This window comes from Salvia splendens, chromosome 12 (assembly GCF_004379255.2).
Source record: "Salvia splendens isolate huo1 chromosome 12, SspV2, whole genome shotgun sequence".
Taxonomy (NCBI): Eukaryota; Viridiplantae; Streptophyta; class Magnoliopsida; order Lamiales; family Lamiaceae; genus Salvia; species Salvia splendens.
This window is the reverse complement of record NC_056043.1, coordinates 27,341,361-27,405,467: the sequence shown is the minus strand read 5'-3', so window position 1 is coordinate 27,405,467 and position 64,107 is coordinate 27,341,361. Positions and strand designations below refer to the sequence as shown.

The 64,107-nt window shown below is 36.8% G+C and overlaps 5 protein-coding genes across 13 annotated transcripts; 2 read left to right on the top strand and 3 right to left on the bottom strand.

Annotated features, from left to right (window-relative positions):
- Positions 1-15,903: 15,903 nt before the first annotated feature.
- Positions 15,904-19,438, top strand: LOC121759533 (glutamate--tRNA ligase, cytoplasmic-like). The gene is made up of 6 exons (XM_042155151.1): positions 15,904-16,101; positions 16,586-16,682; positions 16,859-17,012; positions 17,250-18,370; positions 18,535-19,002; positions 19,098-19,438. Exons 1-6 carry the CDS (start codon positions 15,971-15,973, stop codon positions 19,314-19,316), a joined length of 2,190 nt encoding a protein of 729 aa, XP_042011085.1. The 5' UTR covers positions 15,904-15,970; the 3' UTR covers positions 19,317-19,438.
- Positions 19,439-20,837: 1,399 nt separating this feature from the next.
- Positions 20,838-22,599, bottom strand: LOC121759708 (germin-like protein subfamily 2 member 1). 3 transcript variants are annotated; one of them, XM_042155385.1, is made up of 3 exons: positions 22,497-22,599; positions 22,298-22,392; positions 20,838-21,573 (listed from the first exon to the last, which is right to left on the bottom strand). In XM_042155385.1, the coding sequence occupies exons 2-3, from the start codon at positions 22,377-22,379 to the stop codon at positions 21,038-21,040; spliced, it is 618 nt and encodes a 205-aa protein (XP_042011319.1). In that variant the 5' UTR covers positions 22,380-22,392; positions 22,497-22,599; the 3' UTR covers positions 20,838-21,037. The 3 variants fall into 3 exon arrangements, with proteins under 3 accessions (XP_042011319.1, XP_042011320.1, XP_042011318.1); XM_042155386.1 differs by having other exon boundaries at positions 22,576-22,599; XM_042155384.1 differs by having other exon boundaries at positions 22,298-22,569.
- A 984-nt stretch (positions 22,600-23,583) lies between these two features.
- Positions 23,584-32,033, bottom strand: LOC121758656 (nuclear pore complex protein NUP98A-like). Of its 4 annotated transcripts, none has more exons than XM_042154033.1 (16): positions 31,858-32,033; positions 31,085-31,285; positions 30,811-30,960; positions 30,514-30,714; positions 30,242-30,418; positions 29,946-30,146; positions 28,276-28,476; positions 27,996-28,163; positions 27,775-27,903; positions 27,268-27,687; positions 26,965-27,159; positions 25,772-25,921; positions 25,639-25,696; positions 24,815-24,911; positions 24,596-24,716; positions 23,584-24,258 (listed from the first exon to the last, which is right to left on the bottom strand). In XM_042154033.1, the coding sequence occupies exons 1-16, from the start codon at positions 31,877-31,879 to the stop codon at positions 23,681-23,683; spliced, it is 3,069 nt and encodes a 1,022-aa protein (XP_042009967.1). In that variant the 5' UTR covers positions 31,880-32,033; the 3' UTR covers positions 23,584-23,680. The 4 variants fall into 4 exon arrangements, with proteins under 4 accessions (XP_042009967.1, XP_042009969.1, XP_042009968.1 ...); XM_042154035.1 differs by having other exon boundaries at positions 24,596-24,710; XM_042154034.1 differs by having other exon boundaries at positions 26,965-27,156.
- A 1,480-nt stretch (positions 32,034-33,513) lies between these two features.
- LOC121758940 (membrane-bound O-acyltransferase gup1) lies at positions 33,514-47,894 on the bottom strand. 4 transcript variants are annotated; one of them, XM_042154377.1, is made up of 22 exons: positions 47,773-47,894; positions 46,665-46,764; positions 45,002-45,049; positions 40,844-40,955; positions 40,671-40,726; positions 40,276-40,457; positions 40,129-40,177; positions 39,910-40,013; positions 39,740-39,804; positions 39,158-39,228; positions 38,555-38,611; positions 38,323-38,436; positions 37,707-37,831; positions 37,576-37,627; positions 36,410-36,472; positions 36,201-36,310; positions 36,020-36,112; positions 35,845-35,926; positions 34,445-34,522; positions 33,942-34,017; positions 33,825-33,874; positions 33,514-33,750 (listed from the first exon to the last, which is right to left on the bottom strand). In XM_042154377.1, the coding sequence occupies exons 3-22, from the start codon at positions 45,032-45,034 to the stop codon at positions 33,700-33,702; spliced, it is 1,623 nt and encodes a 540-aa protein (XP_042010311.1). In that variant the 5' UTR covers positions 45,035-45,049; positions 46,665-46,764; positions 47,773-47,894; the 3' UTR covers positions 33,514-33,699. The 4 variants fall into 4 exon arrangements, with proteins under 4 accessions (XP_042010311.1, XP_042010310.1, XP_042010313.1 ...); XM_042154376.1 differs by having other exon boundaries at positions 38,555-38,614; positions 47,773-47,892; XM_042154379.1 differs by lacking the exons at positions 45,002-45,049; positions 46,665-46,764; positions 47,773-47,894 and adding an exon at positions 41,811-41,966 and having other exon boundaries at positions 38,555-38,614.
- Positions 47,895-53,254: 5,360 nt separating this feature from the next.
- On the top strand, positions 53,255-57,492 carry LOC121759645 (pectin acetylesterase 10-like). The gene is made up of 12 exons (XM_042155304.1): positions 53,255-53,696; positions 54,118-54,200; positions 54,871-55,000; positions 55,116-55,189; positions 55,267-55,353; positions 55,438-55,562; positions 55,654-55,714; positions 56,209-56,262; positions 56,352-56,429; positions 56,516-56,621; positions 56,708-56,853; positions 57,088-57,492. The coding sequence occupies exons 1-12, from the start codon at positions 53,435-53,437 to the stop codon at positions 57,193-57,195; spliced, it is 1,314 nt and encodes a 437-aa protein (XP_042011238.1). The 5' UTR covers positions 53,255-53,434; the 3' UTR covers positions 57,196-57,492.
- The last annotated feature ends 6,615 nt before the right edge of the window (positions 57,493-64,107 follow it).

Sequence of the window (64,107 nt, the reverse complement as noted above, 5' to 3'; positions counted from 1 at the left end):
CAAATGACCTCCGTTTGATGTGATTCTTAAACTAGATGAAAATTTGAAGTGTCTTCTGAGTCTTGTGAAAATTTTAGCCTTATTGGACATCGTATGAATTTATGGTGGATTTTTCAAATGAACTGCGCAGTGCTGCTAGAATTTTTTTATGTTCCGATCAGAGACTTGCATAAATGTTTTGACTGACCAAATGATATGATTTCGGTGTGAAATTTTAACTGGGTGAACTTGAATGTGTCTAATGTGTTGTGACCAAATTTTAGCGTCATATGAGGTCGGAACGATTATTGGTGATTTTTACAAGCCAACCGCGCAGTTCTGCCGGTTTCGTTGTTATGTGAAATATCTTTTGTACTAAGTTTGATGAATTATATGATGCATGTGTGATTTGAGAAAAGTATTATGACATGTCTTTCTTGTGTTGGTGAATGTTGGGATGGGTGAGAGAACGATAAAAAAAGGGGAACAGTAGGACATGCATGATAATATAAGTTTACGAAAGGCTGATTTGTGTTGTCATTGGCAAGGGTGATTGAGTATACGTGAGCTCGAGGAACGAGGGTTGCCTTAATTGGATATTGAATGGTTTAAGCAAACGAGGTGGGCTTTCTTTTACTAAACTCTTTTACGCTTTCAAAAGTATGATTATGATGTAATAAGGGTGGTTTAAAATGTTATGTCATGCCATGTTTGTTTTGATGATGAGATTGTGCCTGATGCCTAGTTTGTGAGTGTGCTCCATTAGGCCACAGGGCTATGTTAAACGAATTCGGGTCTGAGTAGGGCCGCAAACCCTATCAGGCTGTGTACACAAGTGGGATCGTGAGCCGTCCTTGCTAGTCGGCCGGTCTCGTGGGCGAATAGTGTGGCCACACTTTCGTCGCACTATGGAAAGGGAATGTGATTGAATGATTGATGAGAAAGTGGGGAGATTGATTGTCTGGCCAGACTTTGAAATGTTTTTGTGTTCTCGTGATATTTCTTAACTTCACATAAAACTCGAGATCACTGGTATGGATGACATAACTGTTTTTTTGAAAATGTTTTCGGCATGAGCCCATTGAGTACAACAAGTACTCAGCCCTGCATGTGTTTTCCCTATGTGCAGGTTGAGCGGGATGTTGCGGTGGATGTTGAGTCGGCCTAGGGATTTTGGATGCGTTGTGTCTTCATACATAGGCGTCATCCTAGACTCTCTTTGAAACCTTATTTCCGCTGCTATATTTTTGAACTACAATATTGTTCTTTAAGCTAATTGAGGCTTTCTTATGAACTGTTATCCTTAAATGCTATTCTTAATGTTTGTCCCTTGGTCACGATCGCCTCGTTTGTAACACCCCTAGTATGGGCGGTCGTGACAGCATCCATGTGTGGTATGTAGCCCATGAGTTTGTACACAATACTCTTATCACACTTATTTTGCTTTCATGATTTTTCCACTATTACTTTGATCATTCATAGGTATATTTTATGTTACGGGCCTCAAAAAAGTTAGATGTGTAATCGAGGACGGAAAAGTATATACTGTGAACATAAGGAATTGAATCCTTTAATCGTAGGGATCATTGTTACTACTAAAATCAACTTCACAGCCCTGAAATAACATTTTTTCCCAATGTCCTAAAAATATTGCGCCTAGTCATTATATTAAAATCGAACAATTCACGAGGCATAAGTTAGATACATCGAGGGTTTAATTGATTTCTAGTTAATAGTATGTATATGCAAGGCTTTTATTTGATTCATCATCTCTTATATTAACATGTGAGAGAGAATAAATTAATAAAAGTTGTAAATATAGAAAATATCTAAGCTTGGAGTATTGGAAATTATTTGATCATATTTTTCAAGAATACATTATTGAATATAAATAAAGCAAGATCTTCGAACAACATGTATATAGGAGGAATATGATATTAGTCAAACTTCTAATTATGATTTAGGGAATATATTATGGCTAATTGGTTAAACGTCCATTTTCATTCTAATTAATACAATAATTAATTGATAACTAATTAATTAGGAAAAATGTGTCTTATACCAAATACATGTATTATATGAAAAATCCAATTCTATTTAGGATTCTATCGCATGTCACATATGTGAGACATAAAACATACATTCTCCCACTTGGCGAACATGTGGGACACAAAGTCTTCGATTCTCCCACTTGTCACACGTGACAAAGCCACAGTAAAATAGACATAATAAACATAAGGCGTGCATAATATTGGACTTTATAAATACTTTCATCATTGGCAAACATAAGTATTATATTAGTGAGACTACTGATGTGAGTCATAGCGGGCGCATATCATTCGGTCGATATAGTTCCTTCCATGTACCACTTCACCAATAACCGCACCAAAATAATCTATAAGTGATACAACGTCCATAATCGTCTTATTTCAAGACCTTCTGCATTAATACTAAAAAACGTATATATGCATATCAATAATAAGTTTATGCAGGAAAAATAGAAACAACTTTATTGAATTCAAAATTCAAAATATCCATAACTTCAGTGTCTAAACCAACATGGAAGCATACAGATTAGACGCTTCCATACCCAAGACCCATTCTGTTAACTTATTCCATAAATGTCTTAGGCGGTAACGCCTTAGTCAATGGATCAGCTACTCTAAGTTGTGTGCTTATATATTTCATAGATATTCTTTGTTCCCAAACTTCATCTTTCACGACAAGAAACTTTAATTCCATGTGTTTAGCTCCTTTGAATACTTGTCATTCTTACAGAAAGATATGATTGCACTATTATCACAATACAATTTCAATGACATGGATATTGAGGAGACAATACCAAGGCCTGGAATAAAATTTTGCAATCATTAATGCTTCAAAGCAAGCCATAAATTCAGTTTTAATGGTGGATGTTGAATTAGAACTTTGCTTTACACTTTTCCATGATATGGCTCCTCCCGCCATAAGAAGAATGTAATCAAAAGTCGATTTTCTAAAGTCAACACATCAAGCATAATCTGAATCGAAATATTTAATCACTTCTAATTGGTCAGATTTCCTAAATGTGAGCATAAAGTCTTTTGTCCCCTTTAAGTATCTCACTATCATCTTTGCAGCTCTCCAGTGTTCAATGTCAGGGTTACTTTGGTAACGACCTAGCATTTCGAGCGCAAAGCTAATGTCTGGTAGTACAGACTTGAGCATACATCAAACTTCCCACGATAGATGCATAAAAATATTTTCTATCTCTTTAGGTTCTAATTCAGTTTTTGTCACCTTTATGAATTGGAACAACACTTGGAGAACATGCACTCATGTCATATCTCTCTTAAAGATTCGATCTATGTAGCTTTTATGAGACAATCCAAAAGTCCACGTGATTGATCACAAGATATTTCTATCCTATGACGTAGGATGTCTCTCACATATCTTTTATGTTGGAATTTTTAGAGAAATAATTTTAGTGTCATGTAGTAATTCAATGTCACTACTAGCAAGCAATATATCATCAACATACAGAACCAAAAATATGAACTTGCTCGCTCCCACTAACCTTGAGGTATATGCATCGATCAACAGTGTTTTCATTAAGACCAAAAGCAGAAATAGTGTCATGGAATTTAAATACCATTGTTGAGAAGCCTGTTTCAGTCCATAAATTGATTTCTTAAGTTTGCAGACTAAATTTTCATTCCCTTTCTTAATGAAGTCTTCAGGTTGTTTCATGTAGACTTCTTCTTACAGATCGCCATTTAGAAAAGTAGTTTTTTGTGGAGTTTTATTATTAACATACAAAATGAATATACTACCGAGTTCAGCATAAGTTTTGTGAAATACTCCATCCGTCCGCGAATAGAAAATCCGTTTTTTCATTTTAGTCCGCCCGTGAATAGGAATTTTGGTTCATTTTTACTATAAATAGTAACAGGGTCTCACATTCCACTAAAGCATTCCACTCACATTCAATATATATATGCGAGACCTATATTACACTAACTTTTCTCTACCCAATTTTCTTATCATTTCTTAAAATCCGTGACGCCAAGATTTAGAACTCCTAATGGCGGACAGAGGGAGTACAAAGGAAAGTGAGAGGAAAAAGATAGTGGAATATTGAACACATTTGTATATACCTATTAGTTGTATACTCCCTATGTCCTCAAAAAATTGACAAACTTATAAATGACACGAGTTTTAATGTGCAATTGGTATACTAAGACAAAGGCGGAAAAAAAGTAAGAGAGAAAAGGAAAATGTAGTGGAATAAGTGTTAGTGAATTGTGAGGTTTACATTATAAATGATGTGTAAGATTATTATATGTTAGAAAACTTTCCAAATTTTGACTTGGTCTAATTTTGATGGATGTCTCGGAATTGTAAAAGTAGTCTATTTTTTAGGACAAATGGAATAATAAAATATGAGTGAGGTGACTATTTAGATATAAAATCTACTTACTATTTTATTTAAATATGGATTCCTAATCGCAGATAGATTAAAACAACAAACTGTTACTCCAAACCTGAGCATAGCCAAAAATCAGCATTTCTTCACATTTTGTTTCTCATCCTAACCGGCCAAGTCTCTGCACAAGACGACGATGTAGTACATTCACATTAAATCATTCTCATGTGCTTCGACCTTTCTTTCATATGCACACCTATCTTTCATATGCACGCCGTAACTACATATTCCATATTCTTAGATATGAAACATGAATGGATAAAATGGATCAAGGAAGCAGCAACTCTCAAGCTTAACTCTGCATGGGAATGGATGGAAGCTTCGAGATATGATGAGCTCAGCTCAGCTCATCCTAGCTGGCATCTTAGCTGTCACTAGTTAGTTAATTAGTTGCTTTGGATGTTAGTTAGTTAGAGTTAGTTATATAGATTTTTCCAGATATTTTTCACCACATATATAAGGTGATCTTTGCTTTGTATTTCTCATTCGATCAATATCAATAAACCAGATTACTTTCTCTCTTTCAACATGATTATGCTTAGTTTACAATCTTCTCATGGTATCAGAGCATAACAAAGTCTTCCGCTGTTCTTCTTCCTGATTTTTTTTTGATCTGTTCATAATGAATGGACGGAATCGAGCTCCGATTCCTCCGGCTGAAGATTCTTCAAGTCCTTATTTTCTTCATTCCAGTGACAATCCTGGTACGGTTCTCGTTCCTCAGTCATTAATTGGTTCCAACTACTCGACATGGAGCAGATCGTTCATCACAGCTTTGCTTGCCAAGAACAAATTGGTGTTTGTTGATGGATCAATCCTTCGTCCAAATGGTGATGATCTTCTGCATCAGGCATGGGTTAGATGCAATAGTATGGTCGTTGCTTGGCTACGCAACTCAGTTTCACCTCAGATTTGTTCAAGCATTATGTTTCTAGATAATGCATATGAGATCTGGTCAGATCTAAAGGATCGTTTCTCTCTTGGTGATTCTGCTCGTTTATACCAGTTGAGGCAACAGTTGATGTCTCTCAATCAAGAAGATTCTGATGTTAGTAGCTATTTTACTAATTTGAGATCAGTTTGGGATGAGTTCAAAAATTCTCAACCTATCTCTTGGTGCACCTGCAACCGTTGCACCTGCAATAGCGCGGCTAGATGGCATCAACAACAAGAGAATGATTGCACGGTTCAGTTTCTGATCGGATTAAACTCTTCATTTTCTCAGATCAGATCCAATATCCTTGCCATCTCTCATCTGCCTTCATTATCCAAGGTGTTCTCACTGGTTATTCAAGAGGAGAGGCAAAGGCGAATTGATGGAAAATTGATATACTCAGCTAATTCTCCAGCTCAAGCTCCAGTTATGAGTGAACAACCATTCTCTAATGCTACATCAAGCTTTACCAGAGGGTATAACAAGTTCTTGTGTAGTCACTGTGGGAAAACAAATCACAATGTGGACAAATGCTTCTTTCTACATGGATTTCCACCTGGATATGGCCGAGACAAGCCTAAACCTGCTGGTTTTACTCAAGCAAACTCATTCAAGCCTCCTGGATTTAATCAATCCAACTCATACAGACAGAAGTCAGTCAATTGTGTTGAAGATAATTCTGATTCTTCTCACTGGAAAGGAGCTCAATCTATTGCTAATCTGCCTAGCATAGATCAATATCAGCAGCTTGTAACTCTCTTGCAAAGTCAGCTCCACACTCAAAACTCAAACACTACTCCAGATCCAGCTCAGTCCACACAACCTCTGTCTCAATCTCAGCCTACACAATCATACAATCCTTTTTCTGGTACGATTTACTTCTCTTCATCTGTTAATACCTTATCTTCATCATGCTCTAGTTTTTCTACTTGGATTTTAGACACAGGTGCTACACACCATGTCTGTTATGATCCTACATTGCTGTCATCTGCCTCACCTATCTCCAATGCTTCTGTAAACCTACCAAATGGCCAAACAGCACCTATAACTCACATAGGTACAATCACTCTTACACCTACAATCACCCTCACTTCAGTTTTACATGTTCCTTCCTTCTCATTCAACTTGCTCTCTGTCAGTGCATTAACCAAACATGCTTCTTGCACTGTCACTTTCACTCATAATCAATTCCTTATTCAGGAAGCTTTACTGGGGACTACGATTGGGAAGGGTAAACGTGTTGGAAACCTCTACATGCTTGATCTCTCACCCTCATCACACACTAACTCAAGCATGACAGTTCCTCATTCCCCAATGGATGTTCACCAATTTGCTCTTGTAAATTCTGTTGTGAGCTTAGATATTTGGCACCAAAGATTGGGCCATCCTTCTCTCAATAAACTCAAGCTTTTATCAGATATATTGTCACCTACTAACTCTCAAATATCCTCTTGCCATATATGTCCTATAGCAAAACAGAAAAAGCTACCTTATCCTGATTCTTCTAATAAATCGTCTGATATCTTTGATTTGATCCATTGTGATGTATGGTGGCCTTTTCACACACCTACACACAATGGATTCAAATTCTTTCTCACAATAGTTGATGATTTCTCACGATTTGTATGGACATTTCTACTCACCCAGAAGTCTGAGGTTCCTACTGTCATGTCTCAATTCTTTTCCACAATTCTTACTCAATTCTCAAAGAGGATAAAAGTGATAAGAAGTGACAATGCACCCGAATTCAATCTCACTTCACTTCTCTCATCATATGGGACTATTTCTCAACATTCATGTGTTGAAACACCTCAGCAAAATGCTAGGGTGGAAAGGAAACACCAACATCTATTGAATGTGGCAAGAAGCCTTCTATTTCAGTCACATCTTCCTATAGAATTCTGGGGGGAATGCATCCTTACAGCCTCTTTCCTTATCAATAGGCTCCCATCATATGTGTTGCCTAATAAACTGACACCATTCCAGTTGTTATTCAATAAACTTCCAACCTATTCAAACCTGAAAGTGTTCGGGTGTCTTTGTTTTGCTTCAACATTGGATAAAAGTAGAAACAAATTCTCACCAAGGGCTGTAAAATGCATATTCATTGGATATCCCTCTGGGTACAAGGGGTATAAAGTCATGGATTTGGAGAGCAATGAGATTTTCATTAGCAGAAATGTTGTATTCCATGAAACTGAATTTCCTCTTTCTCACCATAAACCTACATCCTTCCCAGATTTTTCTTCTTCTGCTCCAGATATCATCCAACCTCACACACACACTGATCTTTCTCTTCCCCTTCTGCCTCAGCAAAATACTCCTCTGCCACAGCAAAATGATCCCCAATCCAGCACAACTCCTAATCAATCTACCTCTGGGAGAATCATAAAAACACCAGCACACCTCACTGATTACATTTGTAACTCAGTGGCCTCCACTTCAAAGTATCCCATCTCTTCATATTTTTCCCTCAATAAACTGTCTCAGCCATATCTCAAGTTCATCATTCTTCTATCCATCCTTACTGAGCCTAAATCATATACACAAGCTTCCCAACACCCTGAGTGGGTATTGGCCATGCAAGAAGAGTTGCAAGCTCTGATAAGAACAGACACTTGGCTCATTACAGTGTTACCTCCAGGAAAGATCCCCATTTCTTGTAAATGGGTATACAAAATCAAGTTCAAAGCTGATGCAACGGTAGAAAGATTTAAAGCTCGCTTGGTTGCTAAGGGTTTTACACAACAAGCTGGAGTGGACTTCCATGATACATTCTCTCCAGTTGCTAAACTCACAACTGTGAAGATGGTTCTTGCCTTGGCTGCTATACATGGATGGAAGCTTGCTCACCTTGATATTAATAATGCATTCTTGTATGGAGAACTTGATGAAGAAATATATATGACACTACCACCTGGCTTAGTTATCCCTGACACAACACCAAAATCTGGAACTCTTGTATGCAAGTTGAAGAAATCTCTTTATGGCCTCAAGCAAGCCTCGAGACAATGGTACTTGAAGTTTTCACAAGTTCTATCCGGGTTTGGATTGTCTCAATCTGCATCAGACCATTCGTATTTCCATAAACACTCTTCTACTGGTTCATTCTTTGGAGTTGTAATCTATGTGGATGATATACTTGTGGCATCCAGTGATGATGCTCAGATATCAAGTTTCAAGGAGTTTCTTGCTAACCACTTCAAATACAAAGATTTGGGTTCACCCAAATACTTTCTTGGGATTGAAATTGCTAGAAATAAGAGTGGAATCTTCATCTCACAACACAAATATGCAATGGATTTGGTTTCTGATGCAGGACTTCTTGGCTGTAAACCCTCTGCAATTCCCATGGATTCATCTAAGACACTACAGCAAGATGAAGGAGAAACTCTCTCTGATCCCACAGCATATAGAAGGCTAATTGGCAGATTGGTGTACTTGTGCATAACCAGACCTGATATCACCTTCGCAGTAAACAAACTTAGCCAATTCTTATCCAAACCTTGCTCAGGACATATGCAGGCTGCTGAAAAGGTTCTAAGGTATTTGAAGAGTACCCTAGGCCATGGTATTTTCTACTCAGCAAAATCAGATCTTTCCTTGAGTATTTTCTCTGATGCAGACTGGGCTGCATGCCCAGACACAAGAAGAAGCATTTCTGGCTTCTGTTTATTCTTGGGGAGCTCTTTAATCTCTTGGAGATCAAAGAAACAACACACAGTTTCCAGATCCTCTGCTGAAGCCGAGTATAGGTCAATGGCTTTAGCCTGCTGTGAAGTAGTGTGGATTCTAGCCTTGCTGAAGGATTTTGGTGTGCAAGTAAAACAGCCGGTTCCTCTTTATTGTGATAATCAAGCAGCAGTATATATTAGCTCTAACCCGGTGTTTCATGAGCGGACTAAGCACATTGAAATCGACTGTCACACAGTTCGGGAAAAGCTACTTCAAGGTGTCATCAATCCTATACATGTTCACAATCATCTTCAGCTTGCGGATATTTTTACAAAGCCTTTGGCCTCTTCCCCGTTTCATAATTTGTTGAACAAGATGGATTTTACCACAGTATATAGTCCATCTTGAGGGGGGCTCTTAGATATGAAACATGAATGGATAAAATGGATCAAGGAAGCAGCAACTCTCAAGCTTAACTCTGCATGGGAATGGATGGAAGCTTCGAGATATGATGAGCTCAGCTCAGCTCATCCTAGCTGGCATCTTAGCTGTCACTAGTTAGTTAATTAGTTGCTTTGGATGTTAGTTAGTTAGAGTTAGTTATATAGATTTTTCCAGATATTTTTCACCACATATATAAGGTGATCTTTGCTTTGTATTTCTCATTCGATCAATATCAATAAACCAGATTACTTTCTCTCTTTCAACATGATTATGCTTAGTTTACAATCTTCTCACATATTCTCGGAAATCGGAATCATTCTCTTTCTGATTTATTTCAATTTATTAATATCTTCTCACACAAACACGAGTTCTTCCAATGTGGTTTTGTCATCATTCTCTTAAGAAACTTCTTAAGGGTCACCTATCTTAAAATTGTCCTCAACTAAGCACAAAACTATAAAATACTCCATGTTAAGTTCTCATCGAATATGAAGTTTTATTTATACATGCATATTCAGAATTTGTATAGTATATCTTTTTGGTGTGTTTCTGTTCATCCATGTCTACTCACACCAACAAAACTTTTTCCAGCATGCTTTGTCCAAACTCATAAGTTCCGTAAGAAATTTCCTAGGGGTCACCCTTCTTATAATTTTCCAAGGCTTAATCTTGAAGTTTTTTTATAAGTGGAATGTCATAAAAGAATATGCACTTTTTTAATATGAGTGATATCTATCGAATATGTAGTCGTGACTCTCCTCTAAATATTTTAGAAAAGAAAACGAAAATTAAAAGAATTTATTGCGATATAAGTATGGGGGATCATGTGAAATAAGATGAGGGTGGCGAACAAAAGATAGATATGCAAGTCGTATTAATTTAGACTTAGCTGCTGTCTTCTTCATAGTAAACAAACTAGTGCAGATATTCCTCATCTTCACCATAATTTGCCGACTAAGACTAACCATCCAATTACTTAGACCATCCACAACGCGTCTCGTGCCGGGCTCGCGTCTCGTCTCGGAGAGACGAGACCCCCGCGAGACGCATTGCAGCGCCCATCTCGTCTCCAGCTCGCGACCGTCTCGTCGCATAGCTCGTCTCGGAGAGACACGAGACGAGCTGTCTCGCCACGCGCCAGGGACACGTGGCACGTCCCCATGCGTGCGTGACGCCCACTCGCTGGCCCGCGAGTGGGCGTCGTCACTGATGACGCAATAATTCATTTTTTTTTAAAAAAAATCGATTTTTAATAAAAAAATTTTTTTTTTTTCAAACGGTAATATTACCGTTAAATATTTATTTTCATTTTTTAAATTTTTAATTTTTTTACTCTATAAATAATTCTATTCCATACTCATTTCAAACACAAACACACATCTATTCCTCTCAAATCCTCTCTATCACTCCAATTTCCATCTTCAATCAACTCAAACAAATGGATCCTTTTGAGCAAATGCGCCAATTAATGGAACAATCACTCGAAGAAGATCGACGACGAGAGGCGGAGGAAGCCGCACCACCCCCACGACGCTCCCGGAAGTACATCAATCGGAACCGGGAGGAAGCCGCCGCACGGTTAGTACGCGACTACTTCTGCGATAACCCGATTTGGGGAGATACCTATTTCCGTCGCCGTTTCCGCATGCGGAAACCGCTATTTCTCCACATAGCGAATACTTTGGCGGCCAGGGAGGAGTTCTTCCGAGAAGGGTTCGACGCGGTCGGTCGTCCCAGCCACACGACGCTGCAGAAATGTACTGCAGCCATCCGGCAGCTTGCGACTGGACAAACGGCCGACATATTCGACGAATACCTGCACATCGGAGACAGCACTGGGCGCTTGTGCTTGCTCAACTTCTGCAGAGGCGTCCGGGCAGCCTTCAGTGACGAATTTCTCCGGAGGCCAACCACGGAGGATTGTCAGTTCCTCCTCAACCTGCACGAACAAGTGCACGGATTCCCCGGGATGCTTGGCAGTGTCGATTGCATGCACTGGCAATGGAAGAATTGCCCGGTGGCTTGGAGGGGTTCCTACACGAGCGGCCACAAAGGCACCCACCCAACCGTTGTACTCGAGGCCGTTGCCGACTACCGACTTTGGATCTGGCACGCGTACTTCGGGGTCCCTGGCTCGAACAACGACGTAAACGTGCTCCAACAGTCCGACCTCTTTACCGAAGTTTTGGATGGTAAAGCGCCGGCCATCAACTTCGTCGCCAACAACCGGCGGTATAAAATGGGGTACTATCTCGCCGACGGCATCTACCCGAAGTGGCCGACCTTCGTGAAGACGTGCGGCAGGCCAGCGAACCCAAAGCAGGCTCTTTTTGCGCAGAAGCAGGAGGCTGCGCGCAAGGATGTGGAGAGGGCGTTCGGGGTTCTCCAAGCGCGCTTCAACATCATCAAAGCCCCGGCTCGTTCGTGGTTCATGGAGAGCATGGTCGACATCATGTATACATGCATAATCTTGCACAACATGATTGTCCGAGACGAAGGACCCGATGCCGGAAATTGGTTCGACCCCGAATCCCCCGGAAGCTCAACCGCAAGTAGTCCGCCGCGAAGTGGAGCGCATCCATCTATACAAGAACGGTTGGCTATTCGGGCAAGGACACGCGACTCTAGCGCCCACACCCAACTCCAAGAGGATCTAATTGAGCACATTTGGGAAAACTTTGGCGGAGAAGATTAAATTATGTCATTTTTATTTTTTTAGAATTTTAATTATGTCTTCGTTTTTTTTAATGTTAAGTTGTAATATTGTTTTAATTTTAATAAAGTGTGTTTGTTTAAATTGAATTGGGTTTTAAAAAAAATTATAAATTAAATTGAATGAATAGTAATTAAGAGACGGTATAGAGACGGTTAAGAGACGGAGCGTTGCAGGTTCCGTCTCTTAGTTAAGAGATGGAGGAAAAAAGGACAGTGGGGCCCTCAAATAGTGCTCAAATAGTAGTTAAGAGACGGTTTAAGAGACGGTATAGAGACAGCGTTGTGGATGGCCTTAATCTCTCTTTCAATCATTTCACATGTCTTTTACATACTCCTATAATATATTAATCCACCCACCAATTAATCATTACATTATCTCAACAAATCGGGTTGGATTCCAAGTCCTAACATTCATTTATATAATAAATTTTTTAAATACTATATAATAAACCTTAGTTAAATTTAGCGTTTATTACTATAAATGGAAACGTGCAAAATTATATACCTTGATAATGGAATAATTACACAATTAACTGAAATGAATGAAGAAAAAAATGAAGTGTGCGTGTACTTCATATGTGACCATAAAGTGGGGTGGATCGAGGATATATGTCATGTACCCAACTAACTTTTAGTGTGATGGTTTATTTTACTTTATATATGTGTGTTTTAACGGCATGAGAAATTATTCAAAGATGGACTAGCTGGAGACTTTGACATATTGAGTATAGTGAGCTGGTAAAAATTATAGGTAGCTACACTACACTACACTACATCATTAAGCTAAAATCCAATTTGATACTACTTGATTTTTTCGGCTCTATAATTTACTCAATCGAAATGCAATGTATAATGCAAATAATATATGATGGTAGCCATGTGTTTGAGGAATCCAAACCTGTCACATTTTATCAATCTTTACCACAAATTAGTATGTGCTCCAAAATAATATGGCGAAAGGGCTTCACCATGTGCTTCCATTTGGCTATGCTATTTCCAATCATATTTTGATTCCATTCATATCTCTCACCACTCTTCTATATATATATATATATAAGTTGATCATTTATCTAAACTACTTCTTCCTCATCCAAACATCAAATATACAATGGATTTTGAATATTGGAATTGTGATCGTCGGAGATGTGGCGGATACCGTAGGCTACATGTGGTTAAGAGTGATGGTGCGAAGAGGGTGAAGAAGGTTGTGCGCAAGGGCGTGAAGCTGTCGCGGTCGAGAAGGCTGAACTGGAAGCCCTTCTCGATCGTGCTCACGCTGTCGAGAAGGATTGCTAGGTTTTATGGCGGGTTCGTGAAGAGGATGAAGATGGACGAGGCGTGTCCCACCATCGCCTTCTCCTACCAGTGGGGTATTCCGGTGCTTTCGCACTCATCTTCCATCTCTCGTTCAAGAAAGAGCTTGACATGGTTATAGTCATGGCATTAATTCTTGACTAATATCAATTTATAATATATATTGTTCTTATTCATAATGTGTTCAAAATTAACCTTATTTCATGTTGAAATATGATGCCTTGTGGAAAAAAATGGAGTTTGGAGTTCACCATTATCGATTGTGTGTGTTTTATTCATTAGTTTCTCTTGGGATAATGGGATTGGCTATGATCGAAAAAATTCTAGAGGGTTCTCAAAAGAAATAAAAATGGTCATCAAAATGGTGGATTCTGAATTAATATGTGGGCTTCTTTCAAGAATTTTGTATTGTAAAAGAGTTCACATGCTGGCTAGTTTTTGTGTATGATTATGAGGTGGAAGCAGTGTTCCCCAACATAAATTAGTACAAATTGAAATAACCATTTTGATTAAATTTCCATTAAAAATAAATAAATAAAAATATAAAATTATTTTGGCTGGTTCGATCTAGCGAAAGTCTCGGGTTACGAGTTTAATTTGTCGATTTCTAAATAGTTCAAAATTATTAGGAGTACTTAAATTCTAGATCAAGAGTAAATCCTATTTTAAAATACGGAGCATTGTATTTTCTTTTTTGCAAAATATATTATGTTTAATAACTAACTTTGTTACTAAGTTTTTAGTTATATAAAATATTTACGTAATCGTAATATTCTAGAGGCGGTGAAAATTTATCCACGTAATGTAGAATGAATTCGTAATAGTCTAAGCAGTATAATGCTCCCTCCGTTCTCTCATAGTTGAAGCGAAACATTTCGGTGTGGAGTTTAAGAAATGGATGTTGAGTGTGTTAAATAATAAATTTAAAAGTAAGAGAGAAAAAAAATAGAATAAAGTAGAGAGATTAAAGTAAGAAAGAGAAAAAAGTTAGTATAATATATGGAAATGACTCAACTATGAGGGAAATAAAGAAGTATTTTATAGATGTAAATTTTCTATCAATTCATGCTACATAAAGGTGAACATTTCAGGTATTTTTTTTCTTCAAATTTTGTGAAAATAAGTACATACGCTAACTAAAGTAGAAAATTAGATAGAATGAAATCTTAGAAAATGTCAAATGAGGATAGGGATGTCAATCGGCTAATCCGTTCGGATTCGGGCCAACCCACTCGGGTTGTCGGACTATTTGAGTACGGGTTATTCGAGTTATAAATTTTTCGGGTCATAAATTTTCAGCCATAACCCTAACCCGTCGGGTTCCGGGCTAACCCATCGGGCTATTCGGGCCTAAAAATTTTCAAAAATAATCTCTTGTAATCAAATTTTCCTCAATAAAATGATTTAAATTTTTTTAATATTTTTTCTTCTTAGTGATAGAATCATATAAAATCTTCCAATTTTTCATAGTTTTCCTCAATAATAGTTGGAGAGAAGCTTTTCATCTTGATCAACTACAATCTAAAAAAGTTAAATCAAAATTAAATCAATTAATTTCAATTAAAGCTTGTACTCGTGTCATTATTTTGGCATTGTTCATAATTAATTCTTAATGAAAACTAAAAATCATATCTTGCATGAATTATTTTTAAAATGATAAATATATTAAAATTTTGATGGGTTAATTCTTAATTTTGTATTGATTTACGTTGGTGGTAGTAAGACAGTAGTGACAGATGATGGAACGATAGAATAATGAGTAGATGTGAAACTTGAAAGTTGATAGTATGAGATTGAGTGGAAAAATGTAGAATGTGGATTGAAAAATACTAACGATTGTGCCTCATGAAATTCAAAATACAAAAGTCCCTAAAACTCAATATTTTTTAATTAAAAATTGCAACCCGTCGGGCCAACCCATTTAGCTCATTTTGTATTCGGGTTATAAAATTACAGCCCTAACCCACTCATTTTACTAGGCTATTTGGGCCGATGCACGAGTTTCGGTTTAAATTGACATCCCTAGATGGCGGTATACTTTCATTATTAAAAGTAAGAATTTTGAGAGCAATACGCATTTTAATTTAAAAGTAATAAAATAAGAGAAAGAAAAAGAAAAAGAATTTATAATTATATAGTACTCTTGTAAACATAAATTTTTAAAGCCATGCCAAATGGCCTAAAAAAGTTTCTAAAAGTATAAACTGGACTAATTTTGTGTAAAAGAGTCGCACACTAAAATTACAGAAGAAGAATATTTTTTTAGAATGAAAGAGGTATTCTCTCTTTCCTATCAAAGGGAGCATTTTATTTTCAACACAAAAAATTATATAGTGTTATTTTGTAGTATATTAAATAAGAGAGAACATAGTAAAAAAAAATCCCTAATTCACAATTCTGATAAGTCTACATTTGGTAATTTCGGCGGCTCGACTACTCCATCCATGGAGCTCCTGTTTGCGGCCGATTCTCCACCGCTCCATGCGATCGCTGCTGCCAAAATTTCCGGCATCTCTCTCAACTCTAAACCATCCCTATCCTCTGGCTCGCCGCCAACTCTATTACTAGAGACCGGGTATTTCTCTCGATTTCCACTGAGAATTCAGCTGTTTATTATTCATTTTTGTTAATCAGTTTACACAGTGCTCTTTAATCTAGTGTTGGAATTTGTTAAAAAGGAAGAATTATCTATTCTACATCGAGTGCTAGTTGAGTTGTTTTTTTATGATGGGATGGGTATGAACGATTGGCTGAACTGCGCTTTATAGAATCAGGTATTGAGATTTTAGTAATTATGTGTGTTTGTCGAGGATCTGGAAAATTGAACCAGTGGCGTTAACATATGTACGTCATCCTCTTAGAAGAAGAGTAGCAATGAAGAGGAAAACCAGCTTTTTTAATTTGGCGAAGTTAGGGTTTGAGTTAGGGTTATAAGTCATGGTGCAATTTGGATTTTGAATACTGTGAAAGATTGATTTCTATGCATATGGATGAATCTCATCTCTCACTTTTAGCACTTACATTTTTGTTACTATTTCCTGTGGAAATTCGATCTCCAGGAAGAGGCTGTATGGAACTAATGTGATTCTGAGGTATATTGGTAGAATATCAACTGTGCCTGGTTTCTATGGAAGGGATGCTTATCAGGCAAGCCAGGTGCGTTTTCTGAATTTGTTATCTTGACTACTAGCCTTTCTTTTTGTAATTATACTTTAATCATTTTTTTCACTTACGATGATATTACTAGTTTCAATTATCTTGATTGCTGATTTTCTGTGTTATAGAATATAGATCTTCATGAAGCCCTTTTAATTGTATTTTGGGTCTTGTAGGTCGATGAATGGCTAGATTATGCACCCATTTTTGCATCTGGATCCGAGTTCGAGGGTGCATGCAACTTTGTGGATGAGTATCTACTGCTGAATACCTTTCTCGCTGGTTATAGCTTGTCAATTGCAGATGTTGCAGTCTGGATTGGTCTTGCTGGTAAAGTTTTGGCATTTCTATTAGACTATTTTTTAGTCTCTTCAGTCTTTATATAGATGATCCTTGTTCTGGTCTCTGAAATTTTATTTTTACAATGTTTCTTGAAATTGATTACAAATGTTTTCAGTTCATAATATATCTTGCCTCTAATTGCTATTTTTATATATTAGCATCATGGCACTCAAGCGCTTCTGTCTTAAATCATAAAAAATTGAAGTTCTTGTTTGTCCATTACAGGAGCGGGTCTGAGATGGGAAAGTTTAAGGAAATCTAAGAAGTACCAAAATTTGGTACGGTGGTTTAACTCAATATCTAATGAATATGATGCACAGTTGAGTGAACTTGCCTCTACATTTCTTGGGAAGAGAGGTTCTGCAAAGGTAGCAGCTTCCAAGTCGAAGGAACCTCAAACTTCTAGTTCTCGGTCCAACACTGTGGAAAATGGTGTCCATACCACTGAAACTGCTGGCACACGGACCTTCGAGGTAGATCTTCCAGATGCTGAGGTAGGAAAGGTGAAATTGCGGTTTGCACCAGAACCCAGTGGTTATCTCCATATTGGTCATTCGAAAGCTGCATTGTTAAACCAGTATTTTGCAGAGCGCTACAAAGGAGAGGTTATTATACGTTTTGATGACACGAATCCAGACAAAGAAAGTAGTGAGTTTGTTGATAATCTGCTCAAAGATATTGAGACTCTAGGGATCAAGTACAGTGCTATAACATACACATCAGATCACTTTCCCCAGATCATGGAAATGGCTGAGAAATTGATTCGTGAAGGTAAAGCCTATGTTGATGATACTCCTCGTGAGAAAATGCAGCAGGAAAGGATGGATGGCATAGAGTCGCGGTGCAGGAATAACAGTGTGGATGAGAACTTAAATTTGTGGAAGGAAATGATTGCTGGTTCAGAGAGGGGTTTGGTATGTTGTCTCCGTGGGAAATTGGACATGCAGGACCCAAACAAATCACTTAGGGATCCTGTGTATTACCGCTGCAATTTGACCCCTCACCATAGGATTGGAGCTAAATATAAGGTATATCCAACATATGATTTCTGCTGTCCATTTGTTGATGCTGTGGAAGGTATCACACATGCCCTTAGATCAAGTGAGTACCATGACCGTAATGATCAGTATTACAGAATTCAGACAGATATGGGATTCAGAAAGGTCCATATCTATGAATTTAGTCGACTGAATATGGTTTATACACTTCTTAGCAAGCGCAAGCTTCTATGGTTTGTCCAAAATGGAAAGGTTGAAAGTTGGGATGATCCTCGTTTTCCTACTGTTCAAGGAATAGTGCGAAGAGGTCTGAAGATCGAAGCACTGATACAGTTTATTCTGGAACAAGTAAGCTGCAATTTGTACTGATAGCACAGTTTTATCAATAGAGGATCCTAACTATTTTCTCCATACTTTGTATTTTGATTTCTTTTTAATGCACAAGTTTTCTTTCCTCTTCCTTAATTTTCTGTGCTTTATAGTCTAAATTTTGGCCTTGCTGAACTGATTAGGGTGCATCGAAAAATCTGAATCTTATGGAGTGGGACAAACTCTGGGCAATCAATAAGAAGATAATTGATCCTGTTTGCCCCAGGCATACAGCTGTTATTGAGGAACGGCGTGTATTACTGATCCTAACTGATGGACCCAAAGATCCTTTTGTCCGCATTTTACCAAAACATAAAAAGTATGAAGGTGCTGGAGAGAAAGCCGTGACTTATTCAAATAGGTTATGGATAGATTATGCTGATGCTGAATCAATCTCTGTCACTGAAGAAGTAACTCTGAAGGATTGGGGCAATGCAATTGTGAAGGAAATTAAGAAAGATGAAAATGGGATTGTCACTCAGCTGGTAGGAGTCTTGCATCTTGAAGGAAATGTTAAGAAGACAAAGTTGAAGCTCACCTGGCTTTCCGATGGCAACGAGCTAGTTAGACTGACGTTGGTTGACTTTGATTATCTTATTACAAAGAAGAAGGTGATACTTTCGCTGTTTCATTTCACTTTTTCACTAGTTAAGCTATCTTTCAGTCGATTTGTTATAATATTATTTGAATTGTTTGATGCATACAGCTTGAGGAAGATGAAGATTTCACCGATGTGGTCAATCCCTGTACGAGAACAGAGACATCAGCTCTTGGGGAGTCTGATATGCGGAACTTGAAGCGCGGTGACGTTATACAGCTGGAGAGGAAAGGGTATTACAGATGTGATATTCCTCTAATTCGTCCTTCAAAGCCTATAGTCCTCTTCGCCATTCCAGATGGCAAGCAGCAAACGGTAGCGAAGTAAGAATTCAACAGGAAGGAATATCTGTTATGAAGAAAATCTTTTTGAAAAGAGGTTCTTTTAGATGTGAAACACACTGAAGTTACTTGATATTTTACCTATTTCTGATTAACTCTTTTTCTTAATCTGGTCTCGTGTTTTTTTGCTTGTATTTTTTTTTGTGTGCGTGAGTGGATTTAGTTGGCTGTCTGTAGACATTTCAGTCATCCTCCACCTTGGTTTCAATTTGGTGGGCGATTTTGAAAATCCTAAGTTTATATTGAAGCAGGTCTAATTTATTTAAATTATTTAACCCTTTATCTTCTCATTAACAACATAGGAGTATATCTTTAAGTTAAATTCATATCCAACTTTAAAAAAGAAAGAAAAGGGGGAATTCCGCCAATTATTTTCATTCGCTAAAGAGGCCTTACTTGTATGTAGTTTTTCCTACAAAAAAAAGGTTGGTGGGTTATGGGCCCCACTAATTTGTTGTTCTCAATCAAATGGTTTTGATTAAATAAATTACTAATATTCCCACACCTTGTTCTATCATTTAAGGTTAATTATATACAGCTTAGCTGCCCTAAAAGTTTGTCCACTAGTATATAGCTCACCTAATTGCGGATTACTTGTCTGCACTCCAATTGTTGGTAACTGCAAAAATCAAATGCCATTCTGCAAATCAGCATGGCCTCTTCCTTTTCTTAATCCATATTCAAATATTTTCAGAAGTTTGGGCAACCAGGAAAATTTAGACAAGTTTTAACTGGAAAATTTGATACCTAAGCCAGAAAATTTAGACATGTTTTAATATCAAGTACTTATTACAAAATTTGACAGTTTTCTCTATATTATTTTCTCTTATTTTAACTATTTATTAAATATTTATGGTGAAACGGAGGGAGTACTTAGACCATCCACAACGCCGTTCCTATACCATTCCTAAATTGTTCCTTAAACCACTATTTGAGGGCCCCACTGTACTTATTTACTCCATTCCTTAACTAAGGAACGGAACCTGCAACTCTCCGTTTCTTATCCGTTCCTTAAATTACTATTCATTCAATTTCATTTTTTATTTTTATTTCCAACCCAATTCAATTTAAATAAACACGCTTTAATAAAAAAATAAACACACTTTATTAAAAAACACACAACATTAAAAAAAATTAAAACTTAAACTTAAAAAAAATTAAAAAAATTTTAAAAATTAAAAAAATTTAAAAAAATCAATTTTTTTTAAAAATAATTATTGCGTCAGCAGGTGACGTGTCCCACTCGCGGGCCGGCGAGTGGGAGTGGGACTCACTCACGCCGCGGGGAGCGCCACGTCGCCGAAGCGCGTGGCGGCACAGACCGTGCCGCGTTTCGTTCCGTCGGCACCCGGCACGGAATGGGAACAGAACCGGGACGAAACCATGCGCCGCAACGCGTTCCGCGGCGAAACCGTTCCGGCGGAACGGCACGCGGAACGCCGGCGGCCCGCGTTGCGGGTGCTCTTATAAACTCAATCAAAAATATTTATCCCTAAACTATAGCAACTCGAACCAACAATGCAAGTTTTATTATTCATCGTTGTTACATCAAAACAACATAAAGCAAAGTATCGAATGCATTGCAATTAAACCCACCAAAAGCCCAAAAAACAGAACAAAATAAAAAACAACATAAACATAAAAATATGAAAGAAGGTTGAAATTGGAAATAATTCCCAGTTGAAGTTGGTTGATCTCGATCAGCTATTATGCACTCGCAAACCTGGATTTGACTTCCTGCACTTCCTTGGTCCCAACCATGAAGGCCTTGGCCAACACATTGTCCGGCACCGGCGGCATTGCTGCGAAGAGCGTGGCCGCGATGGACTGCGTGCCGGGAAGCTGGCTGTTGAAGGCCGAGATGACAGCGGCCGGGACCATCCCGTTGTTCTTTTGGAAGTGGACGAGCCCCTTCGGGAAGGCGAACACGTCTCCCTGCTTGATGGTCTTGGAGATGAGCACGTTGGCCGTGGTGATGAATCCAACGTCCAGCTGTCCCTCCAGCACGAACACCACCTCCGTGGCGCGTGGGTGGGTGTGGGGTGGGTTCAGGCCCCCTGGCGCGTAGTCAATACGCGCCAGGGACACGCCTAGCGTGTTCAGGCCTGGGATCCTCTGGACGTTGGCGCCGGTCACCAGTGCCCCCATCGAGTTGTTGGTGAGGCCCGGCTTCGCGATTCCGGAGGAGAAGAAGTCATCCGCCGTTATGTTTGCCTTGCAAGTGAACCCGTTCACTTTCACGGCTATTTTACCAAAAATAAAAGTGGATTAACTAAAATGGACTACTATTATCTTAGGAGTATATAGTTAATAAGTTTCCATAAATAGAAAATTGAAATTAAAGTAATTCTGCTTAGACTAAGATTATTTTATATGGAAATGTTGGAACAATTGAAAATTGAGATTATGAGTAGAATATGAGAGTATTGTCATTTAAATCGCAACAGTTAATTAAATTATAACTTTTATAGTACGTTTTGCAATTGTCCTATACAATTTAAATTTTAATTATACTCGTTCATTTTATCATTATATTTTCACTAATTATATAATAATCACCTATAATAAATGAGTAAAGGAGAGAGATTACAAACTTAGGTGGTATTTGGTGAGAAGATTGAATTATAGTTAGACAAAAGAGGTGGGCGCTACTTGCAGCCTCAATTAATGCAAATCAATAATTTTCCGATCAACTATAGCTACACAACATTTAATGGCGTCTGATTAATTTCAAACAACACATATCGTTATTATTGATTGCTAATTAGTAGACCACAACAAAATATTACTATCTTATTGCAATTTGCACCCTAAATGACAACTAATCTACAATTGGCAGATGAAAATCACAAATCTGAGGAAGTAATCCTAATAGATTACTACTAATTCATCTTTTAATTGTAAATATGCTGTATATCTCAGTGACTGCAACAACGCATAAAAAATGAGAGAGAGAGAGAGAATTACGAGATGAGAGATCAGCAACACAAAGATCTTGAAGATTATCAGGATCAGCAGAAACTGTGTAGGTGAGTAAGAACAGAGCCATGAGTAGAAGCAGCCTGCAAACAGCCATTGCTGAGATTTCAAAATTGAATATTATGTATGCTTGAAAAGTATGTAATGATGAGTAAGAAGTTGAGGGTTTAGGGTGCAATATTTATACTCAAATTTGTTTTCTAGAAACTTGATCTACTGGGAGAGGTGGTTAGGGGGTGGGGTGTTTGCAAAAGCATGAAACTTGCCTTTGTAGACAGAATGGATAGAGGTCAATGGAATATATGTATATCATAATTAATTACTATATTATATTATATGTTTACTTTGGGGTATTTATTAATTTGTCTTTGTAATTTATTGCAGGACTCAGATAGATGCAAGTTCTTTTGCTTTGGGGTATTTTGACCAAGAAAATGGCAAACCCAGTTTTTCTACCCCATTTTGTATTAGTTTTCATTTATCAGATTTATTATTCTTCATTACCCAATTCAGGTTTATATTAATTTTTTAGCTTTTCATTTCTCTAGATTTTTGTTGAGAATTAACTATGAAGATAGATAATTTCACAGTAATCATAAGTGATCAAAAGTAGACATATCCCTTATCATGTGAAGCCAAGCCTTAATTTTTGTCCACACTTGACCCTTCCCTCTCCAAACAGATTCAAAAATAAATGAGATTAAAACATACAAAGACGAGCAATATCAATAGCTAAAAAGAATAATTCATCCAAGTTTATGGTGATTTTTTACAAAACATAAGAAGTTGACAATGTGATTAAGAAAATAAATTAGATGTGATAGAGAATTTGGATAGATAAAATTTGAATGACGTAGTATCATATATTGCCTCAAACTCATCCCGACGACTTTTTTATGTTTGTGTAATTAACAAACCTAGAAATAGAATTGCACATCAAAGCCTGATCCATGCCTTCTCAATTTGAAATAAACTTTACGAAATGAAAATGTCTTCCAAATAAATTTTCTCAATATTTAATTGAATACATTCGAGGACGACTATTATGAATGGAAAATTCAATTCACTGTTAAGTAATGCACACGTACCATCATCTGTTATTTTCAAAACATTGCACAATTCTTGCCTATAGATCCATTGTCAAACATGTTGCATCATTTTTCTTTGAAATGGAATGAAGTTCACATCTATTTCCATTTCTTCTGAAGTCGAGTCTTGATTGAAGTTTGTCTTTTAATTTTCTAACTATTTAGCAATTATAGCTGAAACAAATGTATTCACAACCTTCACATTTTTGCAACTCAAAGATTAACTAGTAGACAAAACTAAGGCAGTTAAGAAACCAAATGATCCTAATTCAGATAAGTCTAGCTAAAAGAGTTTAACCCTAAATTTCAGTTCCCCTTCAACTGGATCATATGAATCAAACTCCGCTCCACGTTCTCGAATCATTTTGACCAACATCTCTTTGTAACTCTCAACTGGATGCCCTTCAACATACTTCTTTCCTGTCTTTTTGCTGATGCATTTGACATTGAGCAGACTGACCTCAGCTGTCTTGTTACCCTGTCCCCCATCTCGTGGCTTCTTTCTCCCGTTCGGATAAACGATCACTTGCCGATTGTTCAACTGCACAATGGATTCAACATCGAGATGGCAGACATCTGTTTCTCCAAGAAACTTGATGCTTCCATGACCCTTCCTTCCCACAACAAAGTCCTTCACACGCCTGCAGAATCCTGCTTCTGCTATTTCCTTAGCTGCCAGCTTGCGCAGTGAAGGTTCTGTGTAATATTCAACTCCATCGGGAAGCTTTGGCAGTAGTGCTAAAACATATTCAGTTGTTGCAGCGACTTCAACTTCGTGCTGATTCAGTAGGGCATGCATGTCTTCATTTATTTCCATAATTTGTACACAACTACAACTCTCTTTGACCTCATCACCTTTGCCTGCAAATTAAGCATTTTCGGGATCTTAGATATTTCGGAGTTGAAGATAACAAGAGATAGTCATAGGAAATGCATAAATATGAAATGAGGAATTGAAGATAACAAGTTAAATATCATGCTTTTACATTGTTGGCTGATGATCAAAAATCTTATTTTGAGTTGTTATGAAGCAGTCTTGTAAATCTAATGATGAGCAACATAAGTACTTATTTATGATTTCTAGTTTTTTACATAAGCTTCATAGTTCCAGTGCAATGTTTTGATACAGAGCCACTAAAGAGCAATAACTCATCAGCAGCCGAAAGAAAGATAGTTAGATAGTTAGATTGAGGCTTACTGCCTTGAGCCGTATAAAGAGACGGTGAGGTGATATTGACCCAAGCTCTGGGCTTCTTCCGTGGCAGCAAAGGGGCTACTGAACCATTAGCTTCTTCATCAACGCAAAACTTCACCTGCAACTGTCAAGAATTGTGATGCGATTCATTCTTTTTGGTCTTGAGATAGTTCAATAATTTGAGCACCTCAATGCATAAATATGAGAAAATTGGGGACTCGCCTTAGTCTCACTGCTTCTACCATTAGGCTCCTGAGTGGGTGTTCCATGAAGTATTGATGTCACAGACTGCACAAGTGAATTGCTTGAAGGAGTGTACCTATCAGCATCAATTAATAACATAACAACAAAGAAAGCCTATCAGGAATATCAAGAGAAAGGTAAAGACGGCAATATAAAGGCATATTGTGTTTTGAATGAAGTTTTCATCATTTGCAAAGTCGCTGATACATTACTTGCCATCTTCTCACCATTACATCATCTAATTTTTTTTTTTGTTTTCTTAACTAAACAAATAAAGAACATCAGTATACCGCTTTCATGTTACAGGGAAGAATAATTATTCATCATGTGTAGCTTCTTCAGTTATTGCAAAATTTTACAACTCTAAATTTTTAAACTGGAGTTACATGTATAAAATCAGATACTTTCATGCTAGGTGCAACAATGCTTCATATTTTTTAGTCAGAAGAACTAGACTGAGTGTTGTACGACTATTTCCTTCTGTCTATCTTAAGAGATGGATAGGTATTAGGGACTAAAACATATGTATATATATGAATAAAGTAACATAGTATTATTGGTGTTTCTTGCAGACTATGACAATAAATTCTATAGGACATATAATCCTTAGCTTGCATTTGCTTGTGCACTATCGGATCATTGTTTATGTCAATCATGTAAATATCCTCACTGCTACTTATTTTCTTTTCCCTCACATTTTCTTACATTGCCCTGTTTTTTTTACCATCATGCTTCACTCTTTACAAAATTATAGAAATAAATAGAAAACTGAAAGCTGTAGTGGTGAAGTCAGTCAAACTTACTGTGGTCCATTGATGTTTTGACTGGTAAACTCGGTCACTATTGGCAGGCCACTTGAAGCTTTGAAATGGAAGAAAAGAATAAATCTTTTGCATGACTGAAGTTTAGGTCAATACACAGATAAAGTTCACTTACCTTGAGATGGTGTATTCAGGTCATTAGTTGAAATGGGTCCTACTTTTTCAGCAGTCTGTTGAGGCTGTGATGCATTCGCGAAAGAAGAGCAAGGATCTGACGATGTTACTGGGGTAGACTTCATGAATGATGAGGAGATGATCGAAGGTTCTGTGAAGGAAATTGTTCCAACAGATGAACTAGTTAATCTCGTTACTAGGCATTCACAACTTATTTATTCTGGTGTCTCAGAATAAAGTGCTTCTCTACTTCCCTGACATCCTATTTCAGTAACTCCCCAAGGTTTTGTTTCTCATAATAGATCACAACAATTTCCACAGAGATGCACAATCTACAGATCATATACAACCATAAATAATGCATAAATATTGCAACACTGAACCACGGCATATAATATCCTTATCTCAGCAAGAAAACAAGAAAGAAAGCCCCGACCCTTCCAACTTTTTTACAGGACCAAGATTTGATGAGGTTACTGGTGCAGCTTTATGGATGATAAGGTAGTTACAGAATGTTTTGTGAAGGGAAAAAGTTCCAAAAGATGAACTGGTAAATGTTATTGATTCTTTGGGGCATTCACAACTAATTCTTAAGCATTAGCTAAGTAAAAGGGATTAAAGAAGGTATATTCAGGTATGAGATAAATGTCCCAAAGAAGCTGCAGTGCGGAACACGGGTAAAGCTTGTGATTGAGCAGAACCGCAAACATCGGTTCAGGAAGAAACTTTTGGAGGTATGAAGTTTTCTGTCTTAAGTTCAGAGAAACAGGGTTAAACAGTTGGAAGGGAGAATTGACAGTGCACGGCGGATACACTAGTGAATGTTGTTGATATATCGGGGCACTGGCAAATTCTTTGAACGATTGGCTATGTAAAAGGGATTAACAAAGATGGATTAAGATTTGGGCTATATGAAAGCATAAATGGAGTTGTAGTAGTGGTAAAGGCTTGTAGTTGCAAGTGATGCACATTGGAACACAAGGGCTTCACAGATGGAGAGAGTTGGAGCTGCCGAAATTGTGTTGCTAGGAGTCACGTTTTCTCTCAAGTTCAGATAAGGTGAACAGACAAGATGATCTGAAAAATGTATCACACATCTCTGAGAAAAGGGACGAGGGGGGATAACTCAAGTATCACTTAGAAAATCAAATGAAGAGACTTCAGGAGCAGCTTAGGTCAAGCTTAAATAATTACCTTTATAACATGCATTACATAGTCCATAATCCTCTGACCTCAACTCCTCGTGACTTTTATGTTCGTAAATTGGCATTGCAGAAATGGACTGAAATTTTGAAACATCTCTTTCATTTTCTCTTGGAACTACCTCTGTTGCAGAAAATTCTTGCCTACTTCCTTCATATTTAGTTTCAGTTGTGACAATGGATCCTGCTGCAAGAATTAAAGCATGTATAATGCATGTTTATCTATTTAGAACACTGAAACTAAAATTGATTCGTGCGATAATATTTGAATCTAATTCCAGCTACTTTTGCTCACCAGAAGAACTCTGACTTCCAAATATACTGCTGCTTTCAGAATCAGAAGACGAACCATGACCGAACCCAAAAGCATTTAACACAGAATTGTTGGAAGTGTCAGATATAGTTGACGATGTAATGAGAAGACCAAGTGTCGAGTTGTTTGTGGCACTGAACATGTTGGTGCTAGATGTTCCGAAAGCACAAGTTCTTGGATCTCGACCAACAGATCCAACAGCGCTTGAACCACCAAATGGAAAAGGATCAAAACCCGTGCTTGTGCTGCCAAATGTTGGTTTCGCATATGCAGCAGTTGATGTACCAAATGTCGTTCCCCAAAGAGAATCAAAAGATGACTGACTTGATGGCACAGGAGAAGTGAGAGGATGAGAAACACAGCTTGATTGTTTAAATGGATACTGCCAAGGGAAACTAGATCCTGCAAGAGAAAATCAGTAAGTCTGCAATAAATTTCGAAATAAATATGCACTTCACTAAAAATATGAGAAAAGAATAAACATCTTACCCTTTTGTAGCTCAGAGTTCCCAGTGTTGATTCCATCACCTTCTGGTGTTTTAGAATATGGTACTTCTCCACTTCCTCGACATTCTATTCCAGTAACAGCCCAAGGTTTTGTAGAGATATGGAAGAACCCTGATTTACAGAGGAAGGTAGATTGAAAAATATTACATCCAAATAAATATGTACTTTACTCAAAATATGAGAAAAAAAAACAAACATCTTACCCTTTTGTAGTTCAGAGTCCTCAAACCTCAACTCTTCATGACTTCTGTTTTGGTAATGGGGCATTGCTGATATTGATACGATTTCTCCAGGGGAGCACCACCTATTGATTCCATCACCTTCTGGTGTTTCAGAATACGGTGCTTCTCTACTTCCTCGACCTGCTATTCCTGTAACACCGCAAGGTTTTGTTGAGATATAAGGCCCTGATAAGGCAGATTGAAGAATATTACTTCCAAATAGGTATGAACTTCGCCTATGAGAAAAGGACAAGCATCTTACCCTTTTGCAGCTCGGAGTCCTCTAACCTCAACTCTTCATGACTTCTGTTTTGGTAACAAGGCATTCCTAATATTGATATGATTTTTCCAGAGGAGTGCCCCTTATTGATTGCATCAGCTGGTGTTTCAGAATACGGTGCTTCTCTACTTCCTCGACATTCTATTTCAGTAACACCCCAAGGTTTTGTTGATATGTTGAATCCTGATTTACAGAGAACAGAAGATTGAAAAATATTACTTCCAGCTCCAAATGTTATGCAGTTCTGATATGGAGTGAAAGGCGGAAGTAAAACAAGAACTGGAATTCAATATAAAAGAAGAACAATCCTCCAAAGAGGCCAAGATAATCCTCCGAAGAGGCCTACGGTTGATACCGTCCTAATACACTTTACTTTCCGAGATATCTAGCTCTTCTAAAGATGAACTATTTATAGGACTCCTGCGCACTCTAATCTAGGGAAGTGAATCAGCATATAAATAAATAAACAAGGAAACAAATCCTCAACATTTAAGGTAATCTTTCATCAATCTCCACAATAATGAAAATGATCTCAAGAGATAATGGAGATCATTAGCTTGATCTCTATCAATTGCCCCACTGTCAAAACAGCCTTGCCCGCAAGGCTGGATTTGAATCCTAAACATATTGCTTTGACCGGTGGAGGCTCGTACTCGTGCTTTCGAAGAGGATCCAGAATGTTGAACAAGAGAAAACGACCAAAAACATTGATGCATTGCTTGGGTATCCTCGTTGCTGGGCTTGCAAATAGCTGTTCATACTCGAGATGTTCGGTTGTCATGTCCAGGGGCAGGGGCGGGGAGTGTGCAAGCAATTTTACAGGCAAAATGGATGGTGGAAGTGCAACATTACATTGGGTGACGGGCAACTTACGGAAATGCTGATTTGCAGGGATGGATAGTGCATCCAAATGTGGGAAAGCTAAGGGGGGTTGCTGGGCTGGTTGTATCTCCTGCAGGAGGGCGCTGGTTGTGGGCGGAGCAAGTGCAGGAGGAAGTGAAGGTGGTGTTGGCTCAGTGTTGAAGTTGTAGGATTTGGTACTGTTGGTGTGAGATGAATGTTGATCATCTAGAGTGAAAAAGTCGTGCTGCACGCGCTCCCGAGTGATGCCACGAGACTGCAGCTCCCGCCAGAATGGTGCCAAGGCATCATCGATACACTTAGAGATCCGGGCATCAAATGTGCTCATTTGCAGTTTGATGTCCGCGACCGCCTTCTCCAATCTGTCAAGACGTAGTTCAGTGCTCCGAGTGTTCACCATGATGCGATCCACGTTCACCGCACCAAATTGATATGGAGTGAAAGGCGGAAGTAAAACAAGAACTGGAATTCAATATAAAAGAAGAACAATCCTCCAAAGAGGCCAAGATAATCCTCCGAAGAGGCCTACGGTTGATACCGTCCTAATACACTTTACTTTCCGAGATATCTAGCTCTTCTAAAGATGATCTATTTATAGGACTCCTGCGCACTCTAATCTAGGGAAGTGAATCAGCATATAAATAAATAAACAAGGAAACAAATCCTCAACATTTAAGGTAATCTTTCATCAATCTCCACAATAATGAAAATGATCTCAAGAGATAATGGAGATCATTAGCTTGATCTCTATCAAGTTCACTCAAAATCTGAGAAAAGAACAAACATCTTACCCTTGTGCAGCTCATAGTCCTGAGACCTCAACTCTTCATGACTTTTGTTTTGGTAATGAGGCATTGCTGATATTGATATGATTTTTCCAGAGGAGTGCCCCTTATCGATTCCATCACCTGGTGTTTCAGAATATGGTGCTTCTCTACTTCGTCGACGTTCTGTTCCAGTAACACCCCAAGGTTTTGTTGATATGTTGAATCCTGATTTACAGAGAAAAGCAAATTGAAAAATATTACTTCCAGTTCCAAATAATTATGCACTTCACTCAAATATGAGAAAAGAACAAACATCTTACCCTTGTGCAGCTCATAGTCCTGAAACCTCAACTCTTCATGACTTTTGTTTTGGTAATGAGGCATTGCTGATATTGATATGACTTTTCCAGGGGAGTGCCCACTATTGATTCCATCACCTGGTGTTTCAGAATATGGTGATTCTCTACTTCCTCGACATTCTGCTGATATGTTGAACCCTGATTACAGAGAAAAGAAGATTGAAAAATATTACTTCCGGTTCCAAATAATTATGCACTTCACTCAAAATATGAGAAAAGAACAAACATCTTACCCTTGTGCAACTCATAGTCCTGAAACCTCAACTCTTCGTGACTTTTGTTTTGGTAATGAGGCATTGCTGATATTGATATGATTTTTCCAGAGGAATGCCCACTATTGATTGCATCAGCTGGTGTTTCAGAATACGGTGCTTCTCTACTTCCTCGACATTCTGTTCCAGTAACATCCCAAGGTTTTGTTGATATGTTGAATCCTGATTTACAGAGAAAAACAGATTGAAAAATATTTACTTCCAGTTCCAAATAATTATGCACTTCACTCAAATATGAGAAAAGAACAAACGTCTTACCCTTTTTTAGCTCATAGTCCTGAAACCTCAACTCTTCATGACTTTTGTTTTGGTAATGGTGCATTGCTGATATTGATATCATTTTTCCAAATGAGTGACCATTATTGATTACATCACCTGAGGTTTCAGAATACGGTGCTTCTCTACTTCCTGTTCCAGCAACACCCCAAGGTTTTATTGAGATACAGAGAAAGGCAGATTGAAAAATTATACTAACTTCCAATTCTAAATAATTATGCACTTCACTCAAAATATGACAAAAAAAACATCATACCCTTTTTTAGCTTATAGTCCTCAAACCTCAACACTTCATGACTTTTGTTTTGATAATGAGGCATTGCTGATATTGATATGATTTTTCCAGAGGAGTGCCCACTATTGATTACATCAACGGGTGTTTCAGAATACAGTGCTTCTCTACTTCCTCGACATTCTATTCCAGTAACACCCCAAGGTTTTGTTGATATATTGAACCCTGATTTACAGAGAGGCAGATAAAAAAAGTATTACTTCTACACTTAGTAAACTGAAGAGCATTTCATCAATTATGCGATATTTACTTCTCGATAGCCATGCTTAACCAGGCTGCAAGAGGTTTCTCCTTTTTTAACCTAAGCACTATCTTCCTTAGTCGAAATCCACAAGTTAGAAAACCAAAAAGAGTCGAAGTTTTAAATTTAATGAATAGATAAGAACTACTAGGCGGTAGAACTGGTAATACAACAAAGAATTCTCAAATCCAAGCTTATAAATAAGAAAAATAAGCTATAATAGGAAGGTTAATCTAGTGCATTATAAAGTACTCCATTTTCAAATTGTCTGAATATGCTTAAGAACAGGATGCATGCATGTTTGATTTATTCCGATAAAAGGGAAATGCATGACGAGGAAGGCTTGGAAACACATAATTCTTACTACAGATTCAAAAATATTCTACAAATCTCGGACAATTTACGAGGAAGATTCATGATTTAAACAATGAACAAAATACGCAAACCCTCACCACATTCAATTTCTTAAATCATAATTAACAGAAAAAAGGATTACCAAGATGATTGGGCGAAATCATTGTTGCGATAGGTTTCGTGGAAAGTAGTTCTAGAATGGCGGGAGAGGTGACATTAGATTATAAAGCAAGCTGTGGGTTTAGCTTTTTTTCAAAGCTAAGCAGACAACGGTTATGGGAAGAGAAAGACCATCAACTTTTTCCAATTTTTCATTTAGGTCCTTGCCTTCTTGGGTTGGGTGTGAGATCGTCGATCACAAAATTATTAGTATTGCACAATTGATTTTATGTAGTTCTAAATAGGGATATCAACCCACTCCGGTTGCCGGGCTATTCGTATGCGGGCTATTCGGGTTATGAATTTTCCGGATCATGAATTTTCGACCCTAACTCTAACCTGCTGGGTTTTGGGCTAACCCAAAAATATGAAAGACCGCTAATAGTTTGAGAAAAACCTTTCATATTGATCAACTACATTATAAACAAAATAAATCAAAATTAATCAGTCAATTTGAATTAAAGCTTGTGTACGTGTCATTATTTTGGCATTGTTCATAATTAATTCTTTGTGAATATTAAAAATTATATCTTACATAAATCATTATTTAATGATAAATATATTGAGATTTTGATTGTTCAATTCTTAATTTTGTCTTGATTGGCTTTGGTGGTGGTAAGACAGTAGTGACAGATAATGGAACGAGGGAATAATGAGCCAAGGTGGAATTTGAAAGTTGATAGTGTGGGATGGGATAGAGTGGAAAAGTGTAGAATAAGGATGAGATAAAGAAGACTAATGATTGTGTCACATGAAATTCAAAAATATAAAAAACCGCTAAAACTTAATATTTTTTAATTAAAAGGTTGCAACCCGTCGGGCCGACCCCCAATCCGTTTAACCTGTTTTGTATTCGGGTTACAAAATTACAGTCCTAACCCACTAATTTTACCAGGCTATTTAGGCCAACCCACGGGTTTCGGGTTGGATTGACATCCCTAGGCCATAACATTATGGTTTGTAATTCTGTACACCTAATTTATGAAATCAATTCGTTTTTTTCTTTTTGAAGAAATTGTTAAAAAATTCCCGATCAAACAGAATGAAGTCATTTTGACCCGATTACTATAATGATCCATGATTGCTAAGAATCTTACTCTCCGTCCCTTATAATTTATCACTATTTGACCTAACTTGGATTTTAAGAAATATAATTGAAAGCGAATTGAAAAATCCAAGAAATATAATTGAAAGCGAATTGAAAATATTAGTGATACATAGACCAAAAAAGTTTTCGGGTGCACACCATGCAAGAGATCCAATAGGAGACCTCCCCTAAGTTTGTGTATAAATATTCTTTTAGTAAGCCTTAAAATGGATAATAATTTTATTTGGCTGGCAGACGCAAGTATTATGATTAGATTTCAAAATTTTAATCAGGACATTGATCATATAGGTTAATATTTAACAATCTTAATCAATCGTATCATGTCCATTTATCGTCCCAAAAGTATGGGCCATGTAAAAACCAGTGGAGATCACCTACTACATTTGGTGCTACATCGAAAATGCAAAACACCTCATCGCGTGAGGACATCCACACCTGATTAAAATTTATTAATCCAAGTTCTTTACTAATTTCTATTACCATTGCAACCACACTGTTTTTTTGGTAACATTGTGTCATATAGATAACCTATTATGAAAATATAACTGTACGATATTCATGAAAGAATAGTGATACAGTGTGCTTTGCAGCTTTAAAGAGCATTTCCACAAGGGAATTTTGATATTTTTCTCCTATATCAAAGAAATTGCGCAGAAAATTCATGATATGTTAGGGTCCCAATTTGTTATATTTGGGCCCAAGAAACAAACCTTCATATCATCTACTCTTGTCCTTCCTTTGCTTAGCATCAGCGATGTGAAACATAAGCTGTGCATTACATTTGGAATCAATAATTTGCACCAACAAACTGAGGATTTCATAAAAATATGTATTAACCATACCTTAGTTCCGACGTAAAATGAAACTAGCAAGCCACCGAGTGTGAGCAGACCTGAAACAAATAAAATGTAACAAGCACCGAAACATATAAACCATGAGATCAAAGTAAAGAGACAAACCTCCTTCCTGAAGGAACCCAGAAACCAACCAATTAATGCCTGATGGGCCAATCACAAACCCGACAAGATTAGCCACCTGCAGTAGACGACACTACTGCCTTCAGATTCTTAACATCAGAATCATTCATACCCAGAAAAGAGTATTGATTGATTTGTCAAATCTAGTTCCTTCAGGTATATGGTCTATGTACAATGTTACGATGGTAATCTGTTACGACAGTGTTCTAGCATGCAGTTATATTCTAATCCCAAGCGATAACAATCATCAACTTCTACTTTAAATTGAAAAACTGGCAAGTAAAACAAGTTGTATGAAAGAAAAATAACGTGCATATGAGAATGCCACCCGTAAAGAAACAATATCTAAATACAAATGACTCCCCCCCCCTCCAAAAAAAACTTTGCCAAATCAGCTGCAATATAAGAAATACTAGCACCATTTGATTTTACAGGAGAAAGGTTGTAGCATGATAAGTTTTCGAATGAGTTAGCTGAAAACAAACCATCAGGCAAGTAATTGTTACTGCACCAGCAGCAGCACGGAGTTCACGAAAAATAAATTCCCCAAAAGCTCCCTCAGCCTGAAATCAATACGGCAGAGAATAAATAATGAGAATCAGTGGGAGTTTAGGTGACGGTTCACATGTTATATTGAGTGCATATACATACGTTATTTAAATAAATCCAATATGCCAACATCTTGTAGAACAATGTCTGAAATATACAAGCCTAACCAGAAATTATAGATTTGAGGAATTTAACTTGGTGGCAGTTTCCATGGGAAGGCTACTTACTATATCATGATACTTTTTGAGGACTTCATATTATATAAAACCCTATTTTCCCCTCTTAATGAGTATCTAAATTCGATTAGGTAGCAATTGCAGTTACTTGATGTCTAATCATCATATCCAAGTTAACTGTAAGAAACTATACTGTCTTGAATTTATAAGCACTACATACACCAAATGTTGAGTAATTGGACTCCTAGTGAAGAATAAAGAAAAATGAAATAACGAGCAGTGAAAGAGTTGATCATTAATTATTAATACTTATGCAGATGGAAATTTCACATCGGTTCTGAATCAGTAAAAAGTACTCATGCTCAGTTTCATAACTAAGATAGGGAAAGTTAAAGAAAATCCCATCCTAAACAGGCTCTATAAGAATTTCAATTTAACTTTAATATTTTGAAATTGTGAATTTCTTTCTTTTTGCTGAATAAAATAGCAACACGACTAAATGCTCTGAATATTCAGAGACAGGTCATTTTGCCAGTGCCAGAGCCCTTTTCTTTCTCTTTCCCAAATCTTGTGCATGGAATTACTTCAGCTACAGTTGGGCCTCAGGTGTACTCTTTCCATTGAAGATTTGTTTTCTTTGTTATTTCATTCTAATATAGGATCAGTAGTCCTCACATCATGTGAGCTCCTTTTCATTTATAATCCTGTGAAAGAACTTTTTATACCTGATAGTTAAACATATTTTCATTTTGATCTAAAGTGACACACTATTACACAAGGTGTGCGATAACTTCATTGTCTATCATCGTCACAGAAGAGAAGGATGCCAGCACAAGAGATTATTGAAGCCTGTTTACATGGGAACCTTTCTACTTAATTAGTCCTTAGGTTTTTAAATTCTTTGTTTCAGCTAGTTTACATTCTCTTGAATTAATAGTAGAATGGGCCATTAGTCTGACAAGGTGAGGGCCATTTTATTAGTTCATCATGTCAGTAGGGCATCATATTGGACTGTTACTGAGAATTTGACAATTTGCTAGTCAGGATTTTTCCTGGGAACTCATTACTTGCTATTTCAGTTTATTTCTCTACATGTACTATTCATCCACCTTGTTTCTATCAGGATGGAAACAGAAATAGAGATGAAAATATACAGATACCTGAAAGGCGCTAGCTGCTGATTTTATCAGCATTTCTGGTATAAAAAATACACATGTCAACCACGCCCAAGAAAGAAGCTTCCTGAAATAAAGGGAAAAAATTCATGATAATAACTGGGCTGTGACAGTAGAGCACAATATTACGCTTTGGAAAACTTTTGATAGGCTAATGTACCACTCTAGATCATGCCACACAGCTACAAAGGTGAAGACAACCCAAACATTCAGCAGCTTCTTCTGGGAACCCCCAAGAGGTATATAAACATACCTAATAAAAGTATGGTTGCACAATGTCACATGGCAGAATAATAAATTGCAAAAATAACTGGGATACAATGTGTCAAAAAAAAGTGTACCTAACAAGCCACTTGTTGAATGAAGCATGCCAGTTTTTCCAAAAACTTTCCAAATTGTGGCAATTGTTTATGCACCTCGGCATATTCTCTGGAGGTACAATGCCATTAATCTACATCGATACACTGGTCATTAGCATTCAATATGCCAAATGTGCCAAAACCCAGGAATCAGCATTAATAAGAACCAAATATTTTTCAAGAAGGCCTACCAGTGACCAGAACCGGAAGTAGCGCCAGATCAGTAAAAATTTTAGCCACATGAAGTTTAGAACCTGTTTGGATCAATGTACAGTGCAGATACAACATTATGCTCTGACATGCAAGAAAGTACTTATCGGATATTATAATTCGATGTAAACGCAAAATCCTAGTATAGTCCCCCTCCGTCCCACTAAATAGTGCACACTTTGCTTTTATGGGGTGTGCCACAAATTAGTGCACATTTAATCTTTGACATTTTTTGACACAATTTCCTCTCTTTTAAACCCACTTTTTCCACTGACTTTCAACTCTAACACACATATGACATGGCCAACCATTTCTCCACTCACAACACATTCTATTTAATAAAGCGGGTACCCTTCTCTTTTTTTTTAAAGTGCGCCCCCTTATCCAGTCACAATAAAATCTACCAAAAATTTATTAGAACCTCGGTCACAAAACTCACAACCTAGTATGGTCTATTTTGTTGGACGGAGGAAGTAGTAATATTTATGCTTTCTTTAAAAGGGATGATATCACATGTTTTAATCCAAATGGAGGAATTGAAGGAAACCACTATTAATACTACAAATCTACAATCATGAAGTGATGATTAATACATACCAATAAGGACTACTCATTCCATGATGGAGTTCATCTAGTTATGTATGTATGTGCTAGGAAATATCTTGAATTGTACTCACTCCGTCACATAATAGATGACACGATTGGGTAATGGCACAAGATTTTAGGAGATGTTTTGTTTGTTAAGTGGAGAGAGAGAATGTATATTTATAATAATGTGAGACAAAACTTTTTCCAAAAAAGGATATTTGATATCTTTTGTGGGACAAACTAAAAAGGAAAGTGTGACATCTATTATGGGACTGGGGGAGTACTAAAAAAAGGTTTAAAATATGTTTCTGATGTTGTTCTATGAACCCCTCAGGCCCACTTCTAAGTTGGATGCTACTCAACTTTCAAGAATGAGAAGCTCATGATTAAATTCATATTAAAATCAAGCTAAGTGAGTTTTCACATTTCATTAGTTAAAAAAATAGATTTTTTCCACATTTCACAATTACAAAGACTAATATGATAGTAAGATTCAGAGCAGTAGAACGAACTGCTTTCAGTTTTAGGAGAACCAAAGTACATTAAGAACAGAACTTACTCCATATCCAATGATAAAGATGTCCATTGGAGACAATTGTTTCCACAAACCACTGCAGACAGTAATCCAATCTCAATATATGATGTTTTAAACATTAATGTTATTAATAGCTATAAATTTAAAATAGTTACCTAATAGCAAAGGCATTATAGTAAAAGAACTGTGTCATGAATTCCATTAGTGAAAGACAAAATACCCATCGGAATCCATACCAAGCAACTTCTCGAGATGAGTATATGTTCTGGGGAGAATCCAACTGCCACAGATTTGAGAAGATATTTCTAAATACCTTCTAAAGAAAATATTCATAATAGTAATATGGTTTGTGCATAAAACATAATGTATTATTTTGGTAATATTAAGATTTAACATAGGTGATACAGGAGAGATCGAAAGGATCAATAAAATGGTGGATGTGTTCATCATGTGTCAAAGGAGAATTTGGCATTGTTACAGTTGTAACCAATTATGTTACTCTTTTGTTAAGCATCAGCATCCTCCACTTCTAGTTAAACTTTAACAAGGGGGAAAGTGTATGAAGGAACATTTTAATGACAGATTACAAATCACTATGTAACATGGACCCCATTGCCAACAAGTGAAAACACAATGGAGATTCACATAAAATTATTCAACTGGAACATAATGTATGAAGGTATAGACTATAGACAGAATACAAACCGAACTTAGTGTTATTTTTTAGCAATCTAAAACCTCTTTAAGTTAAGGCGAATGGCACAAGCAAACCTGTGAAGCAAATGCATTGAAGGTAATGATTGGTCCAGCAATGTAAAGAGGAGCATAAACCAAATAGCACAAGTATATTGGAAATGAGAACTTGTCATTTGTTACTCTTCTTTCCTGGAAAAATAACGAATGCAGCAATCAGAAAAAATAAAAATAACTAAGATGTTTAAATTGAACTAATATTGCAAAACGTCTAATGTTTGGTAGTTGAGAATTAAGACAAATGGCTAACCTGTAAGACCAGGTAGCATGTCTTGCCAGTTGAACAATGGTCACACCGCTGAATATGCTTCTACAATACAAAAAAATCTTAAAGCACAAAAAGATCCAAAAAAGCATTTATTAAAAGTAAATTTCAACCTTTTTCAACTGAGCTAGACCAAAAAGTAATTACCCGCAGCTTCCAACAAGACATTAATGCGACATACAACTAATTTTATTTTAATAAGTAACGAAACAAGCATGAAACTACCAGTATCAATCCTCAAAGCTCAATGCACATGCTTGACATCAATACATATGCATTCATGATTTGCAGCAGTAGTTCATGGACTTTCGAGTTCCACAATACAATTGAATCACACAAAAGTGTTGAAAGTACAGTGAAAAAAATAGTATTTCCATTCAAATATCACCAGAAGATGTTTTTCGGTTCATATATCACATTACCACATTCGACATTTAGGTTACAGCTGATATTCAAGTTTTCAGTCACACACACAAAGCAACAAAACAGAAGGGAGGATAAGGTTGAATTAACATTTACCAGACAATCAACCAGAAACTAAGACTTTGGGGGCTTATATGGCCAGAAATTTGGTACTAAAAACCATACCTTGTCATCAACACTAGTGTATTGATCAGTCCAATGGTAATCATGACCAAAGCTTATCATACGCAAAACAACTGGAAAAATAAGAAAAATGAGAAATATAGTAAATATGACAGACGGTGGAAAAGTAATGGCCAATATAAGACCCACACAATGAGCAAATAAAAATATATATCTATATCCCTTTTCACAGAGATAAAAGATGGAGCTATTTTCTGCTCTCATAGAGGAGTAAATCTGAAAAGGAATCCACTGTTTACATTGAAAACAGAAATATGAAATTCAATAAAATTGTTCAGACTGTTTCCATCTCATTGTAGGCTAATGACTAATGTCCCTAATATTCATTTTTCATTGTCAGTCACAGAGCAATAAAGACACATCAATAAATAAAATAAAAGACCAAGGAGAAACATACACTCGAAAATGACATGAGTGTACATATCAAACTCACACAAGGACGCTGTTGAAATCTAAAAGGGCATTCTAAGTCATATACATTATGGGAGGGTTTAGATTGATCCTAACTGGATCTTTTTATTCGATATTTATATAGCCAACTCATAGATATCAAGAGAAGTTTACCAAAATTAAAGCAGATATGCCATCTGAAGGTGCCGCGGAAGTCATCCAAATAAGCCCAGTGTTCTCTTCACCAAGATAAACATAACATAACATAACTATTAGTACAAGCACTTCAGTTTTAGCAATAAATGTGGTAATATAAGAGACATCGAAGCCAAAAGAAACCTTACCCAAAACTAGAGAATTGATATCCCTCATAGATGCGATTACATAAAAGAAATGATAAGTTAAAAACCCAGAGCCCATATAAGAAGTATTTTGTCCTTCCAAGTATCTGCATAAGCAAATATGTGGTGAACATGAGAGCATTAGAAGCTTACTCTGATAGGACGAGGGGTCCTAAAAAAGTTGAAATGTATCCACACTTAATGAGAAAGAAGGAAACAGACCTTTACAAGGAAAAAGTTGGCTGAAGCAATACCAAATATAAATAAGATGCTGCAGTATAGGAAAGAAAAGGAAAATTGTTACTAGAACAATTACATCAGCTCAAAGCATCAAAACATGTCTTTCATTCTGACATATTGATATATTACCAGGCTTCGTGTAGGTAAAATAAATATGCCAAAGAAACCACAATCCAGTAGAACGACATTCCCTTCGCCCTCAAAGAAAATGATCTTTTGATGATATTAGCAACCAATGTAAAGATACCAAACACACCGGTGAGAATTGGTAAGTTCTGCCTGAAATTTCTCCATTGTGCATCTGTAGCATCCTGCTCGAAAAGATGGACATGAACTTTACTAATCTCCAACAAAAGTAGAAAGACGCAAACAAGAAGAAATTGCAACTGCCTACTACTGCGTCAGTTCGATAAGAACAAGCATCACAAATTTAATCACCAGGAAAATGCATTGGCAGTAAATGAAGTGCTACAGCGAAATATCATTTGCAACCACGGATCATCACGGAAGAAAAGATAACGTACAGTGAAGCGACCGAAGATCCAACCAGGGCGCAAACCATATAGCTTTGCATGGTGATCTGTGGTAAGAATTATCAGAAATGTACAACATCAGCAGCCCTAAGAGGGGAGGAAAAACAGAAGAAATTCATAGGCATAAACAATAAACAGAAGAGTGAGCGGTGCGGGAGTACTACCATGGGAGAGCTGAAGAGAACGACGAATGACGATGGCATAGAAAACGACGGCGTATGGGACGAGAACGAAGAGCTCCTTCCGCTTCCAGGAACTGCTTTTCATCCCTGCTGTCTGCTTCATCGTTCAATCGCAACTTCAATTTTGGCAACTCCAGAATCAATATTCCAAAATTTTAGTATTTTTCAGTAAAGTCTAGCCGCCGGCGACGTCGAGACCGACGGGCAGCGTATAATTTCGATTCTTCACCCTCTCACTTCGATTCGGGAAATCGAAAAACAATTTTCAAATTGATTAATATACCTTATTAGTTATCTATCATAATCTAAAGGGCAAGTTTAATGAAAAGACTTATTTGTCCTTTTTGGCGGGAAAATGCAAAGTTATTTTGTTTACCCTTTTGGTCATTTAAAAATGGCAATATTGGACAGAAAAGAGGCCGATATTATTGGACAAAAAATTGATCCAATGAAACACTAGCTTATCAAACAAGATAAAACACCTATACATACACACACCTTTAATTGAATCTGCATTATTATGATTGATTTACTGAAAATTTTATTTTTGATTACAGCGTAGCAAAATTTAAAGAGAGGGTCCAAATTTTCAAGAGCTATTATTACACCTTTAATTGAATCTGCATTATCATGATTGATTTTCTGAAAATTTTATTTTTTATTGAAGCGTAGCAAAAATTAAAGAGAGGGTCCAAATTTTCAAGAGCTATTACTCATTAAAAGAAGACCTAAGATGTAAGATATAAAAAATTCAAACTTAATTAGCATCGAAATCCTGCTTCTTGAGAGGGATACCTAACCCAAGATATTGAATTTATATTTATTGAAAATTCAAACTGAACCATCGTCATCGAGTATAATCCAGAAACAGAAAACCCAAAACAGCAGCAATTGTTCAGCAAAAAAACAAAAATCAAAGATCCATATCCAAAAAAGAAACAAACTTTACCACAAAATTCGTGAAAGAGACACGAATGGAGAACAATGGGAGGTCAAAATCGTGAGGTTTAAGCGGAGAGTTTAAACAATGGGAGACACGAATGGAGAACAATGGCGGGCCGAGGTCGGCAGCCAGGCACGAAGCTCGAGGACAAACTGGCGAAGCACGGCAGTGTTTACAAACCCAAAATATAATGCATATTTTAGAGAGAGTTTGACATTTTTCATTTTCATCTGTCCACAAAATGTAAATTCTTATTTGTTGTACAAATATTTTTTTTGGTTGTTTATAATATTACAAATACTTAATTTAATTAGTTCTTATATGTAAATATATTTTTATACTTACTTACTCTATATTCTTTATTTTAAGTTAATATATCTTTAAGTAAATACACCAGCGTGGATGACGTTTTATACTGTCTTCGTATTTCACCCGTATTTTCTCCAAATACAGTTTAAATAAAACACGCCACTCAAGTTGGCGTGTTTAATTGAAAAACGCTTCTAAGGTTGGCGTGTTTAGGAAATAAGAAACACCGAAACGAATTGCGTCTTTTGGTAAAGACGCCATCTAGGTTGGCGTGTTATAATTAGAGAGTAAAGACGCCAACACGAGTGGCGTGTTTACACAGAATCATATAGTCGCCTCATCCAGATCGCGAATAAACGCCAACCACACACTTCGCGAAAACTCATCCAAAGCAGCGCCCCTTTCGTAGCAATTTCGCCCTCCTCTCCGTGATTTCGCCCTCCATTCATCAATCGGTGCTTGTTTTCCCCAAATTCGTATATTTTTTCGGTTAGTATGCTTATATTTTACATTATTAGAGTAATTGTTGGATAGTAAGCTAGGGTTTGTAATGGGTTGTGAATTGAGTTGAAATTGATGTTGCATTGTTAGGGTTTAAGTGAATTTGTGGATTATTGATGTATATTGTTTAGTTTGAATTGTTTAATTATTATTAAGCATATTGGCTTGTTTGAATAGCATTATTGTGGATTAATAGTTTAGATGTTGGTGTTTAGTTAGGGTATAAATTATTGAAATTGTTTAGGTTGATGTATGTTGTTTAGGTAAAATTGTTAATGTTTTGCAGTTAAATTGATGTAGTTAAATTGATGAATTGACGTAGGTGAATTGATATTTGTTGTTTAGTTAAAATTGTTATAGTTAAAAACGTTAATGTTTTGAATTGTGAATGTTGTGTAGGTGAACTATGACATCATCTTCAACTGCTCGCCGAAGACTCTTATGTGGTCCTGAGGACCCTTCCGTATTATATCTGCAGAGACAACACGTCTCGAATAACATATGGGCAGGAGTGTCATCAGAAGATGTACGCTGCAGAAGGTACGAAGGAATCATTTGGGATGTTCCCATACATCCGCGTGTTTTGGCTGTAATTGATGAGATGGGGTTTGGCGGGATGTTGAGGTGTGGTCAACCGAAAGACATTGACCACCATCTTATCACCGCATTAATTGAACGATGGAGGCCAGAGACTCACACGTTTCACTTTCCAGTCGGTGAAGCGACAGTGACTTTGGAAGACGTGGAGGTCTTATGGGGCCTCAAAGTTGACGGGGAAGCTGTGACGGGTTATATCCCCAGTAAGGATGTCGGCTATTGGACGCAAGCGTGTCTGGATTTTCTTGGCTTTATACCAGATACTGTTGAGCTGAAAGAACTGGTTTGGAAGCAGACGAGTTTATCAAAACAACTGAGGGTTGAGTTGAATGATGACCACGACCAGTACATATACGTTCAACACGCCCGTGTTTATTGTCTGCTATTACTTGGTGGTCTGTTAATTCCGAACGCCTCCGGTAATAAAATTCCATTCTTCTACGTTGAAACCACTAATCATTATTTAAATTCATATGATGAAATGTAATTAACATTGAGAATTGTAGGTGGAGACGCTTCACAAAATACGACAATTTCTTAGGGAGCAAGACATGGCAGGACGGTCGGATTTGTTCACCCTTTCGAGGATGGTTGAAGATGGTCTCCAGATATCTGGGGAAGTTGAGACGATGGACAACCGTCCTTCCCAGCGCTCTGAGCTGGACATTGACATGCCCGTGCGGCAAAAAGGGAAGCGGCGTGGAAAGAAGAATGTTGGTGGAGAGTCGTCATCGGCAAGGATGGATACTCAGTTGGGTGATGAGTCCGATGTCGATTTTATGGCTCCACCTCCACCAAGATCTGTCGTTCGGGGTCGTCGCTCTGTCAGCCACACTGGTGGTACAGGTGAAGATATCGGTCTCAGTGTCCACCAATCTCCACCACAGTCTTCTGTGAGAGACGACGTTTTTGGTATTAATTTAGAGAATGCCGTAGTTCAAGATACTCCTCCGTCTAGAATCCCTACCTCCAGAATCGGGAAGGGAATCCGTGGTCTGTTTATGCGGAAAAGGCGAGACCTGTGAACATTACTTTGCTATTTTTTGTTTATTTATTAAGTTGAACGTTTTAATATTTATAATTTTGCTTGTTTATTGAGTTGATCATTGTAACTTTTTAACAAATAGTTTTGCTTATTTATTGGACTGAACATACTGGAGTGGAGTATTGGACTGAACATATAGTTTGTGCATAATTTTATACTTGGGGCAATTCTGCTCAAGATTTCATCCACGAAAGACAGCCATTCTGTATTGACTCGCCCTTCCGGTTGGAGTGTTATAAACACCGCCAATGATGTTGGCGTCTTTTTTGAAAAAAGCCAACTGTGTTGGCGTTTTATACTTGGCGATTTCTGCTCGAGATTTTAGACACGAAAAACAGGCATTCTGTATTGACTCGCCCTTCCGGTTGGCGTGTTATAAAAAATGCCAATGCTGTTGGCGCCTTTATGAAAAGACGCCAACTACATTGGCGTGTTATACTTGGACGATTCCGTTGGAGATTTTAGCCACGAAAAACAGACATTTTGTATTGACTCGCCCTTCCGGTTGGTGTGTTACAAAAAGCGTCAATGATGTTGGCGTGTAACACCCCTTAACCGGTAGGTAAACCCACCGAATAAGTGATGTCACGTTTCAGTATCGAAAACCCGTGCTGAAATTTTCCTTTTTTCTTTTTAGCTTAAAAGCACAATTAAAAACATAACATTTATCCAACGGAAGATTAAAGATTAAACTATTACACAACATGCCACGACTACTAAACCAAGTTGACCACCAGTGACTCACCAAAGATGCAAAGCTGCGCAACACCACTGACATAAGATCAACTCCAACCTGCAGGGGGGGAAAAGAGGGGGAGTGAGCTCGAAAGCCCAGTAGCAATATCCAAACTACAGAATCCGACCCTCTCAGCTAAGACAATAGTAACTACATTATTTCATTTTTAATCTTTTGCTGGTTTTCATTTTAATTTCACAAATTTCCAAAAATTACTTACAATATCACTATATCAAACTTATATGTATTTTCATCATACAACCTTTTCATATATTCTTACTTATGTCTCTTCAGATATTTCACATATCGTCATATATTATTTCGTATCACATTTTTCTCCTTTTATCATTTATTTTCATATACTATTTTTCCGTGTTAATTACCCCGAGCGGGGACCGATCAACATAATATATCATTTCTTCCGCGTGAGGTCCGATCAACAATCATATCATATATCATATTTCACAAATCACATATCACATATCACAGATCCTTATTCCCACGTCATCAAATATTATTTATCCATCACATATTATTATTCACAAGCCATCAGATATTATTTTATCTTTGTCTTATAAATATCACAGATCACAAATTACAGATCCTTTATTCAGAAGTCGTCAGATATTATTTTATCTTATCTTATTAAATATCACAGATCACATATTACAGATTCTTTATTCAAAAGTCATCAGATATTATTTCATCTTATCTTATTATATTATCACATATAACAGAACTTTATTCACCAGTCATCAGATATTATTTTATACGTAACAGATTACATATTCTTATTCAGAAGTCATCAGATATTATTTTATATTATCTTATCATATAACCCCTATATCTGCTTGGTTTCAGGTAGGGTACACGGACCAGATCAGAAACAGAATCAGATGCAGACACGGATTTTGTCCTCGAGAGGACTTCGCACAGACCACCCATAGGGTGCATATCAGATAATCAGACCACCCATGAGGGTGTAGACAGATAATTCAGACCACCCATTAGGGTGCAGACAGATAATCAGACCACCCATGAGGGTGCAGATCAGACAGATCATATAGGGGCCCATCAGATAACAGACGATCCTCGCTTCGGTTATCCAGAAGACGAGTGATCACATATAATGCAGCGCTGCTGTCCTATGGCATGCCAATTGTACCCAACACGTATGACCAAGCAAACGGGACGTTTTATTTCATATTCTTATTTCAAATCTCTTTTCTCTCACATTTATTCCATTTCCAAAAATCACTTCAGATAATCGTTCTTATCGAATTCACAGACATTCTAAACTTTTAGTATATGCTTTTATAACCTTTATATAATATTCTCTTGTTTCATTTTATTCAGGCTCTACTTATCAGATAACTTCTTTTTCATATACATTCAGATATCTTTTCATAATCTATTCAGACATATATCACACTATTCAGATCTTCATAATTTATTACATTTCATTGCATATCATATCCAATGTCTTTTATTCATATTCGTACCATTTTTCCGCAGATCATTCATATCAAAATGAATTAGTATCATAATAATCCACATATTAAACCATAAAAATATTTAAGCACATTATTTAATTAACATCTCACATATAATCACATTATAGCACACATCATCTCAGCCAAAGGAATCAAAAACCATAGAGAGGATACGCTACCTCACAGGCTTATGAATATAAGCCTATTTCACCTTCCTACCCTTCGCTATCTTCTAGGTCCATTCCTTTTGTGTTCAAAACACGCTATAGGCTCCTTCGCCTTTATGCATAATATAAATAGCATAGCAATCAATAACTCATATTTACCCATGATCATGTTTTCATCATTAAATCATCTAAATAAATTAATTTGCTATATTAACTTAATATCTTCTTATTCTTTAACTTTCTAATATAACAACTGCATTGGACTGATTCGTCATAAAACTTCTATATTCATACGGAAGGATTTAGAGACTTACCATAATATTTTTAAATACCCAATGAAGTCTGGTTTATAATCCAATAAAATTCATTCAAAGATTCCTAATAGTTTAAGAGATATTCTCGTTTTCCCACAGACTACCAAAAATCAGACCATTTCCGGCAGCAGTTTCTAAACAATTTTTATAAATGATATTTGTACTCTTTAATTCGTCATAAAATTTAGAGAACAACTACACACCTTATAGTTAATTTAGAAATTATGCAATCAAGTTTTCATCGACCTTAAATACCCTGAATATTTCGGATAACACATACCAATATATGACAAAGTACCAGAATTTTGACAGTTCGTAGCTGTATTGTTATAACAATTTATACACATAGTAAAAGAACTCCTAAATTCTCCATAAAAATCAGGGATCCTCTAGACTCATCATAGTTATTATAGAAATTGTTAAACCAAAGTTTCCACTATTCTACTCATGCCAAACAATTCGGAGCATGTCACTAAAAAACAGGGGATTAAACCTTGATGATCCAATTCTATTTCAATTCATGTTTAATCATAAATTTCATCTAACTTGAGCATCTAACTACTAAAACCACAAACCCTAAGGTGTATTTTCAATCTCAACATCAAGTTCATACCATGGTAATTTAACTTTGAAATTATCCATCAAAACGTGGCATACGACGTCTATACGCTATGTATTCGACAATTAATCGAACATAAAACCATTTATGCACCAACACCTATGGAGCTCGAAATTTTCAGATTTCCAACCTTAATATATATATTGAATTTCATGCTATAAAAATAGTATAGGAAGAAAGACCTTACTTGATTTCTTAACGTTTACGCGGTTACATGTTCGATTCGCCGATAAACTTAAGAAAATGTGAGAGGAAATAGCCATGGTGATTTGAGAGAGGTGGCTGCCGATTTTTTTGTAGAGGAGAAGAATGAGGAAGAAAGATGATATCTCATGTTTTTAGTCTCCCAACATTAGTATTTTTCCATGGCTAAAAATGGAGACATTTGGCAACATTTAGTTAAACTACTTGTAAAGCCTTGTCTCTAGACTTCTCTCTAATATTTAAAATAAAATTTGCAGCCATTTCATTCCTGGTTGATGAGTAAAAATCGACACTTTCCAAATAAAGAGAAAGAATTGATTTAATTAATGTAAAAAGACCGAAATGCCCTTCTATCGAATTCTCTATACGAACATCGATTAAATTTTAATTTCTTGCACAATATTACTTATATTATACTTCTTTTGATCTCTAGATTCCATATAAATTATTTTCCAATGGAAATTCCTAATATTTCTCGGCAAATTCGCCGAAAAACTCTAATCGGCTACTTTTCTAAAAAACGTACTAAAATTCATTAAAACTCAATTCTTTGCTCACATATCTTTTCTAACACTTATTTAAGACATGTATTTCACTTATTTAAGACATGTATTTCAGTATTCCATGATTTATCGAATTATCAGAATTTATTTTGTTATTTATTTCGAATTATTCACCGAAAACCCTAATTTCGACGATTTACAGCACCGGAAATTCACTTTTCCGTCTAAGGTGGGTTTTGGGGCATTACATGGCGTGTTTTGAAAAACAAAAACGTTTTATACTTAAACGTTTCAAATATTGGTAAAACATATTTCTATTAAGTACACTACAATATATACTATCATAACAACCTATCAAATATTGGTAAAAAATTAGATATACTACAACATATAATACCATAACAATTTGTCAAAATATTTCTATTAATTACACTACAATATATAATACCATAACAATCCATCAAATAATTATATAAATTACACTACAATATATACTATCATAACAATCCAACAAATATTGGTAGACTAATGTTTGGAAGAATGAGTAAAAAATTAGATATACTAACCGATTGGGAGGACTAATGTTTGGAAGAATGAGCCAAAATCAAAATCTACACGCTTAGATCAACCACCGGGTCGACCCGAGCAAGGGAAAGTGTTTTCGCGTTTTTGGGAAGGGATATTGGTTAGTGTTCGTGATTTTGGGGGAGAGCTGGGGAATATGGTTCAACAGAAACACGCTGATGAGGTTGGCGTGTTTATGTTAAACAAGCCAATTCCATAGGCGTCTATAATTAGTAAAAACGCCAACTGTGTTGGCGTTTTATTACGTAATACGCTAACCAGGTTGGCGTGTTTTATTTAAACTGTATTTGCAGAAAATACGGGTGAAATACGAAGACAGTATAAAACGCCATCCACGCTGGCGTCTTTACCTAAAGACATTCCAGTACCATTGGCGTTTTACTTATATACACGTCATTGGCATTGGCGTTTTTCCCATATGTGGAATAGATAACAAAATGAGTATATTTTCGTTATTTTAAAGGCAAACTAGCCTAGAAATGCGATTTTCCCGATTTCTTTCACCCCATTTTCTGTTTTTCATTTTTCTTTTGTTTTAATTGCTTACACCCATTACAAAATACTGGAAAGGTGCATAAAAAAATATTATTAATATTTTTAATTTTATAAAATTTACAAAAATTAAAGCTAAATTTATTCATTTTCTCTATAATTTCAAATAAATATGCATAGTTTGTGTATGAGTAATGTTGTATACCGTGTATATTTTTATGTATTTTTTCAAATTCAATCTTATACAAATTACTTTAACTAAAGAGTTTAGAATTAAATTTCAAATTGAATTATAGAATTTAGATTCAATATTATGTGTAAGTGATTTGATAAATAAACCAACGAAAAATATACTCTTCCCGTCCTAAAAAATTTGTCTCATATTTCTATTTCCGTCCGTTCCACAAAGTTTATCAAATTTTTATTTTACTATTTTTTAAATGAAGCTCATATTTTATTAACATTTTTCAATTAACGTTTTCACTAACTTTTATAGTAACTCAGTATTTGTTAGTACATTTCTTAAAATTTGAGTCTTAATTAAAATGTTAGAGTATCTTCAAGGGGAGAGGTAAATGGAGAGATAAAGTTATATAACTATCGTATTTATCTTTTTTCCATGAAAAACCTTTCTTCAATGGGAGAGGTATTTGACAAGGTATTACATCTTTTCCCATTTTAAAAAGGTATCTTTACCTCTCCATTAATGGAGAGGTAAAATCTTATAACTACCATATTTGTCTTCTTCTCATGAAAAATCATTCTCAAAGGGGGAAGGCACTTGAAAAAACATACACTTTATATTTTTTAATGCATTTTATACTATTATTTTATTGATTTACCTTTCTATATATTTTTTCCCCTTGGAATGTATTATTTTTTGAATGACATATTTCACTTTATGAGAAGATAAATTGATAATATATCTATTTCATTTACTTCTCCTAATTGGAGATGCTCCTACAAACTTTTCAGGATGGAAGGATTAAATTAGACTAAAATCGGCAAACTTAAAAGATGTAAAAATAGGTGGGCCTAGAGGGCCTGGTCTTATAAAATGATTAAGTGGGCTGCATTCGATGTAATAGGCCTGTTTCCGTTTGCATCCAATACTTAAGGGTCATATATTTGAGACCGGGTCATATATTTGAGACCACGATCGAATTAATAGTCCATTCGTCCATAAAAATAATTTGATTTTGTCATTTTGAAATGTTCACAAAAAATAGTTTCGTTTCTTAAAATGAAAAGTTTCTCTCATATTTTTTTCACTTTTTTTCTACTCTCTCGTACTTTGCCTACTTTTTCTCTCTTACTTTACGCACTTTTTCCCATTCAATCTCTTACTTTACCAATTTATAATTAAAACTCGTATCATCCATAAATGAGACTATGTTTTGTGGACGGAGGAGTATTGACTAATGACTGTCGGAGATTTAGACATGAGATTTTGCCTAGTCCACATTGAGCTAATGGTTGGCTCAACTATATTTAAAACTAGTTATTACAAATACTCCATATACCATAACAAAATGAATATCCTAATTATTCTATAGCCCGATTATTTGACCATAATTTATCGCTGAGCATGTGATGATATTGATGCGTACATGACTAATGTCAAATTTGTTGATGATGAATAATGATGCCATAAATATCCAATTTCCATCTGGTCTGTGCTGGTGCTGGTGCTGGATATGAAATATTACACCAACACCATCACAGTGGACAGTGGACACAGGATGTTTTGTTTATTTCTCATTAATAAAATGATTTAGAAAACAATAAATCTGTCGAACATTTAGAGTAAAATTTTGCTAAATCAAGTTATGTATTTTCTCTAACTATTGAAAAGATAATTTGAAAGAACACATTAAAAAGCCAAAAATTCGTGACCACATGCTACAGCTACAATTTTAATGATCACCATTATTGCAACGATTACTTTTAGACGACAAGGTTGAAAAAAGTATTTTCTATTTTTGTCTGCAGCATGAAATTATAAAATAAGATAGCATAATGGTGTGAGCTGAAAAATATAGGAGCATACAGTATTTCGATATTATTAAATTTTACACTTTATAAAAATATTTTGATGTTTATATAATTATGCCTTAATAGACTTTGATGCATAAAATTGATTGATAGTTAAGCTGAGCCTATATCAATACTTCAAACAAATACTCTCATTATAAAACATCACTGAACATTCAAGTAAATTATTTCACATATTGGTACAAAACATCCAAAAATCAAAGATTAGTAAAGATGAGAAAATGAAACAATAAATATTATGACTGGTAACTTAATTTAGAATGCAAACACATATATATAAAATTTAAAATAAAATAAAGAATGCGGTGTTCTAAATAAATTCCTCTAGTTTATAGATTCTTCATCCACTAATAGAAATTTTATTTTTTAACATGAATTTAAATTAAATATGAACAAGAAGAATTGAAAAAGTTTTTTAACTCTTTAGGAAATATTGCAGGTATTATTGATACTATTATAAAACTCTTTAGGAAATATTGCAGCTATTATTGATAGTGTGATATACGAAGTTGTTACGCACAATTCAAACAAAAGTGATGCTAAATGGCCATAATGTGGCCGGCCATAAAGAGTTAATTTAGTCCATTTACATGTATAAAAAAATTAAAATTATCGATATAAACTTATATGTGTGTGAATGGACTTGTGAGTTGATACTTATCTTTGAATTATATTACGTAAAACACATTAATATCACGAATTACCGTATACGTTGAGCAACAATCAAGAAATGACAGTAGTAATAAGTTGAGCAAAAACTACGAAAGAGCAACACTAACATGTTAAGCAACATATAATGAAGATGATATAAAAGTAAAATCAAGTAGTATTAAACCAAAATTTTAAAAAAAATCAATTTTTTTTATTATTTAATTAATTTATGGCTGACCATAATGTGACCGCATAGCATTATTCTTCAAACAAACCCTTGCGTGCGGTGGTGAGAGCACCGACTGCTTGGGACAAAAAAGGAGAATTTCATTTTACAGCTGGGAACCTGTTTGGGGAAGACCATCTTTGGATTCCTTTAATTATTCAAAAAATTATCAGCCGCAGTTAATGGATTATAAAAAAAACCAAGCACCACTACTAATAATTATTCTGTGTGATAATTTTACTGTACTTTGCTTGTTTCTTGATTAAAGGAATTAATTGATGAAGTTCTGATTCGGAGAATAAAACTGTTCTCTATCAGTAGATATAATAATTTAATTATTATAATAATACCAAAATATTATTTTATTATTATATTTATTAATAATTTACTAAAGGTTTATACATTTTGTGATAATAATTTGCCTGGACATTAAATCTGGGCATAATGTGATGCTGTGAAATAAATGCTAGAATAGAATAAATCTGGGCATTAAATATTTCGGAAGTAATTCAAAACCTAAAGACACAAGATTTGAAATTCAAGAACAATGGCTATGAAGAGTACCCAAATTTGAAATTGAACATTTATTCCATTCACCTCCAAATCCAAATGAGTAAATCTGAATCCCAACTTCAGTAAATTAATAGTACAAATTAAATATAGACTCCATTAATTTAACCAGAAACTTTATTTACACGATGAATCAAATAAAATAGAAGCATAATTGACTCTTTTTGACTCCTTCGTCAACATTCCTTGCCTTAAATCCAACAACACTTGTCCAGCATTCCAAACGCGGCGCTTCTTCTGTTTTCCTATATATATATATATATACATGCAAATATAATATACTCATTTTTTGCAATGAAATATGCAATCCAACTGTCCACACTCAATAGATCTGCAATACCAAAAAAGTAGACGTATAAGACATGGACAAAATTAATGACAAGTGAAAAATGATAAAAAGAATTTAAATTGGGAGTCCAAGAAAACACCATTGTCAATTTCCACACCCACAAAACCAGATTCGTTACATGAATTTTGTTAGCCAGAAACAAAATACCCACATTTCCAAAATAATATCTTTTCGCATAAAGTGAGTTGAGGTGAGGATTCATGTGTGTATATATATGTTAGCTGCTGCTCCTTTGTCTTCTTGTATCGAGGTGATGGAGAGGCTTACCGCCTTCTTCCTTGTGGTTTCTGGTGCATTTTCTCTCTGCAAATGCGGAGTTGCGGCTGCCTTCCAACCTCAGCATGAAACAAATGTTTCCTTGTTGGAATCTCTTCATTATTTGGAATCTATGTATGGAATAGCTAATGCTGCTGCCCCTCCCAATGCTCTTATGGTGGGCCTTACTCTCATCCATGGAGCTGCTGCTAAAGGAGCTGGTAAGTGGTATCTCTCTCTCTCTCTCTCAGTGTGTGTTACAAAATCTGGGATTTATTTCCTGGTCTTGAAAAGCCCTTGTAATGAAATTGTTTTTAAGCTAAGGTTATGCTTAGATTGGGAGTGGCACTTTAATATTACTGATTTGGTGTGTAACTTGTGTTGTGTAATTTGATAAATGAGAAATCTTTGCTTGCTTTAGGGCCCATTTTTTAGCATAGATTCTGCTGGTCCTTTTTGAAGGCAAGAACAATAGGCACCGACATATTTCTGTATGATTTGCTAAGCAAATAACTCAATGTTAAAAAAACTATATTGATGTGGATACATTATAGAGTGCATATGTTGGCTTTTTTTGCAATCCAGATCCAAGAACTTGAGGCTTCTAAATCTGACACCTTTCTTTCTTGAATGGCTTTGCAGTGTGTCTAGATGGAACATTGCCTGGTTACCACTATCATCGCGGATTCGGGTCTGGAGCAAATAGTTGGATTGTTAATTTAGAGGTTTGTAACTGTAACAATGCTGCACTTTTTTAGTCTGGTTCTTTTTATTTTTTTGCTGCAAGCTAGATTAATCTTCTTGGTCATCTTTTTTTAATTGCAACATTAAATTTAAAGATCTCACTGTGATGGACTCGAATCTAACATCTTTGGCCTTAGACACTAATTAGCGGTCTACCATTAGGCCAACACACTGTTTGATTCATGTCTTGGGGTACCAAGTTGCTTCTCAGAATTTGTTAAGTCAGGTCGTGTAATTCGGTTAAAAGCAAAATACTAGCTGTAAGTTCAGTTAAGCACTTGTCGATAATCTACTTCCAGAGGAAAACTGCTGTTGTTTCACCCATTTGGTAACAATCACTATAATAATTCATTATGAGACGGACTCAATCGAATTTGATCAGTCCTTTCTTTTTCTGACGTTCATCAATCATCATAAGAGGATCTATTTTGTCATCAATACATCCCCCATTCATGTTTTTACCTTTTCCTTAGTTGTTCCATGTTTCTTGAAAAAGTGAACCATCAGCAGGATTTAGGTACGTCTAGGTGATGAAATTTGGGTTCCTTTTGCTGAAGTTGATCGCATATGCACTCAACCATCCCACTCATCTAGATAAACTAGTGAAGATGCCTTATTTATTACTGTTTCATATTTTGAAATTTGCTACAGGGTGGAGGGTGGTGCAACAATGTTAGGACGTGCGTTTATCGCAAGAAGACTCGTCGAGGGTCATCGAATTATTTTGAAAGGCAAATTGCATTTACTGGGATACTTAGTGATAAAGCTTGGGAAAATCCAGGTACAAATATGGTGAAGCTTACTTGATTTTTTCAATCACATTAACACGTAAAATCTGTAAATATTCCCTTGCTTCAGCTTGCAATTTGATAATTTTGTTTATGTCTACCACACAGATTTTTATAACTGGAATAGAGTAAAGGTACGATACTGTGATGGAGCCTCGTTTTCAGGGGAGGGTGAAAATAGGGTATGTATACCAAACCATTATCTGCTGCTATTTTCTATGATCTCATCTATTACGTTTAACCCTATATTTTAATTCAGGCTGCAGGATTGCATTTTAGAGGGGAACGCATCTATCACGCTGCAATGGATGAACTGATGGCCAAAGGAATGCGCAATGCTAACCAAGTAATCACGATCTCTTGATGGTTTTCAGTTGCTTTCTCGTTGCATTCTCTCTCAGTAAATGATTGTATGCGACTTGTGGTTCAGGTACTTCTGGCCGGTTGCTCTGCTGGTGGCCTAGCTGTTATTTTGCACTGCGACAGATTTAGAGGTTTATTTCCCTCAAGTACAAAAGTGAAGTGCCTGAGTGACGGTGGACTGTTTATGGATGTGTAACTTCCAAATCCTTATACTTTTGTACACTTTTAGATGTCTGCATGCATGTATATCTAAAACCTCTTTTGTAATATATTGTTCTCGCAGTCCAGATGTTTCCGGTGGACATACTTTGAGGAATTTCTTCGATGGTGTTGTTAAATTACAGGTATTATTCTCACCTTCACCTTAAATCTAGACGCTGGAAAGATTTTTCAGTTGAACGGTGCTTAGCCTCAAACAAATCTTCGATTTCTACTAGACTCGGTCCACTTGCTGTCTATTCCATGACCTTTCCATGTGAAGTATGAGAATCTGTTACATTAGCCGAAATGTCAATATTTTTTACTATTGAGGTTCATCTCTTCACCTGACCTCTAACTGACAAGAGCATAGAGCTATTTTTCTCTTATCATATATCAGTAGCTTTATGGTTTGCATTAATTGCATCAATCCATTCTTGAAAACTGTACGTGATCATATATGTTGTTTAGGAGCCATTTCTTGACTCCTTCTGTGTCCTCGCACAATTTGAAGCCTGGCCTAAGTTTGCATTGCATCCAAAGGGATGTTCTCATTGCCATATTTGTAGAGAATTCCAAGTAGTGATCGCATATTTGGTTTTGGATGATGCAATGACTAAACAATTTAAAATTAAAACAGGGTGCTAGAAGGAACCTACCAGGCACTTGTACCAACCACCGCAATCCATCGTCAGTAAGTCTCTTGCTCACTCATTTCTGCACGGATTTATGATTTGGGTAATACTAATATATCTGAATCAACATCTATACTTCCGCTTGCAGTGTTTCTTTCCTCAGAATGTAATAAACAACATAAGAACCCCTCTCTTCATTCTAAATGCTGCCTATGATGCATGGCAGGTAAGCACGGAATTCTATACAGTAAAATCTCTCAACTCCCGGATATTTTTTATAATATGTGAGCATATTTTCTTTTACTTGTTTAGGTCCAAGAAAGCTTGGCTCCTCCATCAGCTGATCCCCATGGCAACTGGCATCTTTGTAGAAACAATATCGGTCAATGTTCAGCTTCACAGATCCAATTCTTGCAAGGTGCTAATTCTACTTTAGGTTTCCTTAGCTGCTTCCGAATCAATAGAGCTCGTCTGACGCCACAGATTGTATCTATTCCTGAGCAGGTTTTAGGACTCACATACTGAACCAAATAAGAGGCTTTGCAGCATCAAGACAAAGTGGGATATTCTTAAATTCTTGTTTTACTCACTGTCAATCCGAGAGGCAGGATACATGGTATTCTAATTATTCTCCTAAACTCGGAAACAAGGTATACACCATATTCCACCATATTATTCAGCTAAAAGTAGGTGGCTTTAGTTGTTTTCATGCTTCTTTTCTCATCCATAACTTGTGCCTACATTTTCTCGAGTAACGCTTGATGAATCATGAACAAACATATATACTATACCGCCTTTAGCATAAACAGATATGCCTATACAGGAAATGTTTGTGAATTCTATTTTCTTGAAAGAAGTTATAAGTCATGTGCTGTAATTTGCAGGCTATAGGGAAATCTGTTGGGGACTGGTACTTTGATCGAGCAAATGTGAAGTCGATCGACTGTCCCTATCCATGTGATAGAACTTGTCAAAACCTCCAATTCCATTGAACAATAATGTGATTTTTCTCCTACATTTTTTTGTCACATATGATATTATATATAGTGATCTCAAGTCCCATTTATATTTAGAAAATACACATTCAAAGGCAATAAGACGATGCCTGAGTAGAAAGGAAAAAGAAATGGTCTACCAATTATAGTGATCTCAAGTCCCAGATGTATTTGTAACTCCCAGAAACAAAAGGATATCAAGATTTCTCATCTTGAAATTTTGTCTTATTCATTGTTATTCTGTTTGTGGAATTTGGACAAGTGATACTAAAAGATAAAATCTGGCCTCTTTAATGTTTTTGTAAAATTTATAGATATTTTATTTGCTTCACATTCACAGTTTTGATTTGATATGATCCTATTCTGGAATCCTATTTATTGTGAAATACTACTAGATATAGCATTGGAGGTTTGATATATGTTATGGCTATGGAGGTTTGAAATACTACTAGATATATGTTATTTGTTATGGATTTCTTACAAACGCATAGATACATGTTCAATAGTGAGCCTGCAATCAAGAGATGTCAATAACCTAATATCAATACCGATGTCTCTTTTGTGGCGACACCGAGTTAGGCATGAGGAGGACTTGTGCGGGATTCCTACCGTCAACGGATTTAGTTCATGATCACTCACATCCCTGAGGAAGCAATCGTGTGGCATAGGGCCCTAAGTCTGAGGAATTAATTTATTTACAACTTATATCAATGTGGATCCATTCTCTTTTTAATCTATTTTCTTACTGAGGTCGTGATACTTTTTTACATGTCATATATACAAAATTTTGATTCTCTTTTTTATAATTACAGGTTGGGAATCCGCTTAACACTCTATCTCATTGTGTTTGAAAAAACTTCAATTTATTCTTTTTATCTAGTTTTCTATCACCTATTATCTTGGATTTTGTTTCACTAAACCTCCTTATGGTTCTATAAATGTAACGATATGTTTTCTCTCGATAGTGGACACCCAAAAATATTCATTATATAGATAAAATAAAACTTAATTTGTCGCTAATTGTGAATAATTTTGTAGCATCTCTACAAGTGGTGTAAAGACTAAAGAAAATGTATGTGGATAGATAAGTCATATATGGCGCTTCTATATACGTTTAATTAAGAATATAATTTCGTAGCAGACAACAGAATCAAATTAATTTGATTCCAATCATGCTCCTGTTAAAAAAATGTTTTTCATGAATTGTTCCCAAAAAGTCAAATCTTTTATTTCCAAATTTTCTTCGTGGAATAATTGTCTCTCGGTCTCTCCCACACATAAACTCATAAACTAAAAGTTGAAATAGCAGACAAAAAGATAAGGAGAATCTTATGAATACTTAGAAATTTCAATGTTTACTTATTTAATTATTCACAGGCTCTATTAGTTATTTTGTCACAGGCTTCATATATTTGGATTGTGGAATAATCAATAATCACTTTTCTAAATAGAGAATGGATTAGCAATTCCACCGGTGATATAATTCCGCCGGCCATGCAGTCATACAATATATTGATGGGCCAATTGATGATCTTAAACATATTAATATTTATAGTATATAATATAATGATGTAATATTATATTGGTGATTAACATAATATATTGACATATTTTAGAGGAATCGCGGGATTAGAATATTCTTCAAGCCATACATTAATTAAATGACTACTCTTCTAATTACTTACAAATTTTAACTTTATCTTCTTTGATGATTTTTAATATTATTTAAGATAATCTCTCTCTACATTGGTATGCTACTCTGTATTTGATACAATCTACTTCATACCCTTTAAGAAGTTGTGCATGACACCGGTACCAGGTCCAATTAAAATGTACATTAGTTATTACACAAATAAATGAAGAAAAGACAAAAAACAAAAATAAAAATCCCTCTATAATAACCTTCTGAAAACTTAATGAAGAAAACAAATGGAAATTAAGGTATTCTGCATTTGTTTCTTTTTATTATTTTAATTAATTATTTATTCATTTATTTATTGTTTTTGAGGAGAATAATTTATATTATCTGAATAAGTTTTGGCTTAATGCAAAACGTCTAAAGTTCACACACCTTACGTTTCAGTCTCCCTTTTTCGGGCTGCCGATTCCATTCTTTTAACTTTGTTCGTTTGTGTAAGGACTCAATAATTTGCTTCACATGCATCCACAACCACGATCAATAAAAATATTACACATGTATGAACGTACCAGCTTCAACAAAAGTTTCAATTATAATAAATTAATAGAAAACATCCTATCCGATTTAATAAATTTGGGGGTCTCTTCATTTTCTTCTATGCACGTGGTCACACAAAAGAGACTCCTGGATTAATACCCCACAAAAAATGTAAGTATAACGTTCATGTGGTTCAGTTTTATATATACATATCTCAATCGGCCTTTTTGATTCTTCAAATCCTCAAGCTCACCATCATTGAATTTCTTTGCCTCTTGCATTATTGGATATGTATATTCATACTATATATAAACTTTATTATCGTAAAAACGTGACAACACTTGCATTCTGTAACAAAATTCACCGTGAAAACCATCTAACCGGAAAAAATTACTTCAAAAGGAAGATGCATATATACATATGAAATTTTATTTGTCCTTTTGCAATGTGCATAATAGAAAAAGGTGGAATTGGTGTTTGAACTTAAGCAGGGGCCATTCGAAAAGGCAAGGGAAATTAATGATTTCGGATTCCCTAGATTTAATTTTATTCGAACTTTAATTTGTCCAAGTTCTGAAAGTGTGTAAATGTTGTGTTGGAATGTTGTGTGCAAGTCCACCTCAGAAACAATTGACACCATGGCTTTATGCATGATGATGATGGTGAGAGTGAAAAGGTGGCTGTAACCATACCACATGAAACTTGGTCCATTTCCCATGTATCTGAAATTCAATGTATCATATTGATAGAGAAGTACTAAACACCAATGCCCTCTTTTTTTGAATAAGAAAGAATGCTTGAAAAACACAAAGGAATGGTTAGCCCTTTAAAAGGAGTAGTTTGTTCTAGCAAATTAAGAGCATCTCCAATGGCGGCGTCGGCACCGGCACGCCGATTCTTGGGCTGACGCCGATTCTCACGCCGATCCGCACGGCGCCATTGTAGGCCCCGGATCGGCGTCATACCGGCGTCAGATTTTTATTTTTATTTTTATTTTTCGAAACACTATACATACGCGCTTTGAACGTCATTTTCATTCGCACCACTTGTTTTAACGAGTACTCGAGGCCGTAGCTGATTACCGGCTACAAGGGAAAGAATCCCACGATGATCCTCGAGGCCGTAGCTGATTACCGGCTGTGGATTTGACATGCGTATTTTGGGATAGCCGGTTCGAACAACGACCTAAACGTCCTCAACTCATCGCCCCTTTTCAACGAGCAGTGCCAGGGCGTCGGTCCGGTCATCAGTTTTGTCGCCAATGGCAACCAGCATGATATGGGCTACTACTTGGTGGATGGGATATACCTTAGGTGGCCCGTCTTTGTGAAGACGATCCGGTGCGCATCAGATGCGAAGAAGACCTACTTTGCGACGCGACAGGAGTCGGCGCGAAAGGACGTGGAGCGCGCATTTGGTGTGCTTCAGGCTCGATGAGTTGCAGTTAAGGGACCAACGCGTTTGTGGAATGTCGACTGCATTGCTGATATAATGTACGCCTGTATTATCATGCACAACATGATTGTCGAAGATGAAGGTGTACAACTGACTAATTGAGCTAACGACGATAATGAAGCAGGTCCAAGCCACGGCGTCGCCGCCGCCAACGTACGAGGTGGGGTACCTCACGATGAAGAAGCCCTCCTCCAAGCACATGCTGACATGCGTCAAACCGATGCTCATATTCGACTCCAAAAGGATTTAATTGAAGAGTTGTGGGAGCGGAGGATTGCAAGGCATTAGTTTTTATTTAAAATTATGTAATTTTTTTAAATGTACTTTTTAATTTAAATGAAAATAGCATATTTTTGCGTATATGTGTCGTATATTTAATTCCGTATTTTGTGTGATTGTTAATTGTTTGTTTTTCACAATTGAGTGATGTGGCTGGGCTATTGCATGTCCAGTTGCTTGTCCATTTGCATGTCCAGATGATGTGGCAGGAGGATTTTAGTGCTGATGATGTGACAGTGGCAAGACTATGAGAGGGCTATTGCATGTCCAGAACCACTGTAGATGCTCTAAACTAAAACCAATTAGTTAGCTAATTATATTATTGTTCAAGCCCTCAAAGAAGCAATCACATATCTAATTTACTTGTTCTTGTATATGTGTCAACATCAAAATGTCCAAGGGACCCTCTTCTTCTGTTCCCTCAAAGAGTAGTAAGGCCACCCGCAACGCGTCCCGCGGGTGGCTCGTATCTCGTCCCACCGAGACGAGACGGCGGCGAGACTCGTTGCAGTGTCTCGCCGAGACGCCCGTCCCACCGAGACGGATCGCGGGCTGTCTCGCCACGCGCTCGCGCGACATGGCGCGCTCCGGCGCCATGCGTGATGCCCACTCGCTGGCCCGCGACTGGACTTTGTCACGCTGACGCAATAAATTATTTTTTTAAAATTTGAATTTAATAAAAATAAATAAAAATAAAAATTGAAAACGGTAATATTACCGTTTTTCGACCGTTTTCCTTTTTTTTTTATTTTTTTACTCTATAAATACTCATATTTCATCCTCATTTCACACACAAATACACATCTATTCTTCTCAAATCATCTCCATTTCCTCTCCAATTTTCATCTAACCTCTCCAATTGTCATCACAAAATGTCCGGCGACGGCAACTATGGCGGTGGCGGCTCCGGCGGGTTTGACATCAACGCGTTTGGCGACTGGGGGGCATGTACAATGTCTTAGGTGGTTCCGTCTCCGGTTCGTCGACGCCCCCGGGGTACCAACCACCCCATTTTGATGTTGATGCATACGCTCGTCCCTCCGCCCCAAGGAGTTCGCAGGGATTATCCCAAATTCGGGAGGATTATCCGGATGAACCCACTCCGGAAGGAGGACGAGGCGGTGGAAGCTCTAGGGTGGTGGAGGAAGAGGCGGAGGCGGCCAAGGAGGAGGGGGATGTAGGTCGGCATCCGTACAGCCACAAGGACACGATGGTTGTGTACAACGCCTGGATCAGCGTCTCGTACGATCCCATCGTCGGGAATCAACAAACCCGGAAGTGCTTCTGGGAAAAGGTCACCGAGCCCTACAACGAGATTAAGCCGAAGGGGTCCCGCCGCCGCACATTGAAGATGCTCCGCGCTCACTTTGACCGAGTCGACAGAGATGTAAAAAAATTCGGTGGCATCTACAAGAACGAAGCGGCTCATTACCAAAGCGGAGCCACGGGAGCCGACATTCTGAGATCGGCTTTGCGAGTCTATTTCGAAGACACTGACAAAGAATTCAGACATGTCGATGTTTGGGAGGCTGTCAAAGACGAGGAAAGGCGGGCCAGTGGTGTCCGGTCCAGCTCGGGCTCGACCTCGAAGCGCACGAAGCACGCGGCAGGTGGCCAATACTCGTCTAGTGGGGGCGGTTCGGGCAGCGCCGCACAAGAGGTTGCCTCTCAGGAGGTTGAGGCACGGCAGACGATGTCGGAGGGTCCTCCCATGGGCGCCGTCGGCCACAAGGGACCAAGGCGGCGAAGGCGGCTAGAGGGAGGAGGGGCCGAGGCGAATCAAGCCAGTCGGGCTCGAGCTCGACACCCTATTGTCCATGTACTTGACCGCCACGATGGCGGACACTTCCCGCATGACGCCTCCACAATATCAAGCTCATCTTGCCGGAATTGGGTATATGGCAAGACAAATTGGTATTCCGCCTCCAGGTAGCCTGAGTGCACCGCTACCGCATTCGGGGGATGATTCGCCGGCAAAGTAGTTTTTTTTTAATTTCTATAAAATTGTATTTTAAATTATGTAATTTTTTTTAAGATTTTAATTATGTGTTTTTTTTATTTTTTGAATTTTAAGTTCTATTTTATTTTATGTTGTATTTTTATTTTATTTAATGAAATGTGTTTTTATTAATTGAATTTGTTGGAAATAAAAATAAAAAATGAAATTGAATGAATAGTAAGTTAAGAGATGGTTAAGAGACTGGATATGAGATGGAGGGTTGCAGGATCTGTGTCTTAGTTAAGAGATAGAGTGAAAAGTACAGCGGGGCCCATGAATAGTTAAGGGATGAGACGGTTAAGAGACAACGTTGCGGATGGCCTAAGAGTCCTCCTACCACATCAATCACTTAATTAATTGTGGTAAATTAAATACTCCATTCATCAAGTAATTAGGGTGTCCACTATAAGGCGGACACGCCCAATAGCCCGCCCCAGTTTTTGTCCATAGCCACAATTTTGTTGTCCACAGCCCCAAAATTCTATTTCCGCCACTATAGTGGACACCTCCAATAGCCCCAAATTTTATAATCAATTTTCATTTTAAAATATTTTTAGTTTCAATCAAATGTAATTTAAATAATCGCAGTGTAAATAACTAGAAAACGAGGTATTTAGGGCAGATTATTCGTTGTATTGCAAACCGGTAAAATTATACAACGAATAATTATAATAAAATACAACTACAAAACTCCACCACCGTCTACTCGGTGTCGGAGTCGGCTTCCTCGTCTCCCTCTTCTTCTTCTTCTTCTTCTTCTTCTTCTTCTCCTCCTCTCTCGCTGCTGCCGGCTGCGGTATCCCCATGCGCATTATCAACCAACCCCAGTCGACTCTCAATCCGAGTGATGAGCCTCTTGTAGACGTTCCTGACGTACGAGTCAGTTTCCCCTGCGTATGACCTGCATACGTCTTGCAGTTGTTGCATCAACTGCACGTCTATGGTATTGGCCAATACCTCGTGGGGTTGCACTGTGGGCTGTGGGATTGGGGCGGGCTGG

Excerpts from the sequence above, each read along its gene's own strand:
- LOC121759533 (XM_042155151.1), top strand. The coding sequence starts at position 15,971 with ATGGAGCTCCTGTTTGCGGCCGATTCTCCACCGCTCCATGCGATCGCT. Across the intron at positions 16,683-16,858 it reads ATGCTTATCAGGCAAGCCAG|GTCGATGAATGGCTAGATTA; the intron begins GTGCGTTTTCTG and ends TGGGTCTTGTAG. Across the intron at positions 18,371-18,534 it reads TACAGTTTATTCTGGAACAA|GGTGCATCGAAAAATCTGAA; the intron begins GTAAGCTGCAAT and ends TGAACTGATTAG.
- LOC121759708 (XM_042155384.1), bottom strand. The coding sequence starts at position 22,406 with ATGGCTGTTTGCAGGCTGCTTCTACTCATGGCTCTGTTCTTACTCACC. Across the intron at positions 21,574-22,297 it reads TGTTGCTGATCTCTCATCTC|CCGTGAAAGTGAACGGGTTC; the intron begins GTAATTCTCTCT and ends TTGGTAAAATAG.
- LOC121758656 (XM_042154033.1), bottom strand. The coding sequence starts at position 31,879 with ATGATTTCGCCCAATCATCTTG. Across the intron at positions 31,286-31,857 it reads GATTTCGCCCAATCATCTTG|GGTTCAATATATCAACAAAA; the intron begins GTAATCCTTTTT and ends TCTGTAAATCAG. Across the intron at positions 28,477-29,945 it reads GGACTATGAGCTGCACAAGG|GATTCAACATATCAACAAAA; the intron begins GTAAGATGTTTG and ends TCTGTAAATCAG.
- LOC121758940 (XM_042154376.1), bottom strand. The coding sequence starts at position 45,034 with ATGTCAGTGGTGTTGCGCAGCTTTGCATCTTTG. Across the intron at positions 40,458-40,670 it reads GGATCTTCGGTCGCTTCACT|GATGCTACAGATGCACAATG; the intron begins GTACGTTATCTT and ends CTTTTCGAGCAG. Across the intron at positions 37,832-38,322 it reads TCAATGCATTTGCTTCACAG|TTGGATTCTCCCCAGAACAT; the intron begins GTTTGCTTGTGC and ends AATCTGTGGCAG.
- LOC121759645 (XM_042155304.1), top strand. The coding sequence starts at position 53,435 with ATGTTAGCTGCTGCTCCTTTGTCTTCTTGTATCGAGGTGATGGAGAGG. Across the intron at positions 55,190-55,266 it reads CAGGGGAGGGTGAAAATAGG|GCTGCAGGATTGCATTTTAG; the intron begins GTATGTATACCA and ends ATTTTAATTCAG. Across the intron at positions 56,854-57,087 it reads CTCCTAAACTCGGAAACAAG|GCTATAGGGAAATCTGTTGG; the intron begins GTATACACCATA and ends TGTAATTTGCAG.